The following is a 56,659-nucleotide window of genomic DNA, read 5'->3' as shown; positions in this document are numbered from 1 at the left end:
ACAAACAAAAAAATATAAATATATAGCTATAATGCTGATATATAGATGTGAAAAATATCTGATTAGTTTCTTAATCCGTCAAAGGTGGAGAGGGGGACTGAATCGTAACCCGTGGATAGCGAAGATGGGGAGATATATACTCCATATGAAGCGCTGATGGAATATTGCTACATAAAAATGGAAACTTGATTTGTTTTATACCTGAAAACAGTTCCAATATTTGTTACTGGTCGTGCTTGAAACACAATCTTGTATAATAAACTATCTCTTTTTGTTAGCCATCAGATCTTTGGTTCATCCGAGGAAACATTTCGCCAGTACTTGGGTATGGGATCTGAATAATAGATTAACGAAATCAACACCTTTTGTGATTTGTGTCGCCGAGTTGCTGCCTCGTTGATGTATACCTCATAAGCCTGAGACATAATACATGAGACACAAAGCTTTATTTAAAGTCGGTATATGCAATACAATTACAAACATAAGCTCTGAAGAGCTTTAAAATCGACAAAAAAAAAGCACAACAAACAAAACATACATATCAAGTCATGCACGCATACTATTTGAAAACATTGAGAGCAAGAGTTTATATTATGCATACATACAACACAAAACTCTATCAAGCAGCTTAAACACACACACACAGTGTATGCATTTATGGGGGTAGAAACATAAAAACACAGTTAAAAGGTTTGTAACATAAAAAAGCACATATATAGACGTTAGTTTATGTAACTCAAATAAGCACAAAATAGCAGAAGCACTATGAATAAACAAAAAAAAAAAAAAAAAAAAAACAATAAAAGAAATGCCATGCTGAAAATAAAGCAATCAACTAAACACAGTGAACAAAGTTACCTGGTTTTGTAGCCGCACCATTGGCATAAGCTGCCAGACCAAAAATTAATCAAGTTCTTGAATTGATTTAAAGACGATTGCTTACGCAGCTCATCTGGCAGCTCATTTCAAAGTTTAGCACCCGCATACCTGAACAATTGTATGCTATATGCAGTTGTTCTCACATGTGGTAGCTCTGCTGTATTCTGGTATCTATAAGAGTGAGAGTTTTCCTTTTAAGTGGATTAAATCATGAAGATATACAGGACATTCTTTATTAATGAGTTTGAAAATTTCAATAGCCAACGATCTCATTCTTCTAATTTTTAAAGATGGTAACTTTGATTTGAAGAGTATATCGTCATAATTTGCTGAATAGTCTTCATAAAACGTTTTCTAAAATTTGGCGTCCACGAGACATATCACTGAGAAAACGGGAGCGATGGAGATCGGTTTTTAATCAGATTGCATAATTATAGAGTTCACTTTTACGAATAAAATAGAAAATGTCATAAAAAAAATACTAAATAATGTCAGCCCCAATATAGACCCTCACATCATATTTTTATACATGAATTGTATCGTTCTTTCGATATGTTGTGAGTTTTTTATACACTCACATGTCGAGTTGAGGGTTCTTATAACGTGAAATAATATATATATATATATATATATTATATATATGGGATCTCCTGTATACTCAAGATTGCAATACAAGATATATATTCTAATATTGAAGACAATGATGGATGCCATAACGGTCCTTCACTACCAGTAATATGTATATCACACAAACGACTCGATGCCTTGCGGGCCTATGGGATTTTAAGAAGATTCTAAACAACATTATATAAGTCATCGCCATCAGTAACAGATTTAAATGGAGGGTTGGCGCCTTCAGCCGAGTTTAACCCCGCCACATTCTGTATGTGCCTGTACCAAAGTCAGGGGCCTGTAATACAGTGGTTGTCGTTTGTTGCTGTTAAACATATTTGTTTTTCGTTCATTATTTTGTACATAAATCATGCCGTTAGTTTTCTCGTTTGAATCATTTCGGTACCTTTTATAGCTGATTATGCGGTATGGGCTCTGCTCATTGTTGAAGGCCGTACGGTGACCTATAGTTGTTAATTTCTGTGTCATTTGGTCTCTTGTGGAGAGTTGTCTCATTGGCAATCATACCACATCTTCTTTTCATAATTATTAATGTAGATTTTTGTAATGTTATGACTTGGTGTAATGATAGCGATATGATATTAAATAGAGATAAGACTAAGGACATGTTAATTCGTTCTAATAGGCAAAATGTTTTTAAAACAAAATTAAGTATCAAATTTGACGATGAACATATAATAGACGTCGTCCATAATAAAAAAAAAATGCTAGGAATCCATATTGCTATATCTCTTTCGTGGGAAAATCAAATTGACAAACTCTGTGCAGTAATTGTAAGCTGACTGCATCTTATTGTCCGACTCAAAGCATATCTTCCAGTAAGTGTTCTCAAACTATATTATAACATGTATAATGGACATATACTTTCAATTATGGACTACTGTTGTACCGTGTGCGAAAATGATTTAAAAACTAATATTGACAAATTATATATATAATTATACTAGTTGTGTATTAGTGTGTTCGCACACAGGATGGTGATATGCGTCTAGTGTGGTGAGGTCGTAGACTTAACACCCACCATCAGCTAGTCCACTTTGTGGATGAAAAGAGAGCCGAGTGCGTCAGCCTCTCCTGCTGGTACAAAGCCTCTACACCATCAAGACTCTTGCAATGCCTCCTCGCGGCAATACATGGATAAAGGGGTCCAGTATCTCAGGCTCAATTGCAATGGATCTCAGAGCAGCAAGGGCCCTAGAGATGCAGAGTGCAGGCCCGCCGGCGAGTGGATACGCCCTGGCTCTCATCAACCTTGCCCCAGCTATGGGTTAAATGCTCCACTGCCTTGTGGGTGACTTGGGAATAGTCAAAGGCTATGGAAGTTAATCCAAACAGAAAATCCGGGTAGATGGAACTCGTTAGCAACAGCAATCGTCTAAGGGATGGAAAACCCCTACAGAACAACCCGACCCTTCACGTAGAAGGTTTAGCTTAGGGCCAACACCCCTAACTTGTAAAAAAAATACGTTACAGAAACGATTAAGTCAAGTAAGTCACTAATTGCAAAAAAAGGCAGCAAGAATCATTTTGAATGCAGGTTTTGATATCCCTTCGTTAGTTATGTTTAAAAAGTTAGGATGGCTTACCATTTATAAAAGAATTAAATATTTTATGGGAGTGATGGTACATAATAATTGTGTGAATAATCTGGCGCCTGAATATTTATCTGAACTTTTTCCAAGTTGTTCAGTTGTTAATAACTACGCATTAAGATCATCTTCCCAAAATAATATATTTGTTCAACGATATGAAACTAATTATGGTAAAATAACCTCTATGAATTCTGGAACCTTGTGGAATGCCGCGCCTTTGATTATGAAAGAATGTAAAAGTATAAATGTTTTTTTAATCAAAATGTCAAGCTTATCTTTTGAAAATACGAGAAGAAAACTTTTCGCAGTTATAATGTATTTAATACACTTTTTATTTAAGCCAATTGTATTTGTCTACCTGTACTATATATCTGCTCTTGTATACAGTGTATTAGTATGTTTTTGCTGATCTATTACCCTTTTGTTTATGTATTAATATCAGTGGCGGATCCAGAGGGGGGCGTAGAGGGCGTACGCCCCCCTTTGCTTGAACTTTTGATGAATCAGACTAGACTTCGTGAACTTTGCCATTTCCCGGTCGTGTATTTAATTTTTATGCGACAATTCTTTACTTATAAAGATATTTTTCGCTCGTATTTACTGTAATATATTATTGATTATGTCAGTCATATGTTTCGCTACGGTGGAGTTGATCTGTACTTTTGAAACGTCACTCAGTCATTTTGAAATTAAAATTACAGTAACACATTGCTTAGGCGGAGGATGACAAGCATGACGCCTTCAAAGCGACAAAGGATTGAGCAAGAACGTATTGACCGTGGCTTCTATTTCATATTTCCACTCAACAGAAAGTAATACTCTATTACACTCTCGTGAAAAAAAAAGTTCCACGGCAAAATTATTTACCTACGAAAATATGTTTAACCCCACACGCCCCAGCCAATTAATAACATTGCTGAATAATGATCCCCAGTCAGTAAGCTCTAGATATATTTAAAGTCTATCATTTGATTTGATAGGGCAGTCTGAGATATTTTAGAGAAAAAATTCTTACCCTGATTTTTGCCTTAAACAAAAATTCTATCCGTATCTGTAATGAAAACAATTATCGTGTCCCCTTTTTTGCTATAAGAAAAAAAAATCCAACAGAATTATTTAGCATTAAATGAACATGGTGAATAAAAAACGGGCGTTTTTTTTTGGGGGGGGGGGGGGGGGGGGGGTTGCATGTATGTAAATCCCATGTCTGACCGGAATGTCTGTTTCGCCGAACTGATATACTGAATACTTTTTTCAAGGCCCAACTGCAACCTGCCTGCTGGGTGTGGCCTTTATGTCTCCATGTGTCGACCGTCATTCACAACTTCGTTGTCATTTGATTTTCAGACTCATTCGTAGCCGTTGGTTGATTTGGAACCCCTCACTTCCCTTGTTGAGTGAAACATTTCAACCAAACATTTGGATAAAAATTGCTTGTTTGTCTTTGTTCGTGTCGGTCGTATTATAAACTTCATTGAATAGCCGTATATCATGTTTACAACAAGTAATCTGTGAGGTTATGCTAACTAACCATACAACAAACGAGAATTTTCCATGTCCATTTTTTACTAACAAATCCCACATCAAATATATTAGTACATAGCTTTAGATCCATTCAATCATTTTATAATAGACAACTAATGGGGAGAATGCGGCATCAAAAATGTCCAACCCAAGCTTACCGGCACTTTAACTATAAAATATACATACCCCACGTTAGGAACCGTCACTAAAAATGTGCATTTTACACTTATCTTATGTTTTGTAGCCAAAAAAAAGGTCCAAAAAAATTTTCGCCTCGCTCCGCTCGGCAAATATTACATAATACGCCCCCCCTTTCTAAAATCCTGGATCCGCCCCTGAATATCTTTTAAAAATTGTGTTTTCTTATATGTGTAGATCATGTTTTGTTCACTGTGTAACTTCTTGAAAATAAAGAATTATTGATATTATTATGAGAACATTTGTATATGTTGGTCGTTGTTGAAAAGTATCAGACAGAGAACCACTTTAATAGCTGTTGTTGTTTTGGAAAATTGTTGTAATCTAACATGTTAATTATTGTGATATTCAAATTTTATAATTTTTTATTAAGGTCCGATCGAGGGTACGAGTAAATTCGGCACTTGGTTATTTCGGCACTTACAGAAAAAGTCAAATCGGCACCTGGTCAAATCGGCCATTTCGGCATTTAGCTGGTCAATTCGGCACCAAATAATATTTTCCACCTTTTTCTGCTTTTCAATTATTTTTAAAAAATTAGGGGTTGGGATTTGCTGCCATTTACGGTCCACCAGCAAACAGTGACAATGTAAAAGAGAGGCGAAAGATACCAAAGGAACATTCAAACTCATAAGTCAAAAATAAACTGACAACGCCATGTCTAAAAAAGAAAAAGACCAACAGACAAACAGACAAACAATTGTACACAAAACACAACATAGAAAACTAAAGACTGAGCAACACGAACCCCACCAAAAACTGGAGGCGATCTCATGTTCTCCGGAAGGGTAAGCAGATCCTGCTCCACACGTGGCACCCGTCGTGTTGCTCATGTTAGTTTAAACCCGGTAATAAGTCTAAATCGGTAGGTCACATTCGGGGAAAAGGGGACGGGATTGTAGTTATGACATTTGGAACATATCCGCTATCATCTGTGAAACGGATATTCCATAACGGTCAACAAACTCGTCCATAAAATTAACGATTTCAACTTCATCACTTGGAAATTTTGTTTAATAGCTTCCTTGTGAGCAGCAACCCTCTATCAAGGAAATCATTAAAGGTAATACAAGCCCTGGAATATCGTATCAACTGGGAGATATATACTCCGTATGCAGGCGCTGCTGGAATGTTGCTACATAGAAATTAATGGGAAGCTGAAATCATCTCTTTTGTCGTTAAGTTTTGTTAAATGACTTCTAGTAATTGACGTAGTGCTCATGATGATCTGTGCATCCCGTATCAACATTGTAGGTGAATGTCTTGGAAAAGTTTATTATTCAAACGTCTTACCAGGCAATCGACCTTCCATCCACTATTGGAAGGCAAATTACCGCAATAACCGGTCCCAACTATTACTGAAGATATAACAAACTTTGATGCAGAAATGGAATTTTTGTATTGGATTTTTTAAATTGTAATGAAGCTGAAATTCATATGAATTCAACTAGTGGTAACCTTTTCAAGAAAACTGTTTGATTGGCTGCAATACATAGGCGGATCCAGGGGTGGGGGGATGGATGGGGGACCCGGACCCCCCCCCTTTCGTGGGAAAAATTTGGTTGATTATATAGGGAATCACTGAAGCGTGACTGGAGCGCCCCCCTTTTAGGTCAGTCAGCCCCCCCCCCCCCCCCCCCTTTACAAAAAGTTCTGGATCCGCCACTGCAATATTTCATAAAACTACTTTAAATGGGAGATTACTCAGATGATTTATTTCTGATGTAGGAAAATACTGTAAAATAATAAATCTATTTTAGTATGTATAGCAAGCCAAATAGTAAGTCGACCAAATTTATTTTTTTTCTATTCTGATCCAAAATTCTTTTTATCTTCTCATATTCTTGTCCAAAATTCTGTGATTTTATATTTTTTATATTGCCGGTGACAATATTGGATTTCTTTGCTCCGAGTCATAATCAATACCATATATGAAAATTTAGCACAGCCTGTACTGAGCTTGCAGAAAACAAACATGCTACCCCATATATTGAGGTCTGGATGTGGGGTCCTTCAATTCTGTATTCTTTCATTTTTTAGGCCATTTTCTCTATTCTTTATATTTTAGCGCCTCATTATTCTCTATTCTTTAATTTTTTGGGGTCCATTTTTCTCTATTCTTTATAATTTTTGCCCATTATTCTCTATTCTGTAAACCCCCATCCACACCTCATATATTTCAAAATAGTACAATCTTATAAAAAAATCAATCAATCAATCAATCAATCAATCAATCAATCAATCAATCAATCAATGATAAATATTTTGAAATAGTACAATCTTAATAATATATTTGTCAATCAATCAATCGATCAAAAAGTTTGGGAGATAGAAAAAAAATGATAAGGTGTGAGGCAAGAAAAAAATGGTAATCACCAAAATTGTAGCATGAAAGAAAAGGAGATGTAGATGTTCCCTCTGAAATTGCCATGTTGATCGATGGATTGCAACTTTCCGGAATTGTGTTTTAGTCCGATCACGCTTCACATTGTTAGTTTTTGTCATGCGCAGAAGCCATCACACGTTTTCGTGACATTTGTAAATATCGAAATTCCATCCAAGAAAAGGCTATGACAATGTTTAGAACGTTTAAATATTCAATTGTTTACCTGATCTCCTGATAAACCCAAATTCGAAGAATTTTGTTTACGATGGCACACTCAAATAGACAAAAAAGTCCAAGTAAAGTGCCTAAATTTGGAATCAACTCTATCCTTGATCATTCTGAGAATGACAAAATTTTTCAAGTGCTCCAGGAAATGTTTCATGGGAAAGTTGAACCAGAGGTCGTCCACATGATTTTAACAGAAATGGACTGGAAAGGCAAGTTTAGGGGCATCATTGAATACAAAGTTTATTGTAAAACTGCAATAGACTAAAAATAATCTACCACAAATCCATCACTAGTAAACATTACCAGGTTTACAGTCTCCAATAAATTTTGCACAATTTTAATATCCCATAATTTGGGTGAGTGTTCTCAACCCTACTATTGTAAGGGTCTTCTGCTCAAAGGGTACAGTGTGTAGACCTATGAATTTGTCACTTTCAATGTCTATATTTTCCATAAAACCACATTTAAAATAGGAATACACATGTAGTCATCATGTAGTGTGGGTCATTTCTGGTCTGAATTTATTCAACTTGGAGAATAGTTTAATTGTTAAAGAAATTTGTATGTAACATTTTCATTTTCTGATAATTTATATGCATACATTACATGGCATACAAGTGTTAATTTTTGTCAGGAAATTGGTTATATTTTTCAACTAAAAGGAGAACAAAAAAATTTATAGACATAATATTACTTTTTGATATTTAGCTGATTTTGTTCCATATGACCCTAGAATTGTCTCTGATTAACATGATTAACCCTTCTGACGTCATGCAACAACCACTTCTTAATCATGATGTCAAAAGTTTTGAATGATAAGATAAGAAAATTTTATTTTGATTCGGCATACAGTGTTTAAAAACTGTACAACACAAGCTCAAAAGAGCTTTTGACTGAATATATCAACATATAAATAACATAAAAACAATAATGATAAAATATCATACATTTCAAACTTAAAATTTGGCATTTATATTTGAAAGACTTGGTTTATAGATATAAGAAGATGTGGTATGAGTGCCAATGAGACAACTCTCCATCCAAATCAAAATTTATAAAAGTAAACCATTATAGGTCAAAGTACAGTCTTCAACACGGAGCCTTGGCTCACACCGAACAGCAAGCTATAAAGGGCCCCAAAAATGACTAGTGTAAAACCATTCAAACGGGAAAACCAACGGTCTACATGGTCTAATCTATATAAAAAACGAGAAACACTTATGAACCACATCAACAAACGACAACTACTGAACATCAGATTCCTGACTTAGGACAGGTGCAAACAATTAACATGTTTAAACAAATTTGAAGTATGATAAAAATGTATCTACTAAAAATTTGGAATAAGCAGTAAGAAAAATTTACAATATAGGCATGATACATGTAGGTAAGAATCATGATACAATTTGGTATTTAAAAAAACTTAAGAAATTCATTTTAAAAACTAGCACAATAAAAGTAAAATAAGAGAATGAACAACTTTAAACATAATAAGAATTCTAATATTGAAGAAGTGAGTGATAATCAAAAACTGAATAAACATGATAAAATGAAGCATAAGCATTTAACTGTAAACAAAGCATCTGCAATAAGCTAAAAATAATATTATATTTAGCGAAGCCAGACCACAAATTTGAATAAATTGAAAAATTTGGTGTGCTGAGCATAGTTCCAAACGGGGACCAACATGACCAATGTGGCAATTGCCTCTTTGAATCGAATCTCTGCTAAATAACTATGCACAGAGACAAAAACAAGCAGATTTCAACTATCTGCAGGCTGAGCAACGGCACTTCAAACCATTCCAAGACTGAAACAAACTCTTAAATCAGAAAAACTATATTCAGTCCTAAAAAGGTTTGGCAAGCTATTCCAGAGTGGAGCGGCTGCATATATCTGAATGATCCCTTACCCAGGGATCTCAATGACCTGTTTTATAATGGCGGACCGCCATCGTTAAAATTTCTTACGCCATCGTTAAATTATCTTCCGCCATCGTCAAATGATCACCGCAATTGTTAAAATTTGTTTTCGTCTCGCTAGCTGCCGCCTTTTTTATTAGCAATAATAATCAATTGCATATAATCGCATAACCCTTAGGCTTATTGTATTATAATCCAAAGGGTCTTGAAGCCCTGAGGGATATCCGGCAGAAGATCGCTAATCACTTGTACAGGTAGATCGACACACCTTACAGGAGATCACTTGATCAAGATAGATGATTGATTGCATTATTTAATTACGTTTCAGCAAATACTAATAAAAGTTTAGATTAAAAAAAATTTTTAAATCCAGTTACAAAGAAAAAAGTTTAAAAAGTCGAACACATGCTTTTATATTGACTTATGCAATCAGCATTCCTCCTTTTAAACGAGTACAAAATAAGACGTAAAACAGAACATAGTTTCATGCCAAATAACATGAGTATAGCAATTATCAATAATATGGAATCACTTTACAAGTTTAAAAGCAAATGCATGAATATTAACTGATTAACTGCAATTTGACAATCTGAAGAAATTTCGTATCATAATTCCGAATTCATTTCGTAGTGTACAATCAAATTGATACATCCGGTTTGAATTCAGAATCAAAAGATGAATGTTGCACAGTATATTACTATGAAATTTGCAATTTAAAGTCATCAAAACCTTTTAAGTTGTAAACGTTTGCCCTCAAAATCTTTCTTCAACGTTTTACAAAACAGATACGAAACTTCTTGTTGATGCTGCAATTGTCGATACCGGTTCATGACTTCTGAATTTGACAGTGAAAAAAAGGTCCCCCAGATTTTTAAGCCCTAAACAATTACCAAAATAACAAGAAAACGACTTTGGAACCTCAAGGACAGCTTGTGGTCATTCTCATGCAGGCTTGGCATTGAAATTGTTACAAATGACAATTAATGAAAAATTTTATTACATTGATTATTCTATAAAGAAATAAACATAAAAAGCAATATATCAGTCTGATCACCATTCCTTTAATGGAAATGGGGGAATGAAATATTTTCAATCACGCCACACCGTAGACGCGGGGGTTTTGTCATGGTGAAAGTTCCTCCATCTTTAAATTTTCATCCATGGAGATCCCTGCTTATCGTATATACTAGTTCTTATCTGTGATATGCCCAGGATGCAATATTTTGCGAGAACTTGTGTGGTTTAAAGTAATGGCAGCCAAATTTGCATACAAGTGTAAATACCTCTATTGGAGAGGAAACAATCACTTAATATTAAAACAAATTTTATTCACACAATTGTGTACCTGTCAATCCCTGGTTTGTAAAAATCCAAACACAATTGCCTTCAGAATAAGTAAAATTATGTATATTTTCATTTATGAAATATTTGATACACAAGATTTTGATCTCTTCAACTAGGGGGATGGAAGACTGAAGGAGACCCCCTGTAAACAGGATTATTGTCTCCCAGAGGGAAGGTTCACATGTATGAAAATGTCTCAGTTTGTCCAACATATTTTGATTTGTTCTTCATTTTCTGTCCTTTAAAAACTTTCTGACATCCAATACTGACTTTTCCAACAAAAGAAATCAAAGCTGAAATTGATAATTACATGTTTCCTTCATTTTGATTCAGCTATAAAGGAAAAATATAAGGAAAATCAATGTCCAAGTTGGTCCAACTTAACACTGGACACCTTTTACATTTCTGTGGAAAAAAATAATTTTCTAAACATTTAACTGTCTTTTTAAGAATTTCTACTGCAGTAACAGGCAAATAAAACCTATACAAAATTTTTCAAAAATGAGGATTGGGTGGTGGCTGCAAAAGTTTATCATCAAGACTACATATTTCCATATTCAATTTTATTATACATGTACCGGTATATACATTTTTGTCTTAGAACAGGGTTCACTGTCTGTGACCTCCTTTCTTGGTTAAGTGTTTAATGTAAAGTTTTCATGGTTAGGTTCGTTTCTCAGATACCAGACCAGGAAATTCATCAGAGGACTCAGACATTTGCTGAGACAAACTAAAAAGATTTACATCATCAAACAAATATCAGACTGACAGAAAGGTTAAGAAGAAAACTAAAAAATTCTGTTTTCAATAAAATCCTTACATGTAAAAATAAATGAAACTGGTTCAGATTTACAACTTGTATACTATATCCATCGTCTTATACTCAGATGATAACAAAATCCTATGGTTTTTAAATTTTTCTCAATTTTAACAGAAAAATGGAAGGATACAATATTGAAGGATTCATCAAATATGATGGTGGTGACTAAAACGATATTGAAACATGTTTGAATTGAGATTTTAGGACCTGATGATTGTATCTGACATTTTTGTTAACATTTAGAGACATTTAGGCCTGTGAATGGCCAATATTTGTCCCACAGCATATTTATGATATTTGTTGCATTTTTGGGGAAGTTTAAAATATTTTAGCAATAGGTCAACTATATTTGATACATACATTTGTATAAAGGCTTATAAGTTGTACATGTACATGTCCATCTGACTTTGACCTTTTTTATGGGTTATTAGTCAAGTGCAGGGCTTGCTGGGTGACTAGAGCAAAGAGGTCGCTTTCCTGTCCATCTCTGCTTTTCCCAAATGCCAACATTAATTGTTCATGTTTATGTCAGCTTTATTTCTTTTCAAATACTCTTATAATTGACCTAATCCGCATTAATAATATGCAATTTTAATTTTAAAAAATTCAATATTTACTGATTAATATCAAAATTAAACGCTTCATTGTGAATTTCTCTTTACTTTCATAACATTGCATAACCATGACAACGATGTTTAAATTACAAAATGTAATTGGGTATTCATGAGGTATCGTTAGTCCAAAATAGAAGGCATCCCTCCCTTGGTTCCCTTAGCCTCACTCTTCTGCCCCTACACCCTGTTCCAGAATGCCCTTGTGCTGTTTCTACAATGCACATGTGATACTGTGGATTCATTTCTATTCGTAGGAAACCAATGTTCGTGGAATTCGTTGGTACATATGAACAACGATTCAAATGTTCAACAAGTACAAATTTTTTATAGGCTGGTACACAGACTTTTGTAAGACCATGAAATCAAATATCTATGTAAATACAATGTTTCCTTGATCTAAGAAAATAAAAGAATCCACAGTATACAAATTGCTCTTCTTTTTTTTTTTATTTCGGCCAGCAGCATAAGTTAAATGTTTTAGACAAGAAAATGACATCAGAGCAGGAAAAAATAAATCTTTGAAAACAAAATTTGAAACGATTTCGGATTTGTGTCAAAAAATTTTCTAGGTAGGCTGTATTTAGGTGGGTAGGTACATGTAGGCAACATCAAACAATTTAAATTTTATTTTTGGCCTTGTCTAAATAATAATTTAATTTAAATTTGAGAATGTGTCAGTGTTGGCTTGGGTCAGCATGTTTGAACTCCACGCCAGGGGGTTGGGGAGGGGACTTGAGTCATCCTTTTCTGTATTATTTATTTTTATACAAGTTTTCTCTATTCTGTATATTTAAGCATCCTTTATTCTCTTAATTTTTTTGCCCATTTTTCTGTATTTAATTATAATTTTAAAACATTTTCTCTATTGTGTAGCATATATATACTAACCATAAGCTAATTACAAGGACAGGAACATTGACCAATAGATTCATTATATAAGTCCCAGATTTGAGACATAACAATCAAAACAAAAACATGTGATACGTACGTACATGTATCTTCTGTTACAGTCCAAGTGCTGCTTAACCTATTCAGTGATCAAGTCTCTGACACAGTTACAAACAATGTGAAATAATATTTGCCGATTTAATAAAAACTTCATCAATCTTTATTGTCTTCATATACAGTAATACACAATATGAACATGTGAATAAAAGCCACAATGAATACACAAATAAACGTAGACAAAAAACTGAGAAGTGCCCATTACCAAACTCAAAAAGTAAACTGCCTTATACTTGCACCCTGCCCCTTTCAATTCTAGCTGGAGCACTGTTATTGGTTCAGCATTGGTGTTTTACACTGCTGCATGTGTTTTGTTTATCATGTTTATATAGCATAAGGTCCTTCAAACATTATTGTGATGGAATAAATTTAACAGAATTTTACTAAAGGACTGCAATGTTTTACTTTCCAAGTCATATTCTTTTGTAATTAGATATAAGAAGATGTGGTATGAGTGCCAATGAGACAACTCTACATCCAAGTCAAAATTTATAAAAGTAAACCATTATAGATCACGGTACGGTCTTCAACACGGAGCCTTGGCTCACACCGAACAGTAAGCTATAAAGGGCCCCAAAAATTACTAGTGTAAAACCATTCAAACGGGAAAAACCAACGGTCTAATCTATATAAAAAACGAGAAACGAGAAACACTTATGAACCACATCAACAAACGACAACTACTGAACATCAGATTCCTGACTTAGGACAGGTGCAAACAAATGCAGCGGGTTTAAACGTTTAAATGGTACCAAACCTTCACCCTTTTTCTGAAACAATAGTGTAACATCACAACATAGAAAGTCACACTATAAAATATCAACTGAAATAGCTTAACTCAATCAAAGGACATATTAACACCATTGAACATACAAATAACAAATAAATTTGATCTATGATACAATGTAAATACAAAATAAATAAACTAAGGGAAGAATAATAAAAGTAACATGTTATATCGGTAAGAAATGTTAAACAATTAAAGAAAAACAATATGCTTGAACAAAAATATCAGCCATATGCAAAAACTTTAAACACAGGTAAATGAAAATAATTTTGTTGTTATGTATACGTGTACATGTACAGTACCAATAGAGAAAGGAAATATATTTACAAAATGAATAATTTTGATGTTCATAGTACGAAGTGAAAATTTATAGTAATACCAAACACTTATCAAAGCTGGTATACATGTATCTATTAAGAATGGAGTTTTCACACACTCTTACCATATTTGTTTGCAATTTACACATTCTAATGACAAACACAACTTTTCCTGATGCATTTTTATGATTATGGCTTATTTTAACACTAGAGAAGAGTTTAAAATCATTTACAAATATTTTCAACTTCTACTTGATGAAGGAAAACAGGTTTTTTTGTTGAAAAAACAAACTATCACACTCAACTTGAAATGACAGGAGTTTCACTAGGTGTTTTCAATAAGTGACAAAAAGTTTTTTTCATGAATTGGTGTGGTGAAAAAGGGTGTGCAGATTATGTACCAATAAGGTTTATACCAGGCCAATTACGATATTAAATATGTCAAATATTCTTTGCCTAGATAGTTCATTATCATAACTGTCTCGCCTGCGAATTCTATCTCAAAAAGTGAGACATAGGAATAGGGAATCGGTGGCAGCATTAGTTAACTACTTAAAAGCTTAACAATGTTTAGTTTTTGTGGTTTGGTCTATTTCTCAGATATTATAAACAATTGCTCAACTACATTTAGTTATGGAATGATTGTAGGGTGTACGTAGCTGTCTGGCATGGTTGTTTTGACTTTGACCTCATTTTCACGGTTCATTGGTCAATGTTAAGATTTTGTGGTTTGATTTGTTTCTCAGGTACTATTAGCGACAGGACCACTATATTTGGTGTATGGAATGATTGTAAGGTGTACATGTCTGTCTGGCATGGTTCATCAGACCATGACCTCATTTTCATAGAACATTGATAATGTTAAGTTTATGTGATGCTTATAGTAAAACCTTCATATTACAGACTATCAACATTAAACCTATAATAAGATGAGACATTTCAGCATGTGCACTCTTGTCATTAGGCTCATAGGTATCTGAATTATATCATCAAAACAGTTGCAAATTATTAATTATCCATTCAGGCATATCACAGCTTAATGTGTGCAGATTTAAATTGAAAGATATATTTGTATTTTTCAGTGGATAAAGCCATAGATACTTTAATGACATTTTGTGGGGAAGGTGGCAACATTGACAGAAAAAAAAACAGACTGCATAAAATGGCACAGGAAATACTGTGTAAAAAAAATGATGAATCTACAGATGTCAGATCTGCTTTACAACAATGTGAAGCAAGGCATGAGTTAGCAAGTCCAAAAAGTCATGTGACCTTACCTTCAAAGTCACATGATGAAGAAATGCCTCCCTTGAGTAAATCAACAGTCTTAAGTGACCATGCTATTGCGTCTAACAGTGCTACATCAGCAGTTGGTCTTGAACGTCGTAGAGCTCCTCCAGCATCTTCTAGCCCACTTCAACAAATCAGAAGTGTAATGGCTTCAACATATGGAAGAACACAAGAAGTGAAAGATAAAGGGCATACTGAAGAACAACCAACTATTAATCCTTTATCTGTAGATGATGATGTCCACACAGACAGTAACCTGATATCTCAGTCTATTTTGTCAGGAGCATTACATGTAAGTGCAGTATATATATTGTAGGGTTTTGTTATGCCCCACGCTGTAGCGGTGGGGGCATTAAGTTTTACCCTTGTCCGTCTGTACGTACGAACGTACATCTGTACATCCCAAAATTGGTTTCCGTTCTCTAACTTGAGTTTGCCTCAACCAAATGTTATGAAACTTATACACAATGCTTATTACCACAAAATACAGATCAAGTTTGAATTTTGGTGGCGTCACTTTTACCGTTTTAGAGTTATGCCCGTTTATAACTGGAAAAATTGCAAAATTTTTAGTTTCCGTTCTCTAACTTAAGTTTGCCTCAACCAAATGTTATGAAACTTATACACAATGCTTATTACCACAAAACACAGATCAAGTTTGGATTTTGGTGGTGTCACTTTAACTGTTCTAGAGTTATGTCCCTTTATAAATGGAAAAATTGCAAAATTTTTAGTTTCCATTCTCTAACTTTAGTTTGTCTCAACCAAATGTTATAAAACTTAAACACAACCGTTCTAGAGTTATGGGGGTTTACAAATAGAAAAATTGCTGAATTTTTAGTTTCTGTTCTCTACTTAAGTTAGCCTCAACCAAATGTTATGAGACTTACACACAATGCTTATTATCACAAAACTCAGATCAAGTTAAAATTTGGGTAGCGTCACTTTTACCGTTCTTCAGTTATGTCCCTTTATAACTATATGCTATGCAAGCGGGGGCATCATCTGTGTCCACATGTGGACACTATCCACATTTATTTTGATGCTTCATGTCAGTTCCTTTCTATGGCCCCATCATAGCAGAGGGGGCATTAAGTTTTACCCTTGTACGTCTGTACGTCCCAAAATTGGTTTCCGTTCTCTAACTTTAGTTTGCTTGAACCAAATGTCATGAATCTTATACACAATGCCTATTACCACAAAACACAGATCAAGTTTGAATTTTGGTGGAGTTACTTTTACATTTCTAGAGTTATGCCCCTTTACAAATGGAGAATTGCAGAATTTTTCGTTTCCGTTCTCTAACTTTAGTTTGCCTCAACCAAATGTTTGAAACCTATACACAATGCTTATTACCACATAACACAGATCAAATTTGAATTTTGGTGGCCTCACTTTTACTGTTCTAGAGTTATGCCCCTTTACAAATGGAAAAATTGCTGAATTTTTCGTTCCCATTCTCTTACTTTAGTTTGTCTCAACCAAATGTTATGAAACTTATACACAATGCTAATTACCACAAAAGTTAGATCAAGTTTGAATTTTGGTGGTGTCACTTTTACCATTCTAGAGTTATGCCCCTTTACAAATGGAAAAATTGCTGAATTTTTCGTTTGCGTTCTCTAACTTTAGTTTGCCTCTAACAAATGATTTGAAACTTATACACAATGCTTATTACCACAAAACTCAGTTCAAGTTTGGATTTTGATGTTGTCACTTTTACCGTTCTTGTGTTATGCCCCTTTACAAATGGAAAAATTGGTGAATTTTTCGTTTCCGTTCTCTAACTTAAGTTTGCCTCAACCAAATGATTTGAAACTTATACACAATGCTTATTACCACATAACACAGATCAAGTTTGAATTTTGGTGGTGTGACTTTTACCGATCTAGAGTTATACCCCTTTACAAATGGAAAAATTTCTTAATTTTTCTTTTCCATCCTTTAACTTAAGTTGCCTCAACCAAATTTTATAAAACTTATACACAATGCTTATTACAACAAAACTCAGATAAAGTGCAAATTTGGGTATCGTCACTTGTACTGTTCTTGAGTTATGTCCCTTTATAACGTTATATGCCCCTTTTTTTTACACAAATATACCAAATTTTAGTTCCTAGATTGCCAGAATTTTTCTAATTTTGGTCATTTTTTTCTGTTATGAGAGTATATATATGAGACTAAAAAAATTACAAGAACATGGTTTTTTCCTTCAAAGAGACAAACTTTGAAATAAATGTACAGTGAATCACAGGACTATATATCTGATATTTTTATATTGCTAGCTAAACTGGTCAACAGAGTATCATCTCTTTCCATTCATTGTCCATTCCTCATTCTACAATTTACATTTTTATCATCTCTTCTGAAATCACCTTGCTAATTTGAAACAAACTGGACAGAAATAAATTAATACATGAAAGGTTCCTTATTAAAATTCATTATATGTTCTGATTGGATGAAAACAGAGGCAAATTTGATTAATATTTACCAATATTTGGAATCTTTTTCTTTTTATACTACAAAAGAAAAGTTTTGAAACTTAAAGGTTTACTTTGATTAAAAGACAAAACTTAAAATTACCATCATTTAATGTTACTCAGATGGCAAATATTGATGCACATACTTGAACCTTTGAGAAAATCATCAAATTTGGCAGAATTTCTCTACAAATGATCCTTATTTATTATAAATGAAACAATGTCATCTGAAGCTTAATTTTTCAGAAGTTATCTTCTATAGAGCAGTTATGGGGTAAAGGAGTAGGTCCAGTAAGGGCCGATTTTGGCCTCAAATTTCAGGTTCATCTGATGAAAGATTTTGGAAACTTTTTAAACACTTAAGTGTCTACTTCAGTCGATTCAATTAGTTTATGTGAAAGATTTTAACTGAATTAGTCATTTCAGATGCTCTAATTCAAGCTTAAATATGAAAAATCTATCAAATATGTCATAATGTGTCACTTTTCAGATGGTTTTTGTCAAAAATGAAAGTGGCCGCATCGCTGTTCACTCTCAACCTTTATATATGTTATGTAATATCATCAAATACAACTTATATTTAAATATTAAGAATGAACACAAATGCGGCCACTTCCATTTAAGACGGAAACCGTCTAAAATTTAACTCAAATTCTAAAATTGTGAAGATTTCAGTAATTTAGCATGACTTAATGATGTTTGTACCCGATATATGTGCATTGTATTGTCAAAAACAGCCCATTTTTATGTAGCAGAAGTATTATGCTTTCCAATAAATAGCTAAAAGTTTACATTGTAACAATTTTGTAAAACTGCTATATTTTGGGGCCAAAAAGGGGTTTTACTGGACTTACTCCTTTGTCATATGGAAAAGCAAGCTTATGGCTTAAAAATATTGGAAAATACTATTGTCCCATAGGATATACCAATGACACCTTCCCATAAGACATGCAATAAATTGATGAAAGCTCTGTTATCAAGAAAAATTTGTAAGGGTTCCGGGGAACCCTGTGTCTCACCTGCAATTGCTACTGTCAAGTGTACATGTAAAAGTGTAACGTTGACTTAAAAAGTGAGTCCATTTATCAGCAAAATACAGAATTTAAAACTTTTCTTTTAGATGTTATTTCTTGGTCTTGAAGATTAGCTTCTGTCCAAATTTCATAACAATCCATGAAGGTTTACAAATTTATCATGTCAAAAAAATGTAATCCCATACTGTCTGTAAATGTTAACTGTATAAAAGTAAATCCATCTATCAGAAAAATATTGTAAATGAAAAAAAATATATTTTCAAAAGTTTGCTTCAGACATCATGGACATTATCTCTTCATAAAAATTCTATGCAGGTTTGACAAAGTAATTGATGTGTAACAAATTTTAACCCATGACTGTATCTACTTGTTCTCGGAAAAACAACTGTCCATTTATCATGTTTATCAGTAAAATACGGAAAAATGAAAATAAATATTTTCAAAATTTTGCCCTGAAATCAGTGAAAACTCTCTTTTGGTCATAAATAAGCTTCTGTTTCAGTGGTTGTCGTTTGTTGATGTAGTTCTTAAGTGTTTCCTGTTTTTTATATAGATTAGACTGTTGGTTTTCCTGTTTGAACTGTTGTACACTAGTCATTTTGGGGCCCTTTATAGCTTGCTGTTCGGTGTGAGCCAAGGCTCTGTGTTGAAGGCCATAGTTTTACCTATAATTGTTTACTTTTTATACGACCGCAAAAAAACGACAGCAAAAAATTTTGCGGTCGTATATTGGTATGACGTTGGCGTCGTCGGCGTCGTCCGAAGACACATTGGTTTTCGCACTCTAACTTTAGTTTAAGTGAATGGATCTCTATGAAATTTTACCATAAGGTTCAATACCACAAAAGGAAGGTAGGGATTGATTTTGGGGGTTATGGTATCAACAGTTAAGGAATTAGGGGCCAAAAAGGGGCCAAAAATGAACATTTTTGTAACTTCCAGACATAACTTGTGTGTTAGTGTATGGATCTCTCTGACATTGTACCACAAGGTTCCATATCACACAGGGAATGCTGGGATTGATTTTGGGGGTAATTGCCTCAAAATATTAGGAATTAGGGGCCAAAAAAGGGGCAAAAAACAAGCATTTTTCTAGTTTCATGACAATAACTTGTGTGTAAGTGTATGAATCTTTCTGAAATTGTACTACAAGGTTCCATATCACAAAGGGAAAATTCGAATTGAGTTTGGGGGTAATTGCCCAAAACGTTTAGGAATAAGGGGCCAAAAAGGGGCCAGAAATAAGCATTTTTGTCGAGCCTTCGACTTTTGTCGAAAAAGCGAGACATAGCGATCCTACATTCCGTCGGCGTCGGCGTCGTCGTCGGCGGCGTCCACAAATATTCACTCTGTGGTTAAAGTTTTTGAAATTTTAATAACTTTCTTAAACTATCCTGGATGTCTACCAAACTTGGACAGAAGCTTGTTTATGATCATAAGATAATATTCAAATGTAAATTTTGTAAAAAAAAAATTCCATTTTTTCTGTATTTTACTTATAAATGGACTTAGTTTTTCTGCCAGGAAACATTACATTCACTCTGTGGTTAAAGTTTTTGAAATTTTAATAACTTTCTTAAACTATCCTGGATTTCTACCAAACTTGGACAGAAGCTTGTTTATGATCATAAGATAGTATCCAGAAGGAAATTTTGTAAAAAAAAAAATCCATTTTTTCCGTATTTTACTTATAAATGGACTTAGTTTTTCTGCCAGTTAACATTACATTCACTCTGTGGTTAAAGTTTTTAAAATTTTAACAACTTTCTTAAACTAACCTGGATTTGTACCAAACTTGGACAGAAGCTTGTTTATGATTAAAAGCTAGTATCTAGAAGGAAATTTTGTTAAAATTTTGTTCCATTTTTCCGTATTTTACTTATAAATGGACTTAGTTTTTCTTCCAGTTAACATTACATACAGTCTGCAGTTTAAGTTTTTATAACATTTATTAGATTCATAAACTATCCTGGATTTTTACCAAACTTGGACAGAAGCTACTTACAATCAAAAGATAGTATAGAGAGGAATATTTTTATTAATTTTTTTCCTCATTTTTTTTGAGCCTGTGATTAACAGCAAAAGTAGGCGAGACACTGGGTTCCGCGGAACCCTTACGAATTTTTCTAGTTTCCAGACAATAACTTGTGTTCAAGTGTATGGATCTCTCTGAAATTGTACTGCAAGGTACCATACCACAAAGGGAAGGCTGGGATAGAGTTTGGGGGTGATGAATCGTAAGGGGGTTCAAAAAATTTGGGGGGGGGGATTTTTTTTTCTTTCCTTTTTTTTCTTTTTTTCCTTTTTTTTTTCTTTTAAAATTTAAGCAAATAATAATGATATGGTAGGAGATACACACCAAACAGGATGTGTAAATTATTATATAATAAGTATTGTGCAATAGCAAGAAATTTTCAATTGCACAGTATTGCACAATAGCAAGAAATCTTCAATTGCACAGTATTGCGCAATAGCAAGAAATCTTCAATTGCACAGTATTGTGCAATAGCAAGAAATATCCAATAGCACAATATTGCCCAATAGCAAGAAATTGTCAATTGTACAGTATTGCACAATAGCAAGAAATATTCAATTGCACAGTATTGTGCAAAAGAAGATACTTCGTATAAATTGCTTATTTCTTGACCAATTTCAATGGGGTTTTATTCTTGAATTCTTGGGGTTCTTTAATATGCTGATTCTAACCGTGTATTAAGTTTTTGGATTTTGGGCCCCGTTTTTAAATTGGTCCACATTGAGGTCCAAAGGGTCCAAAATTAAACTTTGTTTGATTTCATCAAAAATTGAATTATTGGGGTTCTTTGATATGCCGAATCTAACCGTGTATTTAGATTCTTAATTTTTGGTTCCGTTTTCAAATTGGTCTACATTAAGGTCCAAAGGGTCCAAAATTAAACTTAGTTTGATTTTAACAAAAATTGAATTCTTAGGGTTCTTTGATATGCTGAATCTAAACATGTATTTAGATTTTTGATTATGGGCCCAGTTTTCAAGTTGGTCCAAATCGAGGTCCAAAATTAAACTTTGTTTGATTTCAACAAAAATTGAATATATGGGGTTCTTTGATATGCTGAATCTAACCATGTATTTAGATTTTTGATTTTTGGGCCCCATTATCAACTTTGTCCACATTGAGGTCAAAAGGGTCCAAAATTAAACTTTGTTTGATTTCATCAAAAATTGAATTCTTGGGGTTCTTTGATATGCTGAATCTAACCATGTATTTAGATTTTGGATATTGGACCATAATAGGTGAATGTCCAATTTAAAATTTTTAAGTTCTTAGACCACATTCATTCTGTGTCAGAAACCTATGCTGTGTCAAATATTTAATCACAATCCAAATTCAGAGCTGTATCAAGCTTGAATGTTGTGTCCATACTTGCCCCAACTGTTCAGGGTTTGACCTCTGCAGTCGTATCAAGCTGCGCCCTGCGACGCATTTTATTACACATTGTGACTTGGATGGAGAGTTGTCTCATTGGCACTCATACCACATCTTCTTATTTCTATATTGTCTAAATTTCATAAAATTCCATGAAGGTTTGACCAAGATATTGATGACTGAAAAACTTTAAACTCAGACTAAATCTGAATGTAAACTGTAAAAAAAAACTAAGTCCATTTATTATTAGTAAAATATGCAAAAATGAAAATAAATGTTTTCAAAATTTTGCTCTGGATACAATATTTTAGTCATAAACATGCTTCTGTCCAAATTTCATAAAATTTCATGTATTTTTGTCAAAGTTATTGATGACTAAAAAAACTTTAACCACAGACTGAACCTTAATGTTGACGCAGCCGACAGTGGAATCTAGGATCGCTATGTCTCGCTCAACAAAAATGAAATATAACATTGAGATTATTTGCAACTGTTGCAAATGATTAACATCTATGTCTAATATACTGCATTTTTTTGTAGCAATAGAGATATAAATAGGATGCTTTTCTTGATGGTTAAGGTGCTGTTTGTATTGGGACTTCAAGTCCATTATATCAGTAAAATACAGAAAAATGAAAATAAACATTTTCAAAATTTTGCTCTGGATACTGTATTTGGTCATAAACAAGCTTCTATCCAAACTTCATAAAATTCTATGAAGGTTTGACCAAGTTATTGATGTCTGAAAAATATTTAACCACAGACTGAACCTAAATGTTGATGCTACCGATGCTGACAACGGGATCTAGGATCCCTATGTCTCGCTTTCGCGACATAAATGTTGCAAGTTCAACAAAAATGAGGAACACAAAGATTTCCATGACCTTTATTTCATTACAGTATGAATGTTCAGTATTGGGAAATAAAAATAATTAATTCACCAAACAATAACTTTGTAATATACCAAGGTACATATATCAGGGATCACCATGATATAAGCGTGGGGGTGAGCCACAATTAAATTCCTAGCGCCACTCTATACTTCCCAGCTCCACGCTTATTTTATTGTCTGCCTACTTGAAAATTTAATAAATTGAAATTAAGGATAAATTTCCCTTTTGTTATTTCAATGCTAAACATATGGAAATTTTATAAAAAAACCCACAGCCTTTACCCTTGTTGTATGTAGTCCTACATTTGATGTTTAATAGATTGAGGATTATTGCATGCAGTATGAATAAAAGAGAGATATGAAATACAAATGTAAATACAAATAATTTTATTGACTAATCACAGTGCCCATATTAGGGCAGAATAATTACATGTGTTAATGATAGAGCACCAATATCATAAAATCCAAAAATATGTTTTTCAAGGTCAGAATTAGGTGTTCATGATACATGTAAGTGTCCATATCATGTTTTCTGTCCTATATTTGTGTATAGAAAAGGTATTGCATCATACTACCTCACAGTTTTCAGGTGATTTATGTGTTAATTTGATGGATTACACACTGTTAAAGTACTTTAATTAACATCGGTTTTTTGAACATTATTTTACACATTGTACATATAGAGGGTGAGTTGACATTCAATATTTAGCAATTTTATCCAAATCTCAATTAGTTCTGCCATAAAAGTTAAAAAAAATATATCCATAAAAATGTTGCTGTACTATAAAGTGTAGTTTAAAGGACAAAATGAAGGATGTAGTTAAATTTTGAACGGAGAAATATGGAAAATTTGTCAAATATATTTGAAAAAAATGTTCTTTTTGCCTTTTGTTGATACTTGAATGATGCAATATCTTTTTCTTTTTGGGGGGAATTGGGAACAAAGCACATATATGAATTATGATCCGTCTGTTTGCAGTCCTTTTCTGAAGATGGATATAATATATTCCCCTTGATTGAATTCAGTAAAATGCTGGATGGATTTCATCGAGTTGGAATAGTTCTTAAAAGTCATGGAAATAAAGATAATTTTTTTAAGCCAGATAGGAAAAAGTTATAAAAGTACCTAAATACACATAAAAAACAATCTGAAATGAAGAAAAAACAGTTTTAGGAAAAGTGATGAAAGGGAGTGGCAAAACAAAACTAATACACAAAGTACAAAGATGCAAATAAGATGTCTATCTCTAATTTGAACATAAAAGATAAGCTGCACACATAGTATCTCAATATTTTGTAGTTCTAAATATTAGTCATACAGGCCATTTTTAGTCACCTTGAACAAAGTTGGAAGATTGATATTTTTGTCAAGCCTGCGACTTTTGTCGCAGAAAGCTCGACATAGGGATAGTGATCCGGTGGCGGTGGCTACGGCAGCGGCGGCGTTAGCTGACTTCTTAAAAGCTAGGTATTTTAGAAGGTGGAAGACCTGGATGCTTCATACTTTGTATATAGATGCCTTATGTTACGAAGTTTCCGTCTGTAACTCACATGTTTATTGTCCATGACCTCATTTTCATGGTTCAGTGACTACTTGGAAAAAAAGTTAAGTTTTTTTGTAATGTTAATTTCTCTCTTATAATAAGTAATAGGATAACTATATTTGGTATGTGTGTACCTTGCAAGGTCCTCATGCCCCTCAGACAGTTTTCACTTGACCTCGACCTCATTTTATGGATCAGTGAACAAGGTTAAGTTTTGGTGGTCAAGTCCATATCTCAGATACTAGAAGCAATAAGTCTAGCATATTTGATGTATGGAAGGACTGTAAGGTGTACATATCCAACTGGCAGGTGTCATCTGACCTTGACCTCATTTTCATGGTTCAGTGGTTATAGTTAAGTTTTTATGTTTTGGTCTGTTTTTCTTATACTGTATGCAATAGGTCTACTATATTTGGTGTATGGAATGATTGTAAGGTGTACATGTCTAGCTGGCAGGTGTCTTCTGACCTTGACCTCATTTTCATGGTTCAGTGGTCAATTTTAAATTTTTGAGTTTTGGTCTTTTTTTCTAATACTATATGCAATAGGTCAACTATATTTGGTGTATGGAAATATTTTATGATGTACATGTCAGTCTGGCTGGTTTTATTTGACCTTGACCTCATTTTCACGGTTCATAGCTCAGTGTTAAGTTTTTGTGTTTTGGTCTGTTTTTCTTAAACTATAAGCAATAGGTCAACTATATTTGTTTTATGGAAGAATTGTTAGCTGTACATGCCTGCCTGGCATGGTTCATCTGACCTTGACCTCAATGTTAAGTTTATGTGACAGTTGTAATAAAGCTTTATATTTAGGACTATATATCAACATAATATCAGTGATTATAGTAAAGAAGGCGAGACATTTCAGCGTGTGCACTCTTGTCTTGGTTAAGTCTGTATCTTAGAAACTATAAGCAATAGGTCAACTATATTTAGTGTATGGAATGATTGTAAGGTGTACATGTATTCCTTGTTTGGTTTATATGACCTTGACCTCATTTTCTTGGATCATGTTAAGTTTATGTGATAGTTGTAGTAAAGCTTTATATTTCGAACTATCAACATAATATCAATGATTAGTAAAGAAGGCGAGACATTTCAGCGTGTGCACTCTTGTTATATATCTGTGTCATTTATGTCTGCATGCACATGTTTGTCCAAATTAATTTTTCAGAAACTAATAAACAGAACCATTTGTACAACATGTTGTAGGAAAATGTGCCACAAGATAAAGGTCACATGACTTCTATTTCTCAATTAAGTGACTGTGTGAATATTTTATCACTTCTTTACTTATACTTGAATAAAAAAAAGGATGGGGGGGGGGGGGGTATACATTAATGAGACAGCAACCCAACAACACTAAAAACTAAAAAAGCTTATGGGTAAATTAAGTTTTACTTCTGATTAAGTTCTTAGATACAATGTAAAACGTGACCTACTATTGTATAACGTGGTGTAAGATTGTATCTTGGGAAATATAGTGGATTCCCCTAAAAAGATCATTCTGACCAATAGTTGACACTCCATTGACAACTATGAAATCGTGATGAATTAAAAACCACATAAGCAAATTATATTTTCAAAATAAACAAAAATTGAGATCCACATAGGAAAATACTTCAGCACTATTTAAAGACAAGGTAAATTTTCTTGTTATTTTCAGTTATCTGGTAGTGATGTTTTGTCTGAACTGTATAATCCGTTCTCAGATGCTACAGTAAAAGAATCAGATTTATATCAGGATAGCTACAAAGCTTACATGGATAATTACTGGCCAGATATCACTGCTAAATTTGGTATCAAAGCAACTAAAGATATGGCTCAAAGTAAAGAAATAAATCATCAGTCTCAAAGGGATGCAACAAATATATTTCCTGGAATGTACACGGAAGGCGATGAAAAGAGGAAAAATGTAGTTCCTCAATCTAATGGGGTCCAAAGTAGTTCTGAAGAAAAAGAGTCAGAAAAGATGTTAAAGGAAAAGGTTAAAGGTGAAGGAAACTTTCCCAGGACTGGAATAGGTAGTCATGGAAGTAGTAACATTTCTATGTTAGTAAGATTAGGGTTAGCAGAGAAAAATGAAAGAGGACAGTTTAAAAATCTTCAAAAAGACCCAGAAGAGGACCTAGATTTGAATTTTAATATGGATACTTTTGACTTAGAAAATGATGACAGCTCCAGTGATGGATCTAGTCTATCACAGAGCGGATCGGCAGAAACTATGACAGCTGAACTGAAGAATATGTTGGGAATATCTAAAGAGGAAAAGAAAGAACCGTCAATGTTAGAATCAGCTGCTAGAGAATTAGAGAGATTAAATGCTCTATCTCCTAATGCTAAAGAATTTATTCCTAGATCTACAAATGTGCAATGTAATACCTCAGATTCAAAGCCATTTGATGCTTTTCCTAAATTTCTAACTCCTAAGGCAGCTTTACCTACTCAGCAGAGAACTATTCCTCCTTACGCAATGTTTCCACCCCAGCAGCAAGGTCAGCACCCACAGATAAGACCAGTACCCATGTTCCCAGTGCCTCGACACATTCCGTTTAATCCACAAATACCAGTTGTACCAGTGACTTTAGTTGGTGTTCGGAATGTGCCACCTCAACCCCCTCCACCAATGAACATCATGCCACAGACAAGCCAAGTTGGACCAGTAATACAAACAACAAACATGATGCACCATCCATCATCAACTTTAAGGCCTCCTCCTGGCCTTTTACCAATATCTTCACCTACACGAAACATATTACATCATCCAATGTCATCCCCGTCACCACCCATTTTACCGTATGCCTCTGCTTTTCCATCACCTACGGCGCAGCAACTTGCCAGTGAAGCTCAGCAATATGCAACAATCGCTGCTCAGCAGATGAAAAAGAACGTTCAGGCTCAAAGTAAGGAATCCTCTCCGTCTCCAGAGAGATCACTAGATCTCTGTTCACAGAAGGTCAAGGACAAGATAATAAGTGGTGTTAGAGTTTTAATTATCTTGAGAGGTTTGCCTGGCAGTGGGAAGTCAACACTAGCAAGGTGAGATTTTTCATCCTGAAAAGTTCTGGCAAGGTTAAATTGTTTACAATAACATCCTGAGAAGTTTAACTCTGGCAAGGTAATAGTTACTACCGTCCTGTGAAATTTACCTGGCAGGGGAAATTAAACTTTACCACGGTAATAGTCGCTATCATCCAGAGAAATTTAACTGGCAGGGGAAATTAAACTTTACCAAGGTAATAGTCGCTATCATCTGGAGAAATTTACCTGGCAGGTAGCACATACATTTTTTAAAAAACATCTTTGCGACCAAAATGTTAACATCTGTTTGGAAATTTTTGAATAGAATAGATCCTAGTTATTATTTATGTATAATGTATATAGCATATGAATGAAATGATAACCTCAAAAGTAAACCAAATGAATTATTTACATATCCCTTTATAGGAGCACAGCCATAAGAAATGGTGTAAAAGGAGGATCATTTAACACACTATCAACACCATTTTTATGCCCCCGTTGTAGCAGAGGGGGCATTAAGTTTTAGCCTTGTCCGTCCGTTCGTATGTACGTACGTACATCCCTTACATCCCAAAATTGGTTTCCGTGCTCTAACTTTAGTTTGCCTCAAACAAATGTTATGAAACTTATACACAATGCTAATAACCACAAAACACAGATCACGTTTGAATTTTGGTGGTGTCACTTTTACTGTTCTAGAGTTATGCCCCTTTACAAATGGAAAAATTGCTGAATATTTGGTTTCCGTGCTCTAACTTAAGTTTGCCTCAAACAAATGTTATGAAACTTATACACAATGCTAATTATCACAAAACACAGATCAAGTTTGAATTTTGGTGGTGTCACTTTTACCGTTCTAGAGTTATTTTTTAAAACTACTGAGTATTCCAGCATGGCAATGATGACTGTTACTACCAGAAAGATGATCTGCCCCAAACATGAATAAGTGCAATGCAATGAAATATCCACATACACTCATCTGAAGTACTCATCCTCCAAATATAAAATAGTTCTAAAGTACAAAACAGTGCAAAAAAGAAATTTCTGAAACAACAAAAAAAATTCATGATATGTAATGATATAACATTTATTCCAGAGATTTCAATTTTACGCTTTTATTGCAGGGAGCTGAAAGGAAACGGAGATATATTTTCTGCAGATGATTATTTTATGAATGGAGATGTATATTGTTATGATCAGAGGAAGTTGACAGATGCTCATGATCATTGTAGGAGAAAAGGTAAATCTCACATAAACTCATTATTATTGTAGGAAGTAAGTTCTAAAAGTAGTAATCAAATACAATTAGATACAGAGGCTCGTGAGCATTGTAATAAAAAGATACAGATCATATATTACAGATGATATATGATCAAGTACAGAGGTTTACATTCAGTTTTACAGTAAAAATAAGAATCAATTACAGAATCTGATCTCCAAGGTACAAAGAAAGGAAGAAATCAAATTTGTTTAAATAAAAAAAATGGGAGTGGATCTATTTTATATGTAAAATCAGTGCCATAATCAGCTGTTATAAGTAAATAATTTAGGTTACAACTTAAGTGACTCTCTTGAAATAATATGCAAATTTGTAAAATCTTAACCTGGAAAAAAAACTAATAAAATTGATGTGTGTTTACTTCCTTCAACGAACAACAATACATGGTCTTTGTCTATTTGAATACAACATTTTTTTTACAATGAATAGATATAGGAAGATGTGGTATGAGTGCCAATGAGACAACTCTCCATCCAAGTTACAATTTATAAAAGTAAACTATTATAGGTCAAGGTACGGCCTTCAACACGGAGCATTGGCTCACACCGAACAGCAAGCTATAAAGGGCCCCAAAAAATTACTAGTGTAAAACCATTCAAACGGAAAAACCAACAGTCTAATCTATATAAAAACGAGAAACGAGAAACACGTATGAACTACATAAACAGACGACAACTACTGTAATCAGATTCCTGACTTAGGACAGGTGCAAACATTTGCAGCGGGATTAAACGTTTTAATGGTACCAAACCTTCTCCCTTTTCTGAAACAATAGTATAACATCACAACATAGAAAAACACACTATAAAATATCAATTGGAAGGCTTAACTCAATCAAAAAACGTAAGTTAACACACAATGAATGAATAAATTTGAAGAATGAACCCCAATTTTAATAAAAAAAATTAATAAAAATTGGTTACTTTTGAATTATATTATTTTCAATGCCTCGCTTTAGAAAAAAATGCATTCATCTTCAGTATCAGAAATCAATAAGCAGTCTTGAAATAGAATACCTATGTTTTAACATAAATCCACCTAAAAACAAGCATCTACAGGTTAATTTTGGGATGGAAAGATCTTAGTTTCAAGTCTGTTTATCTATTGGTCCACACTGTTATACTGAGGAACTACAAACATATTCTTTTTATTGGAATCTTTCATTTGGTCATTTTGTTTCAGAAAAAGTAAACTTGCAACTTGAACCTCTGACCATGATTTGAAGAAAACATTAAATTGCAATTTAAAGAAATTGTTATGCTAATTTAGTGCCCAACTAACAGTGGCACACATTTAGTTCATTTCATCTACGGAAAATCTTTCAAAAGAACTTTGTCGTAGGCAACAAACTTAATGGCACATTAGATTTTTTTACACAAAATGATACCTGAACTGAACTTAAATACCTCCCTTATAAAAAAGACATTAATTAGTGTTTTAATTGCACAATTATATATTTGTACATATTTTTTTGTAGCACTTGAAGCTGTAAGGAAGGATGTATCACCTGTCATCATAGACAATACCAATACACAAGTCTGGGAAATGTGTCCATATGTTGATATTGTAAGTATGTCATTATAATAGGAAACTGTAATGGGGAACTGAGATCAGGGCAAGGCTAGGATCAAAAAGACTGTTCTAATACTTTCAAAGTGTTCATTAATTTTGTGTAAAAATATAAAAGATATATACAATTTTCAACAAAGCTGTCTATAAATTCCATTAGTAATTAAATTTCATTCTTTGTCATGTTTGTAGGCTTTTTTTCTAAAATATAATGGATGTATACAACTTTCAAAAGAGTGGTCTATAAATTCCGTTACTAATTAACTTACATTCTTTGTAGGCAAAGTCTGTGAATCCTGAATATGAGATAGAGATACTGGAACCATCAACACCCTGGAGATTTAAAGCCAGACAATGCTCAGAGTACAGTATTTTCATGCAATTGAAAATTTTGATAACTTTTTTTCCTTAACACAAAATATACAACTGTTAATGGTCGACAATTAGTGTGAGGCCTTTCAGATTTTCAGGTTACAATTAGAGAAAAAAGTAGAATACAAATAGATGTTAATGAATACGCTTATGTTTTTAGATATTATATCATGTAATCAGTAAACTGTTAAATTATAGGAAATCTAATCATGCTGTGCCTTATGAGAGCATCAAGAGAATGTTGGACAGATACCAAAGAAATGTAACAGTTGATATGTTAATTAATACTAAAAGGTAAATACTGAGATACTAAAGAAATGTAACAGTTGATATGTTAATTAATACTAAAAGGTAAATACTGAGATACTAAAGAAATGTAACAGTTGATATGTTAATTAATACTAAAAGGTAAATACTGAGATACCAGAGAAATGTAACAGTTGATATGTTAATTAATACTAAAAGGTAAATACTGAGATACCAAAGAAATGTAACAGTTGATATGTTAATGAATAGTAAAAGGTAAATACTGAGATACCAGAGAAATGTAAGAGTTGATATGTTAATTAATACTAAAAGGTAAATACTGAGACAGATACCAAAGAAATGTAACAGTTGATATGTTAGTTAATACTAAAATGTAAATACTGAGATACCAAAGAAATGTAACAGTTGATATGTTAATACTTAAAGGTAAATACTGAGATACCAAAAAAACGTAACAGTTGATATGTTAATAAATACTAAAAGGTAAATACTGAGATACCAAAGAAATGTAACAGTTGATATGTTAATACTAAAAGGTAAATACTGAGACAACACTCTAAATCATAGATGTTAATGATACTGTTGCTGCAAAGGAGGAGGGTGTATATGACATATTGCTTTCTTCTGTCTGTCTGTCCATCTAAGTGTCCTTCTGTCCATCTATCCTAACCTGTAAATTTTCATCCCATTTTCTTAGGAACTTCAAATCTGAGTTTCCTGAAATTTGTATCAAGCTTCATGTCAACATGCTATTCTATTTGATGCATGTTTACATCAATAGCTCATTATCTACTTCTGTAAACAATACTTATTTATTCTTAAACATAATAGCTATATATCAAATTTTGGGTGACATTTTTCTCATGAACTACAACAAGGAGCTTTAGGATATTTAGTATCAAGCTTCATGTGAACATCCTTTATAGTAAGGTGCATTTTCACATCCATTGCTAAATCAACTTACTGTTTTGCCAAATACTTAATTGGGATATCCTTGTAGTGAGCCATAGCTCACATTGCATCTTGTTTAATTACCCTCTTCCAAAAAAACCACCTTTTCTAGCTGAGAAAGGTATAATTGAAAAATAAAAGAGATAATTTGTTTAAATACTCTGTAGAAAGATATATGCACATGTTCATTTACTCCACTGAAATATTTGCATCAACAAAATTCCAGAACAGTTCCAAACTATAGTTCTTGAATGTTATAATGTTCCCCACTATTAGAAATCAATTCATAGTATCAACATGATCAAGAAGTTTATCATTTACAGATTCAGTCAATGAAGTCAATACAGTGACCTCTGTAGTGCTACATTGATATCCTCTTGTACCCCTGCTCTGATGGAAAGGTGGCATACTGTTATACTCTTAACACATAATGGCCCTTCTTCTACGGAACTACAGATAAGAGCTCCTTGAAATTTGTTATCAGGCTTCATGTGTACATGCTTTTCTTTATGATGTGTTTTCAGATTCATTGCTCATCAACTTCCTGTTTTCCGAATTCTTAAGCAGGGGTATCATCAGTTTTACTTGTTATGTACTGACTCTGTATCATTACAGGAACACAAAGTCTCAAGAATAAAGTAAGTCATTGTTGAAAATAGCTATCAATAGGTATGTCCTAATGAATATCTTCTTTTCTAATATTAGTAGGTCTAGACCAGTAAATTTATTACCACAAAACAGCACGCAGGAAACAGAAACAACAGAAACAAAAAAGGCCAAGAAATCATCAGCTGAGACAAAAAATAATTCTGCATTAAGTAACGTAGATGATGAGGATATTTGGCAGGATGTAGGGTCATTTAAATGGAAAAACTATTATCAGCCTTTAATGAATGAACAGGATGAGGAAAAGGAAGAAAATGAAGATTTGAAAGATGAAGAATTTCCAGCTTTGAAAAGTAATGACAAAAGGAATTCACAGGTGGAGAACAAATCATCTAAACATACTGAACGGAAAGATAAAACAAGATTAGAAACCAAAGAGAATATGTTACAAGAAGGGGAAGGAGGAAGTGAAAATGGAAATACAGTGGTTGCAGACAACTCCAATGTTACTGATAAGATTGATGAGCGTGCTATTGTATCAACAGTATCAATGTCTAGTGAAAGTCTGGTAAAGAACAATATGCTCCCATTCTCCACTGGTTTAGGATTTCAAATGAAGAAACATAAAGCCTTATCTACAGCTAGCTTACAGAAACAGATAGAGCTCATTTCTCAGCAAAAACTTCTTGTATCTGAAAAAACATGTGCTTCACCTGTAACAGTTCAACCTGAACAAAGTGATAATACACCCATTGAAAACAGGAGCTCAAGGACACCAAGTTTTGAAAAAGGGAGATCAGAGGACAAAGAATTCAGTGATGAAATCCATGAACTTGTTGATAGTTTGATGTCTGAGCATGTAGAGGATAAAACATTAAGTGATTTGAGTAAAGTACAGGATGAGTTGAAGGCTTATCTGCATATAATGCCTATTGATGAACAACAAAGACAGGATGCTGAATGTCTTATAGACCAGAAACTTAGTATGTTTCTACACAGTGATAAAACGTCAGACATGCAGCATGTGCAGGATGTGCAGGTACCTCTTAATTCAGTTGATAAACATCATGATGCAGAAGATGAAAAAGTACCTGGGGATACTAACCTTCCAAATAACTCATCAGTAACTGGTATTGTTGATGGAAGGTTTGACATTGAGCATAGTTTTCCCTCTGAATTAAATAGTGTTGAGGATAATCAAAATAGAACAGTTTCTGTTACTGATGAAGACCAGACAATTGGCAGCATAGAATTAAGTTTAGAGAAAGTTTTTGATGTCATTGATGAAAAACCTGAGAGAGAGAGTGAAAATTTGTATATTTCTCAAGAAGTTGATTTAAAGGTTAACAAAAGCAGAACGGTTGTAGAAAATGAAATCTGGTCAGCTGATCAGCTCAAAGGTCATGGTCATAATAAAAATTGGGGCAACAATGGTAAAACGGAGCAGGCTGATGAGGCACAGGGAAGTTATGATCAAAAAGAGTTGCATATGAAAAGTTTTGAAAAAGAATATTGGGACAGTAAAGGTAGTGTGAATAGCACCAAAAGTCCAGTCAATTTGGAAGAAAAAAGGGAAAATCATATAGATTCTGTAATTGAAAAAGTTAATGACTTATCTGATGATTTAGGTGAAAAATTTTGGAATGTAGATAGTGATGGAGAAAAAGATACAGAGAAAATTTATTGGAAGACCGAGAAACCATCCGAAGAGCAGGATAAACAAGTAAAGAGTTCTGATAAATTAGATTCACAAATTAAGAGTTCTAATGAATCAGACACACAACTAAAGAGTTTTGATAAATCAGATTCGGTATTAAAAAGTTCTAATAAATTGGATTCGGCAAGCAAAATAGAAAGTAAAGATGGTAAATCAGAAAAAGTGGGTAGTCCAAGTGTATGGGAAGAACCAAAGTCTAAACGTCAGAGGAAGAGAAACAATAGAGATAAAAATAAACAAGGGGATAATGTTAATAGTAATCAAAATACTGTATTGAATGAAGCGATTCAAAGTAAACAGAATAAAGAACCTGCTTCTGAAGTATCGTCTAAAGCAAGTGTGAAAAATAATGAAAATCAACAAACAGAACTCTCCTCCAAAGCAACAGTAAAATCTGGTGAAAATCAGCAAAAATCTAAAACTCGGAAAAATAAAACATCAAAAACATCTGGCCAGATAAAAGAACCAGTATCATTAAAAAAATCTTCACAGTTTAAACAAGTGCCTTCTACTAAAACATGTGATACTAATTCTCCTGACCAATCAGATTCTTCATTAGCTAATCAAAATTCATCATCCAAGTCAAACTCATCTAAAACCCATGACAATCATCAATCTATTAACTCTTCAGAAAACAGTAAACATAAGGCAGCTACTGGTAATGATCTCAAGGATACAAGTTATAAGTCAGTAGATAGAAATCAGAAACGAAATCAGTCAGTGATGTCTGATACACTTAAAAATGAGAAGTCTGATGAAAAAAGTAATCTTAAGCCTTCTGTATGTTTGTCTGATGCTATAAGTGTTGACAAGCCTTCATTTCTAGTCCAGCATTTTAATGATAGATTAGATGGTGAATGTACAGTATTAAATACTACATCTCTGTTATCTTTAAAGAAGGGAAAAGTAGAGCTCACAATAGATAGTCATATGGTACAGAGTAGATTAGATGATGGCAATTTTAAACAAAAACAGCAAAGTGATGAAAATAAGACGGATTTATCATCAATGACTCTAGACAAAAGACATGATAATTATTCTGATGTTAATAATAGTGCCAAGCACACATTTATTACTAAAGAAAATTTAAACCCAGAATTTTTAAATACACAACCTGATATTGTTTCAACAGATAGTGAAAACATACTTCAGGAAAATCCAAGCACTGTTGCATGTAGTAACACTATCAATTTAGAAAAACACAGTAAGCAGGATAGTCAGCCAACCGTAACGTTAACTGATCACAATCACTCAAGTATCACGAAAGGTGAAGGTGAAAAAACAAAGGATAAAGGTTCAGAAACTAGTCAGTTGGAGCCTGCTTTGTTATTGGGATCTGACAGACAGCAGGCCTTGATCAATAGAAATGGAGAAATGTCATCAGCAGCAGATATTAATGATACCAAACCGAACCAGGAAGTAGAGATATTAGATAAGGGAAATGATGAGTGTAGCCGGAATGATGTAGAGGAATTCTATAATAATGATTTACATAAAAAAGATAAAAATGCTGAATTAGTCACTGCACCAGATATTGAAGCTGTTGCTATGGAAGCAAATCAACAAATAAAAAGTGAAGAAGGAAATGATAAATCACCGAGACAAGATATAGCAAAAGTATCTACTGAAGTACAGGATAGTCAACAAGACGTTAGTGAATTGAATTCTAGGAAACAAGAAGAAATTAAAATTACACAAACTCCAGTATCGCAGGATACAGGTGAAGCTGATGAAAAATCTGGGACCAAAAAGAAAAAAAAAACAAGCAACAAGAGAAAAATGGCAGCTAAATTTCCTGACAAATTTCTTGATGATTCAGTCAAAGAAGCATTTCTTAACAATGATTGGGCTACGCAAATGCCAAAACTTGAAGGATCGGCACCCATTAGCTCTTTAGATCTCGAAACAAAACCTTGTATACGCAAAATGGATGCATCAACATCAATCACATCTATTGATACTAAAGTTCTTAATTTAATAAACACTGGCAATATGCACATTTTACAGAAAATTGAATATCCTTATCAAATCTGTATTGGTAGAGAATTATCCATTATGAAAGGCACTCCTAAATATGACCCAGATGGCTCTATAGAAAGAGGTATTCCTGAAGTTTTACACCAGGAAAAAAGTACAATGACAGACAGTATGTGTGTTGTTGGTCTTGAGTTTCTTCAAAGTAGTTTTCCGTCCATACCTGAGAAGGAATTAAAGGACATTTTAGAAAAGTGTGATGGTGATGTGGAATGGGCTGTGAATCTATTGCTGGACTGGAAATATAACCTTAATCTCAGTGAGGAGGACAGTGATAAGTTTGTCGATTGTATGTTTAAAGCTCAACACATTCCCAAATCACCCAGCATTCATTCGGCACTCAGACAGAAATCCATGAAAAATGTTGTCTCTCCTAAAACATTGATGGATATGTGTAATGACATCATTAAGGAACATAATATGGACCGACATGAGATTGAGCAACTGTTGATAACTAGTAGTGAAAAAAGACTTTCTTCACTGGAGAAACAGTTGTCCATTAAAGCTAAGCAATATAGTTTTAGTTCATTTGGTGACGAAGTTATTGAGGAAGACTCTGAATTTACCGATGCTCTGTTAAAGGAATTGATCAATTCTGCTGATAATAAAAGTTTGAGTAGTGACAGTCGTGAGAGTAGTCATGTTAGTCTGTTAGATGATTCAGTCCAAGTCAGTAGTGAAGGTCTAAATACAAATGATGCTAACGAATTTTGGAATGTTGACTTTGACCTTGATGCCAAGAAGAAAACTCAAAACAAAGAATTGGAGAATGTTCACTTTGATTTGGATGTTGGAGGGATGGATATTGATGATGAAGAAGGTGTTCCCGAGTCGGAGGTTATGATAAACAGACCTGATGATAGTCGGATCGACCGAGATAGAACTGATTCATTTGGTGAACCAACCGTTCTACTGCCTCTGAAGAAAGAGTTTACCAAAGCATTATTTAGTCTCTTTGGACCAGTTGATGGTCTTGATACAGGTAAATTAGATTATACTGCATTTTTTTATGATTTAATCATTTAAATGTTGACATGTAGTATTTTAAAAGTAAAGGTTAGTTTTCAAACTTTAAAATGCAAAGTTTACTTAAAGGTAGCTTATTAAATTATGATCATGTTAATAGGTGATTTAAAGCATGAAGGAAAGATTGAACAATGAATTAGGATAAAAATAGACTTAACTCTATCGAATAAAATTGGATACATTGTATTTTAAATATAAATTAGGCACACACATCATAGAAGAAACAGTGTTTTTATAAAGAAGAAAATCTTAGATGAATAAAGTGAGATGTTGTGTAAACATGATTTAGACAGCAATCCATCAACATATTTTTACAAAATAATGGACATTCAGAAGTCACTGTATGGTCTTTTAATTATGGCAGATGCTTAATTGCCACTATTTTAAAAATGTTATGAGTAAATCATATTGTTTTATTATAAAGTTAGTCATTTAGAAAAAGAAAGCTAGAAAATAAAACAGAGATCATGGAGTAGAAAAATACAAGAATTTGGCATTCATGGTATAGTTTCTGTTATTCTTGAGAGATATTTTTGACTTGATATGTTTTCAGATAAGGAAGATGATCTGGCTATCCCAGTAACATTAGATGTAGCTAAGTTAATGTACACCTGTATAAAGACAGCATCACGTAAAGGACAGGTCAGAGTTCATTCTGATCAACAGTTAATGGAAGGTAATTATTACACATGTGAGTCTGATAAGGCTCACCAAGCTTAAAGATTCAAGATTTAAGAACAAAGGCTGAGAAAAAGGTACCTAAGATAACAACTTTACTTTTTACAAAGTTATGGTTAATAAATTTTGTTCCCTGCTACACCCACGTCATAATCAGTAGCAGGTGACGGAAATACTGGTCTTGTGGCCATCCGGTCTTTTAGCAACTTTCACATCTTCATTTATTGTCCAAATTTTATGAAATTCATATGAAAATTGATACCAGCAATGCCTTGTAAACCTGTGTACAGACATGTCTTTGAAAAAAGTTTGTACAGGATTTCATAATGTTGGAAAATATAAAATTTTGGTAGTTAATATCCATATAGAAATAAGGAGATGTGGTATAATTGCCAATGAGACAACTCTCCACCAAAGTATGAATGTACATTTAAAATATGTGTTATGATTTAATAGAATGTATATGTATTTCCCCTGAATACTTTGCCTGGACTACTTAGAATTACAAGTTTTTGTTTTGTATAAAAGTGAACTTAAAAAGTATGTTTCATATGCCCTCCTGGAGGGTCTTTTCCTCTGAGGTAGCACATTATTAATCTGTCTTAGTTATCAAGTATAAAGCAAAGTACCATTAGAGAATCATAATCTAGTCTTGAATATGCATGTTTTTAATTCTGACTGTTTTAATTTCAACTTAATAGTCAGTATTAAGCAATCAACACAAACTGTTAATTTTCCAATAATTTTGCTGTTTTTTTGCAGTATAAATTGATAGTTTTACAGACAAAGCAGATAAAATATTTACTTTAAGGTTTAATCAAAAGATGATTGCAGTAAAAACAATATTTAAACTTCTCATTTTTGTTGTTGTTGATTTTGACTCCACAATATGGGACATTATTTTGTTTACCAAACATTTAGACCAGTGAATGGCCAGATTTTGTCTTACAGAGAGCATGATTGTCAGATATATTGGGAAGTCTGCTGGACATCTAGTAGCCATTAATCAGTCATTACTTAAGGGCTTTAATTAGAACCTTTAAATTAAAAAAAAGATTAGATAAGAGATGCAAGAAAGTACAAAATTAAAATCATAGTCTGAGATATGATTTATCATAGAATTTTTTCTCATGCTGAGTACTTATAATTTCTGTAGATGAAGCTTATGCCAGACAGTTACAGGCAGAGGAGGATAGTGAAATAAATCACCATGAAAACAGACTGACTGGTCCGGTCAACTCAACACCACAAAGCTTTAGTAAACCACCTCCACCAGTTATTGGATTTAGCATCGATAGGGGACTGAACTTGTCATCCCCAAGACCCAAAGTTGTCTCCCTTTTAGACATAATGGTTGAAGAACAAGTAAAAGAAATAGAAAAGAAAGAACTCGTAAGGCTTTCTTAAGTTAGTTTTATTTATCAAAAATGTATAATCATTTTTCATGACGAACAATTTTTTCTTACAAATTTTATACATTATCAAATACAAAGAAAAAATATAAGATAGAGAAAGATTTGAAGTATTTTTCTGTGATAAATCTGTAATATCAGAAGTCTGTTTCTTGGAGTAATCACAATTTTTTTTTTTAAAGTTTTAAGAGTTTGGTATAGACATGCAGGTTTCATTTGAAATAAACTGCTTTGTTAGAAGACCACCTCTGTGAAAAATCTCTCAAAGTTATTAACAATCTTGTAAAGTATATCATGGAAACTGCTACCTGTTACTCTCCTATAGAAACACTTTGGTTTCTTGATCAATAATTATTGACATATGGCTGAAATCTTGAAATGTTTCAAAGAGAACTGCTTATTGCTGTGTTACAGGAAAGTGATTCAGAACAGGTATTAATGTTTTGGCTTTTGCAAGCTTTCTTTTTTCTTCTGGCTAAAATCAGGTCACCTTGTTATATTAATGATCAGCTTCAACAGTGTACCAAGAATTCAGAACAAGCCAGCATTTCATATTTTACAGTAGGTTAAAAGCAAAAATCAGTCAAAAGTACAGTTTTATTTCTTCATAAGCAACTTTCACCAAAATATCATCATAATAGATACATTGGTTGGTTAATTTGAATATAAACAAATATTTAATAAATATGATTTGTATCAGTACATTTATGTACTCTTAAGTAACATAATATATATCAATTTTATGAACATAAATGTTAAATTTGCATTTTATGAAAAAATGTAATAGACCTACTCTTAAATTTCCTCACATAAACTAAATCTACTGAATAAAGGCTTTCTATTTTACAGACTTTTTCCTTCTGGAATATTTTGAAAATTGAATAGTGATCATCATTAACTCTACTTCTAGGCTGTTGATTTTGCTTTTAATCTAGTTGTACGAGAGATATGTGATGTATCTAACTGCTTTTTAACACACAAAAATCAGCTGTATACATGTATATGACTTGAATATGACTTCTCAATTTTGTTTATTTCTGCTTGCTGCACTTTCACAGTAGTGATTGAAGATTTATATTGTGTGGCAGTCTGGCTGACACTTCATAATTTGGTGCTTTGTATCAGCATGAAGATATTTCAGGAGAAAAATCATTATTATTTCGCTAGTTTTGTCTTCCTGTTTTTGATTAGATCTGTTTTTCTCTTAATCTGTGGACAGTATTTTTGCTAATTCTTTAGACTGGTCAGGATATTTTTGCTATTTCTAGACGGGGTATTTTTACAAAATGTTTAGACTGGTAAGGATATTTTGCTAATCTTCAGACTGGTAAGGATACTTTTGCTAATCTTTAGACTGGTAAGGATATTTTTGCTAATCTTTAGACTTGTAAGGATATTTTTGCGAATCTTCAGACTGGTAAGGTTATTTTTGCTAATCTTTAGACTGGTAAGGATATTTTTGCTAATTCTTTAGACTGATAAAGATATTGGTATTTTTGCTAACTCTTTAGACTAGTACAGATGTTTGTATTTTTGCTAGTTCTTAAGACTGGTAAGGATATATTGGTATTTCTGCTAGTTCTTTAGAATGGCAGGATATTGGTATTTTTGCTAATTCTTGGTAAAGATATTGATATTTTTACTTAAAGGTTACATAACCACTGATGTCAGTTGATATGTTTCACTTCATGTTATGATGTAGCTGTATTACATGTATTGTAAAATGTAAACTACAAAATTAGAAGAAAAGGTTGCAAATTGAACTTAAAGAGTCCTTTCCAATTCAACTAATTCACACAATTAAAATCAAGTCAAAGAACCTGCATAATGGCAGTGTTTACACGAAATTAACAACTTTCAATAAATATAAGCTTCAGTAACAGTAATACAATTCAAAATTTAGGCCTTGGTTGGGCTAAAAATGCTTCTTGGTAAACAACAGCTTCAAATGTAATGTGTAACCGAATTCACCTTCTTTTTACACTAATAATACAGGAAGTTGTGTAAATAAATGATAAACACAGCTTTATTTTAACTCCTTACTAAATTCATAAAGCCAAATGTGAAATGAAACAGGTGATAACAAAAACAGCCGGTCTCTTGGACAGTTCAATTTCAACTTTCAAATTTGCTTACATTAGAAACGAAAAATATTGTTAGCATAGACCATTTCCCATAATTACCTACTTTTCACAGATCTTGTATATGCTTTCATCACACTGACAAATATGCATGTTCATAAATTACATTCAAGAACTTATTTTAATACACACATAGTTACAATATTTCAATAAGCAAACTGGGAAATAAATCCTGTATTACAGAAAAACCGATAACTCTTGCTCAAAACATGGACAGTTTAACGATACACATCAACACTGCTGAATTCAACTGAAAACTTTAATAAATGTTAGCAAGGCTGAATTACGGTTTCTAAGATCCTTCATACCAGTACACAAATTTGCAAACTTCAATTATATGGAACAAATGATATTTACATAATAAATCCTCATTGTAAACCGAAATTCATCCAAATACCATTCCAATTTCACAACACATGTATATTTATATTAGTATACTTCTATTGACATCAGTAAACTAATACAAAATTTTATTTAATCTTCAAAATTCTCAACTTTTTTCCAGATTGAATTTTATCCATTGAAGTATAAATACTATTCATGATTCAGATTTCTGAAACAAAAATCTAGCACTACAGTGAATTGACTTAACCAAAATTTATTAAACATTCTTCTGAAAAGATCCACAAACGGAAACAACTACTGTACATTCAGACATTTTTGCGTGCATTTATTATTGCGATTTTGTCATTTTAGACTAAAATGCAATTTTAATTTATGCGATATTGAGAAAAATCCTGATTAAATCATATAAAAAATTTCAAAATGTGAGTTTAAATTATTGTGATTATAACCCTGTCACATTTTTTGCATTAATAGAAACATCGAAATAATTTCTGAATTTACAGTAACTACTTCACTATTAGTGGGTATACAAAATAAATTCAATGTTTTTCTTAATAGATATATATTTAAGTTCCTACACAACCTAAATAAATGATGCAGGTAACCATTGCACATTCTATCCAATTAAATGTCAATCTTCTATTGAGCAGGTAGAAACTCTACAACAATCTGGATCATTTTCTGCTTTGTCTACACGGTTAAAACAACAGAAACTGTATTATGTATTCCCAGGAATAGACACCACTGTGTTAGATGATATTTTTCAGGCTAACTGGTAAGTGAAAGAAACATGTTAAACTGTACTGCTATTCTGGCATATGTCATCCAGCCAAGTCTATGTAGCAAAGTGAAAGGGAAAGTTTAGGTAGCTTAGTATCTATCAAACATCTACTTGAACTAAAGCCACTTACTCAGAACTGTTTAACATGGACGTAAATTTTCAATGAGAGAATTGTCCACTAGGGACCAACAGACATGGATGTTTAAAGCAACTATTGGTCACTGTACAGCATTCAACAATGAGCAAAACCAATATCATATAGTCAGCTATAAAAGTCCCCTGCATGATATTATGTGTATTAATTCAAACAAGACCACCAACTGCCTGATTTATGCTAAAACAATAAACAAACAAAAATATGGCAGACAGCTACCAACGACAACAACTCAATTACAGGTTCCTGATTTGGTATATATGCACTTAAAGAATCGTAGAGTGGACAGTGGTTCTGTTTCATGCTCAAATAGACCACTGTGTACAGAAATATTAAGTAGTAATCCAATTCCCTTGGTCTTGAATGTAAAGAAATTGAGCAAATGAACAATATTACCATAGAATACCTATCAATGTATAAATCATAATTTAATAGAAAGTAAAAAGGTTTTAGCACAAAGTATATGTCATGTCATATAAAATATGTTTCCGTAAATTTTATTTATGGCTTTGTAAAAATCATGATCTAATAGAAAGTAAAAAAAAATAAGCACAAGGTATATGTCGTGTCATAAATATGTTCCAGTAAATTTTATTTATGGCAATATGAAGGCAGAATGTCAATGTGATCTACATCAGATTTGGTAGAAATATTACAACTATTACTGTTAATGTTTTGGAAATGCTATGCACTCTGCAGTTTATGTTTTCCCGTTTTAGCTTTATTCTAGAAGATACCATTAAGGCTGTACAGGGCTCCCTGGCATGCAATGCTGGAACCCCAAAGACTGTGATGTCAAAGGCAGCTGAGGAAAACTATGAGAAACATTTGATAGAGGCAGCTAAACAACAAAGTTTACAAGAGATGGTTTGTACTTATCACCATTTGAAATATATTTGTTTCGACTTTAAAGAAGTTAAAGGAATGGCATCTAAAGTTTCACTTTCCTATTGGCCACACCAAAATAATGTCTTGCTTGTCAAAATCGCCACTCCAAATTTCTGTTTTGTTTTATGTTTGCTCTGAAATTTGTTTAGCCCAGAAAATTTCTGGATGTTAGTTTTAAAAGAATAATTCCAGTGCAAATCAAATTGAAATTTTTTAGTAGTTTGCATACAATTTCGTCTCAAAACAATGTGTTTAATTTTGAATTTGCTTAAAGCAGGAAGGATTCTGCAGTAACTGCAACTCTCATATAAAAAAATATATAATTTAAGTGATACATGCATAAATGCCAAACAAGGATACCTTTGAATCTTAGTTATGTTGCTTATATTGTAAATTTCAATATCAGACACCTAAAAATAATTTCGCTCCATCAGATTCATAAAAAAAAAAAAAAAAAAAAAAATTTGTACAGCCTATCTTTTAAATTTTGGTAAATCTATTTGCATGAAGTATTTGCCATTGTGTGTTAATTGTATAACATTTTACAATTAGATAAACATTAAATTACATCCATACATTCAGGATTAGCAGCATCGAAAATCCATTTTTCGAGAAAAAATGATTTTCGATGCTGCTAATCCTGAATGTATGGATGTAATTTAATGTTCATCTAATTGTAAAATGTCATACAATTAACATACACTGAAACTGCTGAACTAATTTTGTTCATTTTTGATTGGAAACTTCCTTAAGGGATTTTCTTTCAAAATCATATGTGGTGATATTCTTGTTTGTCAAGTTGAACTTTAACAAAATGCATGATTAATTACTGTATACATGCTGTAGTTTTAGTCAGTGTAATCATTTTGCCTAGTTCTAGAATTGAACATATTTCGTGATAGATTTCATGTCCGCTATATATCCTTGTTTTTCCTTTCCAGCTTGATTCTTGCTTACATGCAGTACATGTACCAAAAGTGATCAAGGATGCAAAAACTGTCAATGCTTCAGTGGATTATGAAGAGTTCCGTGGGGAAGCTAATCTTCATTACAGACTCAGGCATGAATGTTTCCAGAAGGCACAAGAGGCCCACAGGAGGGGAATGAGACAAGTTGCTTCATTTTATTCAGAACAGGTACTTAGTTTTCAAGGCAAATCTTTTATATAAGAAAAGGTGAAAAGATATTTTATTGAAGGTGGCAATTTTCTTAAATAATATGTTTCAAAAAAAATGTGTGGGTTTGTATAAAAATAAGGAGATGTGGTATGATTGCCAATGAGACAACTATCCACCAAAGTTCAAATAAAGTGGAAATTTAAATTTACAGAAATAGAAAAAATGCAACAATAAAAACTATCAATAGACAGCTCTCTCCCAAGCAAAAAACCCATAACTGTAAAATATAAGGGCATACACTACAAGCACGGGGACACATTCGACAGCATTCACACAGCACGAGCAACAAACCCTGCAATCAATATAAAAATAAGATGTGGTATGATTGCCAATGAGACAACTATCCTGCTTGTTTGTAGGTACCAATTTTTATAAGACCGCAAAAATTAAAAATTTTTTGGTCGTATATTGGTATGATGTTGGCGTCGTCGTCGTCCGAAGACACATTGGTTTTCGCACTCTAACTTTAGTTTAAGTGAATGGATCTCCATGAAATTTTACCATAAGGTTCAATACCACGAAAGGAAGGTTGGGATTGATTTTGGGGGTTATGGTACCAACAGTTAAGGAATTAGGGGCCAAAAATAAGCATTTTTGTAACTTCCAGACAATAACTTGTGTGTAAGTGTATGGATCTCTCTGACATTGTACCACAAGGTTCCATATCACAAAGGAAAGGCTGTAATTGATTTTGGGGGTAATTGCCTCAAAATTTTAGGAATTAGGGGCCAAAAAAGGGGCAAAAAACAAGCATTTTTCTAGTTTCATGACAATAACTTGTGTGTAAGTGTTTGGATATTTCTGAAATTGTACTACAAGGTTCCATATCACAAAGGGAAAGCTGGAATTGAGTTTGGGGGTAATTGCCCGAAACATTTAGGAATTGGGGGCCAAAAAGGGGCCAAAAATAAGCATTTTTCTAGTTTCCAGACAATAACTTGTGTTCAAGTGTATGGATCTCTCTGAAATTGTACTGCAAGGTACCATACCACAAAGGGAAGGCTGGGATTGAGTTTGGGGGTGATGAATCATAAGGGGGTTCAAAAAATTTGGGGGGGGATTTTATTTTTTTCTTTTTTTTTCTTTTTTTCCTTTTTTTTTTCTTTTAAAATTTTCCATTTTAAGTTGGTTATTTCTGATTAATATTTAAAAGCAAATAATAATGATATGGTAGGAGATACACACCAAACAGGATGTGTAAATTATTATCTAATAAGTATTGTGCAATAGCAAGAAATTTTCAATTGCACAGTATTGCACAATAGCAAGAAATCTTCAATTGCACAGTATTGCGCAATAGCAAGAAATCTTCAATTGCACAGTATTGCGCAATAGCAAGAAATATCCAATAGCACAATATTGCGCAATAGCAAGAAATTGTCAATTGTACAGTATTGCGCAATAGCAAGAAATATTCAATTGCACAGTATTGTGCAAAAGAAGATACTTCGTATAAATTGCTTATTTCTTGATCAATTTCAATGGGGTTTTATTCTTGAATTCTTGGGGTTCTTTAATATGCTGAATCTAACCGTGTATTAAGTTTTTGGTTTTGGGCTCCATTTTTAAATTGGTCCACATTGAGGTCCAAAGGGTCCAAAATTTAACTTTGTTTGATTTCATCAAAAATTGAATTATTGGGGTTCTTTGATATGCTGAGTCTAACCGTGTATTTAGATTCTTAATTTTTGGTTCCGTTTTCAAATTGGTCTACATTAAGGTCCAAAGGGTCCAAAATTAAACTTAGTTTGATTTTAACAAAAATTGAATTTTTAGGGTTCTTTGATATGCTGAATCTAAACATGTATTTAGATTTTTGATTATGGGCCCAGTTTTCAAGTTGGTCCAAATCGGGGTCCAAAATTAAACTTTGTTTGATTTCAACAAAAATTGAATATATGGGGTTCTTTGATATGCTGAATCTAACCATGTATTTAGATTTTTGATTTTTGGGCCCTGTTATCAACTTTGTCCACATTGAGGTCAAAAGGGTCCAAAATTTAACTTTGTTTGATTTCATCAAAAATTGAATTATTGGGGTTCTTTGATATGCCGAATCTAACCGTGTATTTAGATTCTTAATTTTTGGTTCCGTTTTCAAATTGGTCTACATTAAGGTCCAAAGGGTCCAAAATTAAACTTAGTTTGATTTTAACAAAAATTGAATTTTTAGGGTTCTTTGATATGCTGAATCTAAACATGTATTTAGATTTTTGATTATGGGCCCAGTTTTCAAGTTGGTCCAAATCGGGGTCCAACATTAAACTTTGTTTGATTTCATCAAAAATTGAATTCTTGGGGTTCTTTGATATGCTGAATCTAACCATGTATTTAGATTTTGGATATTGGACCATAATAGGTGAATGTCCAATTTAAAATTTTTAAGTTCTTAGACCACATTCATTCTGTGTCAGAAACCTATGCTGTGTCAAATATTTAATCACAATCCAAATTCAGAGCTGTATCAAGCTTGAATGTTGTGTCCATACTTGCCCCAACTGTTCAGGGTTCGACCTCTGCGGTCGTATCAAGCTGCGCCCTGCGGAGCATTTTATTGTGGATTACATTGTTATGGGAGATTTTTAATGTTCAACAACAACAAAAATTATGTTCTAAAGGCATGAAGTCTTTGAATAAAGACTTTGCTGTTTTTATAGATACTGGTAATTATTGTCTGTGCAGACAGATATATTGTAACTTTATATGTATCTGACATCAGACTTGGACTTCTCTTGAACTGAATTTTAATGTGCGTATTGTTATGCGTTTACTTTTCTACATTGGCTAGAGGTATAGGGGGAGGGTTGAGATCTCATAAACATGTTTAACCCCGCCGCATTTTTGCGCCTGTCCCAAGTCAGGAGCCTCTAGCCTTTGTCAGTCTTGTATTATTTTTAATTTTAGTTTCTTGTGTACAATTTGGAGTTTAGTATGGCGTTCATTATCACTGAACTAGTATATATATTTGTTTAGGGGCCAGCTGTAGGACGCCTCCGGGTGCGGGAATTTCTCGCTGCATTGAAGACCTGTTGGTGACCTTCTGCTGTTGTCTGTTCTATGGTCGGGTTGTTGTCTCTTTGATACATTCCCCATTTCCATTCTCAATTTTATTGTAGGGACATCTCCATACACAGAAGATAAAAGATGCTAATATGAGAGCATCAGAACAGATCTTATCTACTAGGTAAGTCTTTACCATGTCCTTTCAAAAAGGGACTATTAATCTTATAGGTATGGACTTACACAATCTTAGGTTTTAAAGTCCTTCATTCAAGGATATCTTATGAATCCTGTTTATATGGATTTTTCCTGAAATTGATTTATAATAAGTACAGTTGTAGGTTATTTTGAATTGAAAGTTTGACAAGGAATGAAAGGTTAGAAATACTATTGCAATTTCTTCCTTTCAATAATATTAAAATAAGAAGATGTGGTATGATTGCCAATGAAACAACTATACACCAGAGACCAAATGACGTAGATGTTAGATGGTTTCATGTAATTTTACTACTCTGTGCCCCCATTGCCTACATTTTTATAAAAATATATATAGAAACTGGAAATATACAACGGTATTCAAGTTCCACCATTGAATATATAACTAAAAGCACAAACCCTCCAAATTTTTGGTTTAAAGAGAAATTTTGATGTGCTATAAGAGTTTCCTATGAATATTTGATTTGGGCTGTTTGTGGTATTTGATATATGTACATTTACATAGAAAAAGCTGATAAAACTGTTTTGTAGCAAGTACAAATGAATTTTTATATTTTTGACCAGGTATGTAAATTTCCTATTAAAAGAAACTTATAAAGGACAAACAAACAAATAAATATTACTTCAGACAATCTCTAATGATCTTCCTTCACCAGGACATGAAACTGGTCAGTAATTGTCTTGATTTTACACCATATCCTTGCACGGTTTACAAATTTCATTGTAGAATTGATATGTTGGAGAAGAATTCAACCCTTGACTTGCACGGTTTACATGTAGATGAAGCTGTAGCAGCTCTAGAAAAAATACTACCTAATAAACAATTTGGTAAGGAAATGTATTTAAAATACTATTACACTATATATAAAAGTATATTATGCGCTCATTCAATAGTGCTAGGGAAGATAGATTTTCATACATCTATTGTCAAATCTCTCATTAAAGTTTTTTAAGTCCAGGGCTAGATTTGAGTAACAACAAGTCACACATGTGTCATATTTTGCCAAGCAACAAGATTTTTAAAATAGTAAATATAAGAATTATTTAGCCACTTTGTCCTACATTTTATGTGTTATAAGCAATGACATGTTATGGAGAAAATATTACATACCCATGTTAAATAGTGACAAAGGTCCATACAAAACCTTTTTCCAATAATGACCATGGTTAGATTTTGTTTTAATGTGACTTACTGTCTACATTTCAGAACTACAGAGTAATCCATTGAGACAGAAACAGTATTTAATTATAGTAACAGGAAGAGGAACGCATAGTAGAGGGGGCGTCTCAAAACTCAAACCTGCTGTGATGAATTACTTACGACGTAATGAATACAGGTGAGTGAACTGATTTTAGTAATAAAATTAAATTTCAGTTAAATATATAAAGGACTGTTCCATTAAAACATAAATGGTACCCAGGGAAGGCACGTTAAAAATGGGATACCATCAGAAAGGCAATTTTAGAATTTGACTTGCATTTTGATTGTACAAAAAAGTATTTGACACCCATCCATAGTTAAGATTTTAAAGTGCCTTCCTTTGGTCCCATGCATGTATTTAACAGTCCCGAATACATTAATTTTAAGGATAATGAATCCTGACACATGTGACAGGAAACAGGAACTTAAAAACACCGCATTGTTTAGTGGTTTTCTTCTTTTGATAAATGGAAGACATTCACATTGTTTCTTCCTGATTTTAGTTTTTAAAGCTTTAGATTCCACCATTTTCATTGGAGATGATAGTGGAATTGATTGATTATGTTATTACCTAAAAAGTATACAAAATGATAAGTACACAACAATTATGTTTAGCCAGCTAAACATCTGTGCCATTGTAAAGATTATTTTTTAATCGAAAATCGTGCACAGTCCAGTGTTTGTTCAAAGACTTGTTGAATAGTAATACTACATGTCAAATTTCCTTTTCAGATTTTCTGAAATCCATGAAGGTGCCTTACGAGTAAGCTTAAAGCACAGAAATAATACATAGTTTTTAGTCAAACGTTTTTTGTAATTTTAATTTGATTTTTTTTGCATTGTTTGTTGTAGCTTCTGGATTACTTTGTAAACAAATTGTGAAGTTATATTGTTTATAGTAAAGTGCTGTATATGTTATAAATATTGACCATTGTTAAGTTTTATGTAACTCAAAATATTGGTAGCTGAATCATTGTATGAACATTTTTTCCTTTTGTTATTTTTAAGCAATATCATAAACTATATTATGTGGAAGTCAATAGAAAATTTGCAGTATTGCTTAGATATGTTTGTTTCATATCTTTTAAAATCTGTTGAGTAGAGTATTCATATCAAGTTAACTGATATAAATGGTTTTTTTTTTCAATATCCATAAATTTTAATCATTTAGAATTTCCCTCTGAAGATGAGTACTCTGAGGTTTGGATTGGGCCAAACTTCCCATTTAAGTAAAAGATCTCAATATTTCTCATTCATTATTGATGTACCTGATTCATTACATTTGCATGTATTATAATTCTTTTTCACATAAAAACAACATTAAACTGGACACTATTTCTACATTCTATTTACATTAAAAAAGAAAGTTTAGTATGTGTCAAATTCAATGTATCTTGTAAATGATGTATATGCAGGACAAACCCCTAAAAGCTACTTTTTTTCTTTTGGCAGTATTTCAGGTTTTAACTAATCTGACCAAATTTATCTGTTGTATCATTCCTTCTTTTGTTTTCAAAGTAGGATATTTGTAAATCAGACAATAACTCATTGAGAAAAATGACAGATATGTCTAGTTACCACACTCATCTGTTAAATTTTTACACTATTTATTGTTTTTTTGTTTTGTTTTTTTTTTTTTTTAAAGAAGACAATTAATTTTCAAATTCTGTGAGATCAAATATCCAATGAAACAAAGTGAAATTGAATTTAAAAGGCTAAATTCCATCTCATAAATTTTCCAGAAGGAACGACGAGGGTGGTTTTTAACGACATTGACTACCCATGAGGGTCTTGCACGGTCGTAAGAGGGAAGGGGGGCGTCTTCCCTTTTTATAGTTTTTTTGTTGAGCCTTCGACTTTTGTGGAAAAAGCGAGACATAGCAATCCTACATTCCGTGGGCGTTGTCGTCGGCGGCGTCCACAAATATTCACTCTGTGGTTAAAGTTTTTGAAATTTTAATAACTTTCTCAAACTATCCTGGATTTCTACCAAACTTGGACAGAAGCTTGTTTATGATCATAAGATAGTATCCAGAATTAAATTTTGTAAAAAAAAAATTCCTGTTTTTCCGTATTTTACTTATAAATGGACTTAGTTTTTCTGCCAGGAAACATTACATTCACTCTGTGGTTAAAGTTTTTAAAATTTTAATAACTTTCTCAAACTATCCTGGATTTCTACCAAACTTGGACAGAAGCTTGTTTATGATCATAAGATAGTATCCAGAAGTAAATTTAAAAAAAAAAATACTGTTTTTCCATATTTTACTTATAAATGGACTTAGTTTTTCTGCTAGGAAACATTACATTCACTCTGTGGTTAAAGTTTTTAAAATTTTAATAACTTTCTTAAACTATCCTGGATTTGTACCAAACATGGACAAAAGCTTGTTTATGATCAAAAGCTAGTATATAGAAGGAAATTTTGTAAAAAAAAAATTCCTGTTTTTCCGTATATTACTTATAAATGGACTTAGTTTTTCTTCCAGTTAACATTACATACAGTCTGCAGTTAAAGTTTTAAAACATTTATTAGATTCATAAACTATCCTGGATTTTTACTAAACTTGGACAGAAGCTTCTTACAATAAAAAAATTGTATCGAGAGGAACATTTTTATTAAATTTTTTCCTCATCTCATTTTTGTTGAGCCTGCGATTAACAGCAAAAGTAGGCGAGACACTGGGTTCCGCGGAACCTGTACAAATTTTTAGTAAATTTACACCTGTGTGACAGCTTTCATTTTCATCTTTCCAATGTGTAATTGATGTTGTAGCATGTTTGGTATGGTACATCTTTTTTATTTTAAATATAGTGTTACTGTTATGAAAATTTATATGTGTTAAAATATACTTTACTGTTTGCTGGAGTAAAAAATGAGTTCAAAGTATTTTTTGAAAATTTACAAATTTGTATAGAATACTAGGAAAATTTGAAAAGGGATTATCTTTACTCTTGAAGTATAGATTCTACCCCTGTATCAGATTTAATATGATATTCTCTTGATAATGTAAAATTTTCAAATTAAAAAAGTGAGGCTTTCTTAAGCATTTAGACATTTAAGATTTGAGAGAGAGAGAGAGAGAGAGAGGTGAAAGATACCAAAGGTATATTCAAACTCTTAGGTAGATGACGAACTAACAACGCCATGTCAAGAGTGTAGAAATACTTTATCGCATGTGATAGGGTGTTGGAATCTGTTTCTCTTATAATTTTTAGACAGTATGTAGGCAAACTTTCTTTCTTTTTAAATGATTTTTAAAAAGATGTTCTTTCTGTTGGACATCATCAAGCATGGTTGCCATTTTTGGGTAAAGATTGCATGAAATGCAATCAAAACCCTATGTTACAGACTTGATATCTAAATCTTCAAAGGTTTATCACTATTTTTGAGATACACAAAATATAGTGCATCGATCATAACATTCTATACATCCCATCCATGAAAATTTCCAGAAATTTATCAATTAAATAAACACTCAGATATTTGAGTCACAAATTGATGTTATACTTGTCAAGAAAATTACATAACTTTTGCAAGGTGCAGGAATCCAATATCTGATCTAAAAATGTCAGTGATGTCATTGTTAAAGTCATCTTTAAAAATTGGAGTTATCTTGCTTTGTCCAGAATTGTATTTGAATCAACTACAACCAATGCTTTATACAATGCAATACTTAATTTGACTTCACACTGATAAATTAAGGGAATCTTTACCCTTCAGTGGTAACAAGCACTTTGATTCAAGATGTAACAATAGCTTAATCAGAAAGCAAAAAAAGTTGATATCATAATTGAATTCTGTCCTCTGAAATAATGACTTCAAGTAAACATCAATGGATTAAAAAAATATCTAGCCTTCAGGGAAAATGTAATTTCGGGTAAGAATTGGAGAATAATTTTCATTGTTATGAATTTGATGTGTACATCCATCAAACCTTGGCTGTGACTTCAATAATTTGCCTGTGGTTACCACATTTGTGTTGAAAAAAAGATATACTCGGTTATAAGTTACAAAGATATTTGTCTCATGAAATGTTTTTATAATGATTGATTATAGATTATATATGAAACAAAATAAAAGGTAGTTAAAAAATTCAATGGTTAGTTTTATTAATATCGATAATTTATTGTAAAATAATTACCAAATGAAATATTTTTTATTGAAATAAACAATTTTAGAAATATTAAAATGAGCTTATATGTAATAAAATGAAAAATTACCTGTTTGGCTTTATATAAAGATGGAGATAGACTTCAAGTCAAAAGTTTTCATTTAATGCAGATAAATGGTTTAAAAAATATAATTAGCCCTATAGATGATTTTTACAAAAACACTTGTATTGAATTGACCATCAAAGAAGTTACAGGGCAAATACATTAGGGACCTTTTTTTAAGCACAATTAGTAAATTTACATTTTGTTTACTATTACTGCCGTCCATAAATTTATGTCTAAGTTGATCAGAAACATTTGTTTTAGATGTTTATAGATGCTGTTGAAATGTATTATATGTAGCAGGAGAATATTTTTTTTTGTAATTTTCAAATACAAACTGTATAATGATATATTATGTATTGATATTTAGTAACCAATTACATGGTAACAAACAATTGTATGATGGTTATGATATATAACACAGTTATCTGTACATCTATATATGCCTGATTATCTAATTAGTAAGAGCTATGTCACAACTTTATTGTATCAAAGTTGAGGGGCAAACTTACATTTTGTCTCAATATTCCTGCAGGATGTTATGCCAGTATACCAGGATAATAATGTTGTAACCCACTGTATGTAAATTCTATCTAGCCTGTAATTATCGAATGTTTTTAAGTCCAACTATGACACTCATGACCGGGAGTTCCCTGTCAATGGGGGCAAGAAAGACACTAGTTTAAACTTTGTCCTAATCCAAAATTTTGTTTTAAAAAAAGCATTTAGAAACAAATTTGTATGCAGCATTATCACCCAGTTTTACAGAAAAGGAAGGGCTAAGTTTTATTCTCATCTAGCTAACAAACAATAATATATAAAGTTTACCTTGTTGTGAGATTTGTCAATCCCAGCACACCTGGACTTTCTGCTAAAGGGGTTATTAAAAATTGATGTGGATGGAAGGAAATAGAATTTTGATCCCGTCCGAAAATCACGATAGGTAGGGGTTGAGCTTACATCTGGTTACATATTGACTCAAATAAAATTGTCTTAAAAGTGCATAAAAATAAGTGTATATTGTATCGCAAGGTATTGCAAATATTTTGTAAATTTCATTGTTGGAAAACAAGATAATGATATAGGTATTTTTTATGGAACACTTAACACTAAACTCAAAATTGAAAAATGTATTTGGTATTTTAAAATCCTTTGATCTTGTATTCTCTCACTCGTTTTGCTGAAGGTGTACTGCAATGGACATTAATTTGTCTTTCCAACCATATTTTTCATTTCATATTTGCAGGGCAGTCATGTCTGATTTTGTTTTATATTAAACCTACTAAACATGGAATTTGTTTTATTCCACTGTTTAAACATATTGATAGTTTAATCAATATTTGATTGGTTGAGACTATCCCACGTGTCATTGAACAAATCTTCATATTCCATTTTGAGGATCATATTCCCCTCTCAAATGTCGGGATTACTTCGTGCGACTTTACGCGCGGTTAATGTACATAACGTTTTGAACTTCTTATTCTTCTTAAAATAGCGATAGCAAAAATCATTATCATGTTCAAATTTATTTCAGACAATAAAACAAAAAGACTTATAATTAAATTTTGATCCTTACTGTTTATCAATGGGTATGTCGTGTTTAGTTTGACTTACAAAAACAAGCGGATAAGAAAAAAAAATGTATGCTAAATAATATTTAATGTATTGATAGTAAACAAAGCATAGGCAGTGGAATAAAACATTCATTTCCCTTTGCCTCGGGAGATATGAAGATTTGCTCACCCTCGAAAAATCATATTTCCCTCGGGCAGAGCCCTCATGAAATATGAATATTTTTGGGTGAACAAATCTTCATATCTCCCTCCGGCATGGGAAATAAATGTATATTGTTACATTATTCTCAGCTTCCGTTTTTAGGAATAATTTTGATACTTGGTCTGGAAATTTATATTGTGTTTAACTGTGTAAGGTATTTCATACATGTATCTACCGTGCAGTCATTTCCTATATCAGGATACCTTTAGTTTTTATTATATCCACCGATCATGAAATTTTTAGTTACAAAATACTCAGCTTTAGGTGTGAATTTATATTTTGTCTGAAACAGTCTAATCACAAATTGTACCTTTTAAGTACTTTTCTGATATCTTTATTATACCAATAAAATTTCCCATCAGTTTGTAATTACTAGTGGAGTATACTTAGCACAATATAGCTTGCAACCTATTGTTAAAATACACAAATACATTTTTTCAATTGATTAAAATAAAGAATTTGACTCTTAAGGACTTTTATTGTTTGGAATGCTAGTTTCATGTCATAAGTGGTCATGATTCCTATTGATTTTCCACCTTTACCTATTAAGGACTTAAAATAATTGGTTACAGAATTTAGAAATTGATACTTTTCATTAAAACTGTTTTTATACTTAACTTTCTTGTAGTTTTTGGCACTTACCAAACCTAAACTTTTCATCCTTTTTTTAAATTGTTATAATCACTGCATGAATTGACTCCTATAGCACATTTTTTCATTATAAGTAGAAAATAGCTTGATTTTATAACAATGTTTTTTACATGAGTAATAATATGTCTGTGATGTTTTGTAAAAAAATAAATTGTACATTTCTATTTTGTTACCGTTTTATTTGTTATAATAAACTATATATTGTTTGTACTTAAAAAGTATTAAAAATAATTTTGCAAATAAAATTTTTAACTCTGTATGTCTGTATTTTTCTCTCTTTT

At 32.7% G+C, this 56,659-nt stretch overlaps 1 protein-coding gene across 2 annotated transcripts; it reads left to right on the top strand.

The window, feature by feature from the left end:
• The first annotated feature begins 7,338 nt into the window (after positions 1-7,338).
• LOC127726317 (uncharacterized) lies at positions 7,339-53,724 on the top strand. Of its 2 annotated transcripts, XM_052233640.1 has the most exons (18): positions 7,339-7,649; positions 15,332-15,831; positions 26,564-27,936; positions 29,043-29,158; positions 30,675-30,763; positions 31,047-31,129; positions 31,337-31,432; positions 33,062-37,695; positions 38,293-38,415; positions 39,574-39,809; positions 40,244-40,261; positions 42,966-43,090; positions 43,970-44,117; positions 45,080-45,274; positions 48,433-48,500; positions 49,260-49,360; positions 49,740-49,869; positions 50,466-53,724. In XM_052233640.1, the coding sequence occupies exons 1-18, from the start codon at positions 7,478-7,480 to the stop codon at positions 50,524-50,526; spliced, it is 8,268 nt and encodes a 2,755-aa protein (XP_052089600.1). In that variant the 5' UTR covers positions 7,339-7,477; the 3' UTR covers positions 50,527-53,724. The 2 variants fall into 2 exon arrangements, with proteins under 2 accessions (XP_052089600.1, XP_052089601.1); XM_052233641.1 differs by lacking the exon at positions 40,244-40,261.
• The last annotated feature ends 2,935 nt before the right edge of the window (positions 53,725-56,659 follow it).

Source organism: Mytilus californianus, unplaced genomic scaffold, assembly GCF_021869535.1.
Source record: "Mytilus californianus isolate M0D057914Y unplaced genomic scaffold, xbMytCali1.0.p SCAF_17, whole genome shotgun sequence".
NCBI classification, from domain to species: Eukaryota; Metazoa; Mollusca; class Bivalvia; order Mytilida; family Mytilidae; genus Mytilus; species Mytilus californianus.
Note: the sequence above shows the minus strand (reverse complement) of the source record. Positions and strands in the feature narration are given on the sequence as shown.

What these genes read in the sequence shown, in the direction of transcription:
- LOC127726317 (XM_052233640.1), top strand. Translation starts at nt 7,478, where the DNA reads ATGGCACACTCAAATAGACAAAAAAGTCCAAGTAAAGTGCCTAAATTT. An exon ending in TTTTGTCAGGAGCATTACAT is followed by an intron (nt 15,832 to 26,563) that starts GTAAGTGCAGTA and finishes TGTTATTTTCAG; the next exon opens with TTATCTGGTAGTGATGTTTT. An exon ending in TGATCAACAGTTAATGGAAG is followed by an intron (nt 38,416 to 39,573) that starts GTAATTATTACA and finishes TAATTTCTGTAG; the next exon opens with ATGAAGCTTATGCCAGACAG.